This window comes from Sturnira hondurensis, unplaced genomic scaffold, assembly GCF_014824575.4.
Source record: "Sturnira hondurensis isolate 20B ecotype Veracruz unplaced genomic scaffold, ASM1482457v3 Scaffold0002497, whole genome shotgun sequence".
NCBI lineage: Eukaryota > Metazoa > Chordata > Mammalia > Chiroptera > Phyllostomidae > Sturnira > Sturnira hondurensis.
This window is the reverse complement of record NW_028075128.1, coordinates 81,887-153,975: the sequence shown is the minus strand read 5'-3', so window position 1 is coordinate 153,975 and position 72,089 is coordinate 81,887.

The window sequence follows — 72,089 nt, the reverse complement described above, 5'->3', positions numbered from 1 at the left end:
ATTTAGATGCTCACAGCCTGTGGATAGACTTAAAACCACTGAATAAATTAATAACAGACTAAGGCTGACTCCTAGGGTACTACAACTCTGAAAGTCTTAGGAACAGGAATATCAGAAGAAGACTTGCAAAGAAGTCACTAGTGGGTTAAGAGAGAAACCGAGGGAATAACAGGTTTAGGGTTTCCAATGATGAGACATATGTTTCAAACTGGAAGTTTGATCAACTCTCCCAAATAGCACTGAGAGGAAGGGTAACATGAATACAATATGGCAAGGGGAAGCTCTTTGGTGACCTTAAAAAAGTGTTTATTTATTCAAGGAACAAAAGTAGAAACAAAAGTTTCATGGAAGCAGGTTGATGAGAGAATAACATAGAATAATTGAAGAGGATGCGAGGATACTTCCATGATAATTGCCATAGATTAACCTGAAGAACAGGGAAGGATTTGGAGTCTACTGTTAAAGATACAATTTTTTTTTCATGACAGATGGAAGATACCTTTGGTTTGGATATCTTTGGTTTGCACTTGATCCTGATGTGAGGAAAATATTGAGGGTGCAGGAAAGATGGGATGATTGCTAGAGATGAATCATTATGCAAACTCAGGTGGATCAACTTCAGTGCATCAGAGCTTCCTGTTAGCCTTTGGTCTGGGGGCATTCCTGGCTGAAGGCAAGGATACCAGCTCATTCTGACTGTGGTACTGTCTCTTGCTGCTCTGATAGAATTTGTCAGTAATATGGAGCAACAGAATACTTACCATCCTCTGTGCAGTTCATGAATCACATTAAAACTTCAATAAATCCCTGTGCGTTGGCTGTCATATAGATGTGCACATTGAAGGTCCAAAAATCAAGTAACTTTTAAAGCACATCTTAGCTGTTATGATACAGAACTATGAATCAGATTTCACAATTGAAACATTTTTTTGCAGGGTGACCATAAAAATTGACATCTGATGCTGGGTACTTTTGAAGGTGTGATGGTTTAACTGGAACTGTGAGTCTAAACCAAGACTTTCTCAACAAATTTAAGAAAATTGAAATCATATCAAGCATCTTCTTAGCTCACAATGTTTTGAAATGAAGTCAACCTCAAGGAAAAAACTGAACACATTCAAATTTGTGGAGACTGAACACCATAATAATAAATAATAAATGGGTTAACAACAAGATCAAAGAAGAAATCAGAAGGTTTCTGGAAACAAATGGAAATGAACACACAACAGCCCAGAGCCTAAGGGACACACTGAATTTAGTTCAGAGAGGGAAGTTCATAGCAATACAGGACTTCCTAAAAACAATAAAAAAATCTGAAAAAACCTAACCCTACATCTATAAGAACTAGATGGACAACAGAAAACAAAGCCAGGAGTGAGTTGAAGGAAGAAAATATTTAAGATCAGAGCAGAATTAAATGACATAGAAACTGAAAGAACAATTAAAAGGATCAATAAATCCAGAAGCTAGTTGTTTGAAGATAAACAAAATCGACAAGGTTTTAACTGAACTTACAAAGAAAAAAGATAGAGGACCCAAACAAATAAAGTTATAAATGAAAGAGGAGAAATTATAACAGATACCACAGAGATACAAATGACTGTAAGAAATTACTACAAACAACTGTATGCCAAGAAATTTGACAACTGGGTGAAATGGAAAATTTCTAGAAACATAATCTGACTGAATCAAGAAGCAGAAAGCCTGAACAGACTGATAACAGCTAATGAACTGGAAGCAGTAGTTAAAAAAAACAACAAAACTCCTGGCACACAAAAGCACGTATTTGGACAGCTTCACAGGTGAATGTTACCAAACATTTAGGGAAATATCTAACCCTTATGCTTCTCAAACTATTCCAAAAAATTTAATAAGAGAAAAGACTCCTAAACACTTTTTATGAGGCCAGTTTTATCCTAATTTCAAAACTAGGTAAACACACAACAGAAAAACTATGGGTCAGTATTGCTGATGAATATAGATGCTAAAATTCTCAACAAGATATGGCAAACTGGATCCATCAATACATTAATAAAATCATACAGCGTGATCAAGTGGGATTCATCCTAGGTATACAAGGATGGTATAATATCCACAGATCAATAAACATAATAAATCATATAAACAAAAGGAAAGGCAAAAATCACATGGTTATACTAATAAATGCAGAAGAAAGTATTTGATAAAGTACAGTATCCAGTTATGATAAAAACACTCAGCAAAATAGGAATACAGAGAACATACCTCAACATAATAAATGCCACATACAAGAAACTTATAGGCAACATTACATTCAATGAGCAAAAAACAAAAGCTTTCCCCCAAAGATCAGGAACAACATAAGGATATCAACTTTCACCACTTTTATTCAACATAATATTGGAAGTTCTGTGCACAGTGACTAGACAAGGGGAAAAAAGCATCCAAATTGTATAGGAGGAAGTAAATCTGTCATTATTTGCAAATTACATGGTAGTATACATAGAAAATGCAATAAGCTCCACCAAAAACTACTTGACCCAATACATGAATTTGGCAAAATAGCAAATTACAAAGGCAATATTCAGAATTTGAAGGCATTTTTGTACAACAACAATGAAATATCAGAAACAGAAACTTGGAAAAAATTCCATTTACTATAACAACAAGAAAAGTAAAGTACCTAGGAATAAACTTATCCCAGGAGGTAAAAGACCTGTACTCAGAAACTACAGAACACTGAAGAAAGAAATTAAGGAAGATACAAATAAAAGGAAGCATTTACCATGTTCATAGATTGGAAGCGTTAATATCCTTAAAATGTCCGTACTACCCAAAGCAATCTACAGATTCAATGTAATCCCTGTTAAAATACCAATGACATCCTGGCTGGTGTAGCTCAGTGGATTGAGCGCAGGCCTGCAAACCGGAGGACTGCAGTTCAATTCCCAGTCAAGGCACATGCCTGGGCTGCAGGCCAGTTCCCAGCAGGGGATGCACAAGAGGCAACCATACAATGATATTTTTTTCCCTCTCTTCTTCCCTTCTACTCTAAAGATAAATGAATAAAATCTAAAAAAATTTTAATTAAAAAAATACCAATGACGTATTTCACAGATTTAGAACAAATATTCCAAAAATTTATAAGCAAAACCAACTCCGAATAGCCTCAGGAATGTTGAGAAAAAAGAACAGATGACAATACCTGCTATTTAACTATACTACAAGGCCACTGTAATCAAAATAGTCTGGTACTGGCACAAGAACAGATACATAGATCAATGGAATAGAACAGAGTGCCCAGAAATAAACTCATGTCTCTAAGGTCAATTAGTATTCCACAAAAGAATCAGGGGCATAAAATGAAGTAAAAATTGCCTCTTCAACAAATGGTGTTGGGGCATTTAGAATGGTACATGGAAAAAAAATTGAAACTAGATCACCAACTTATGCCATGCACAAAAATTAACTAAAATGGATAAAGGTTTAAACATAAGCTGTCACACCATAAATGTCCTGGAGGAAAAAATAAGCAGTAAAATTTCAAATATATCACATGTAGTGTATTTTCACTGATATATCCTCTACAGCAAAGGAAATAAAGGAAAGAATTAACAAATGGGACAACATTAAATTAAAAACTTCTGCAGAGCTAAATAAAACATCATCAAAAATGAAAAGGGATCCAATGGTTGGAAAACCTTTTTGCCAATGACACCTCAGACTCGGGTTTGACCTCCAAGATACATAAAGAACTCATTCAAATCAACACCAGGAAGACCAACAATCTAATTAAAAAATCGGCAAAGAACCTGAAGAGACACTTCTCCAAGGAGGACATACAAAGGGCCCACAGACATATGAAAAGATGCTCAACATCACTAGCCATCAGAGAGATGCAAATTAAAACCACAATGAGAAACCCACCTCACACAGGTCAGAATGACATCATTAACAAATCAACAAACAACAGTCAAGAATGTAGAGAAAAGGGAAACTTGTTGCACGATTGGTGGGGATGGAGACTGGTGCAGCCACTGTGGAAAACAATATAGAATTTCCTCAAAAAATTAGAAAGGGAACTGCCTTTTGATCCAGTGATTCCACTGCTCTAATTACACCCTAAAAATCAGGAAAACCAATTCAAAAGAACCTAGGCACCACAAGGTTCACAACAGTGTTATTTACAATAGCCAAGTGGTGGAAACAGCCTAAGTGCCCATCAGTAAACAAGTGGATCAAAAAACTGGTACATTTACAGAATGCAATACTGTGCAGAATGAAGAAAGAAGGAACTCCTGCTCCTTGAGGCAGCATGGATGAAACTGGAGAGCATTATGCTAAGTGAAATAAGCCAGACAGTGAAAGACAAATACCATATGATCTCACCTATAAGGGCAACCTAATGAACAAAACAAATGAATGAACAAAATAGAACCATGGAAGCAAGGAACAGGATGATAGCAACTGGAGGGAAAGGGGGAGGTGGATAAGGGGCAAAAGAATGGGAAGGGTCTAGTCAAGGAAAAAATATATGTATATACACATATATATGTATATATATATATACTTCCCATGGATAACAGGGTGGGAATCGACTGTGGGAGCTGGAGGTGTGTGGGGAAGGGAAGAGCAATGGAGGAAACCTGGGACAACTGTAATGGGACATTAATTAAAAAATAATTTCTAGTGCAATCAGTTAGACTAGTAGTTATTTGAGGGGAGATAGATCTTGAGAGTGTACATGAGGCCGCCTTCATGTACTAGTGATATTTCTTTCCATGACTCATTTTGATATGTGAGTTTCCTAAGTGCATGCTTGTGGCTTTAAAAATTTAAATGTATATTAAATTTAAAATCATGTGTTTTTTCTTAAATGTCTTGCTCACCTGCTTTTTCTTCCCTATGTGATGAGCCTCACCAGCGCAGAATAACCTCTTTGCTTTCGGATTTGAATGGCATTCCATAATAGGGGCATAGGACCTGGTTTCCTTAGTAGCTGTGGAGTAGCTGGATAATACTATCCTGAGCTGCCTGGATTTAGCCTCACTGAGGTGAAATTTGGAAAATAAGATGCAGGGTATGTGAGAAAACTTGCCTTTTAGTGGCTGTTTCCTTCTTTTCTCTGTGTATTATTAAGAGGTGCAGTTCTGTGCACCTTGTGTCAATTACACGACCACTGCCTTCAGTTTTTCATTGCTGAAAGGATTTGGAGGACTCAGTTTACGCTGACAGAACAGATTTATTACAGACATCAGGAGACGATGTGCAAGATTTAATTTTGAACTTCTATAATTATTTAGTATATCTTAGTACGTGGTTTAATGACTTGGATAAAGAATTGGGCGTTTGTTGCAGCCCAGGAATATCAGTTTCCACAATCTCTTATCCAAAGTGATCCAAGCACAGCCAATTAGCATTCTTCTGTTGACACACAAACACTCAAGGAAGCTGCCATGCAGTCACTTACTCTGGGACTAGGTCCCGAATGACCACAAGCTCTGATAATCTGGGCAAGCTTTTCTGTAAACTGCAAAGTAAGTTAGTCCAAAGAGGAGTGATGGTGAAGGTGAACCAAGGATTTATTAGCCACCTTTAAGTTCTTATATCCAACTGTGCTTTATTCACTCTTGAAATGCTTAATTACATGAACTATTACTTTCTTTTCTTATTTGCAAACCTTATATAAGGTGTACTTATGTCACCTGGCACCATGAGATTCCGTAGAATCAATTCTTTTATTTTTTATTTTTATTTAATTGTTGTTTAAGTACAGTTTTCTGTCTTTTACTCCGATCCCAGCCCACCCCCAAGAATCAATTCTTGTATGTCATTGTTCTATGCTAGTGGATCTTTTCACTGCTTATGATCATAGATCTTCACTTTCTAAATTAAGTTTATTGGGGTAACATTGGTTAATAAAATTATATACATTTAAGTGTATATTTTTATGATACTAACTTCGTTTTTTGGAAGAAAATGCAAGGTTGAGTTTTTTAATTACACAATTAATGTCTTAGTTGAGGCTTCCATAATAATCTCTATGGCTTTAAAAATATCTCTTTATAATAGTTCTGGTAGCTGGGAATCCAAGATCAAGGTGCAAGCAGCTTCCATGTCTGGTGCAGGCTCTCTTTCTGTCTTGCAGATAACAATATGGCAGTCCTCTTGCTATATCCTCACTTAGCAGAGAGACAGATAGAGTGGGGGAGGAGAAGTCATGTCTCTCATGTCTTTTCCTATAGGAAAGGACACAAGTCCCACTCATGAGAGCTCCATGTTTATAACCGAATTGTCTCCAAAGACCTCCTCTTCTGAATGCCATCAAGTACTTAACCTATGAATTTGGGGTAGCACAACATTTGATCTAAAGCAATTAAAATGACACAAATTCAGAAATTTGGTAGATCTCTTAAATTTTAGGAGAGTCCCAATTACTGGGAAAAATAAACATACAAGGGAAGATATGGAATATTTAGAGAATCCCCATATCAAATTCAAAAATGCTACTGACACTCCAGCTGACTCTCTTTTTTTTATGATGGAATGATGATTTCTTTGTTTTCTGTAGATAATGGTTGCCTTAATTTCCTACTGCTTATTTTTGCTTCACTATAACCAGGACTCTCTCTTTGATGGACCATCAGAGAGAGTGATGACCCATTCTACCCCAGTTTCTGAATAGAAGTCCATTTATAAATCCAGATGCTTTGTATGGAGAGAGAGTTAAAGTTCTATTGTAGGGATTCTACCATAACATCATATTACCAACCCTGGCCTGCCTTTTATTTACCTGGAGAAAAAATTTATCTGATCCTTACAGACTCTCTGATCCATTCCTTGAATCTACTACTATCTTACTTCTTGTTACTTGGAGTGGAGAGTGTCATGATGACCTGTTGTTCATATTGAGATATTTTTTAGTTAAGTAATAATTAGTGTTGCAATTAGAGTTTGTCTCTTTTTAAGCCTAATGGTAATCTAAACCATTCATGATAGGTTTTAGTTCAAGGTGTATATTTTAATGGATAATATAATGGATATATTAAATGGTACTTAGAAACTGGTCACATCTCCATAATCCCTCCTTGATATATGGAGTAAGGAGGTCAACTAAGTAAAAATCTATCTCCTATAATTTTGCAAAGCTGGGGAATTTTCAGTGACTGTTAAAGACCAAAAGATGCAAGATTAGTGAATTACATCATTATACTATTTCCCAATTTGTCTTTTGCAATAGCTTCTTGGAGAATAACAGTGGATTATAAAAATTCAATGAGGCAGTAATACCTATAACAGGAGGCATTTTAAATGAGGTATGTGTCAGAAAAACTTCTAATATTTTCTCTACAGCTAGCCACTTGATAAATGCATGTTTCTTTATTCTGGCTTTAAAAAGGTGGAAATAATACCAAAAATGGCTTGCTTTCATCTTGTAAATTAGAGAGTTGCACCTCATAATCTCATGGGACAATTTTAAGGAAAGGTCTACTCTAGTCTTACATGACAGTTTAGTTTACAGGAAACATGACTATCTTATCCTATGGTTCAGCATGAATTCATTTAATTGATGACTTTATTTATATAGGATTCATGGTGCTTGAAGTATTAAGTACCCCTGATGCCTTGGGAAATAACATGATGACCGAAGCTAAGAGATACATTTTATAAAGACACAGGACCCTGCATCATCATTAAATTGCTGCAGATCGAGTTGACATGAGTGTGTTGACAAACCTTTTATAGTTTGCAAAAACAAATTGTTTTGCCTCGTGTTTCTTAATACTGAGAGAAAGCAGATGACCTATTGTTAAATGAATTTCTTTTAGTTTAAAGGCAAAACTTCATCTTTGTGTGTCATGCATATATATGTATATTTGGTAGGCTATAGAACAACTGATGACCAATTAGATGGTTTAGACTATAGTACAGAAAGTCTTGCCAGTTGTTCATTATGGCCTGAAATATACCATAGTTTTTAAAGAATCATGCAAGTTTGGGTTGAAAAGTAACTCTCATTTAGGACCTTGAGAATATAAGAACAAGTAACTATTTGAAACATAGCTCTTAGTTGGGCTCTGGAGGACAATAAACAGCCCACCGCAGTTACTACATGACCATGTGTTCTGAGACGACCCTTTAAATGATAGTTATGTAATTTACCTAGCTGTCAACCCAGGTATAATCAAGTGGTTTGGCCCCAAACAGGACCTGATAACATAAGTAAATTGCATAATCAGGTTGTTCAAATTTTCATTGTATGCACAATGGCTGCACTTCTCCTTCTCGCTGGAAAATATTCTCTTTTCCTCATAGAAAATAGTCTATGAACAGCTGACTTCAAATGAAAGATCTTGGACAGAGTGTATAATTTTCCAGCATCAGGAAAAAATGACATTTTGACTTTTTGTCATTAACATGTGTTTGAAAGCGCCATAAATGATGTTATGAAAACAAAATGTTACATGCATAAAGATTCTTTAAAGGCTTATATAAACACTGCTAAATGGAATAATGACAGAAATTATGAATCATGCCTTAAAATGTAATTTATTAAAAGCAAAAGACCTCAGTCATTGCACACAGTTATTTGAAACGATGGCACTTACAGAAAAAGCAATTCAAAGACTCTTTAAACAAAGTTTCCACAGCAGAAACTTAGTGGGGACTTTAAATGCCTTCTGTTTCAGTGGCCTTCATGCTGGCATGATAGAACTGGAATTTAGACAATTAACTGTTAGGAAAATTTAGCTTATGGAAAATAATGACACATTATCTAATATACAATACAGAACTCAAGATGAAAAATTATCCTTCACTGGGGACTGTCCTGTTCTAAAATAACAGTCAAAGCCTGTGGGTAGGGAGGTCTTACAAAGCAGACAGGAGAAGTTTAGAGAAAGAAATTTCAGTCACATCTGTAAACAGAAAAAGAAAAATGTGCATATTTTGAGGGAAAAGACACTATTATATGATACATTTAATAGTTATTTTCTCTTTGTCTCAAGATGAAGTTCACAATGTTGCATCTCTGCTTTCTCTGTTAATTATCCACTGCCCCTGATTTTTCAGTTTTAAAGACTTTTTTTTTGCTAGATAAGTATTTTATTTTACAGTATGGTAATTGGAAGAAAAGGCTTCTATACATAATAGTTCCAAGTTTCTTCATTTTCTTTAGTTTGATCTGTCCAAAAGGCAGTCTTCACCACTGGACAGGAAAACACTAACCTAAACAAGTAGAAGACCCAGTGTAACAGACGAAGGCAATTAAAACAGATCTGTAGGCATTTTAGTCTATTTGCCTTGACAGGCCCTTGGTTTCACTTTGTGACTAGCTGAGGATTTCATTGCAGTGATATCACAAACAGAACCCACGGTTGGGTTCACCAAATCTCAAAGTCATGTCGTCATAGGAAATTAGTAACATCCACATTTCCGTACTTGTGTAGGGGTTTCCATATTTTAAATTATGTTAGTTAAAAGTAAGTAATTTTAAGTGGTTATTTAAATATAATAAGAATATGAAATAAGAATTTGCAAATGTGCAAGCCAATTTAATTATTTTCTAAGTGCTAATGTGTTCACAAGTAGCTAGACTTCAGGAAACAAAATAGAACAAAAATTTTACAGTCTATGATATTTGCACTTCTTTCTCATAAGGAAATAAGATCAATGGTTAGGTAGTTTCCAGAGTTATGGAAATCTTGAAAATTTACTTAATTTTTCTGAAGGGAAAAATTATCATCATTATTAAAATAATGTGATAAGAGTAGTCAACAATAAAATTTTACTAAATCAAGAAAAAATTACTACTACATATTGTTTCTATTTCCCCAACAATATACTTAACAAAGGCTATTATATTTACTAATCTTCAGAGTTATAAAAAGTAAACATCATTATATTATTACAAATTAAAAAAGGCCAGGATTTGAATTTGGGACTTCTACATGCTAAAGTATTTTGCTTTATTCGCCATATTCCATTTTTATGTATGTCACTGTTATAACCACAAAGAAGGCATTTAAAGATCAGTACAAGTGCAAGGACTAGAAAGTTGAATTATATGTTAGAACCTTTTATATTTTTAATTGAGAAGAAGTGTTTCCCTTTCTCCTTCAGAAAAATTTTACTTATAGAGTATATGGCACTTTTCCACATGTTCCTGCATAATGGATTAACATTAGCCATGGACGTCAGGAAGTATGACGAAATTCCATTTCCAAAATTCTAATATGAGACACTAAGCATTGATTTGTTATGTTTATTCTAAATCTGTTTTTGTGATATGCTCTGTAAGTGATTTTCTTTAATTTCTTCTAGTAAAACATTAATATGCAGTAATTTAGATAAACTTACCACTATTCTGGAATAATGTCAGCTTTTTCAATGTCCTCAGATACAATGGGTTGAGTGATTCCATAGAGTGGTGTGTAAGGACTATACTGCATGACTTGTGGGAGGTAATACCAAGCAGCATAGGGATAGGCATCAGGCTGTTGGAAAGGCTAGAGGAAAAGACAATTGAAAGTCAGCAGTGCATCAGCAATAGCTCCTTTGAATCTCTAAAAAGGAATCACTTAATTTATTTCTGACATATCTGTTTTCACATGACGTGATTACTCTGTGAGGAAATATGAGAATTCCAACTCTTCAGTAGGGGTGGATTATAATGAAGAAATGTTCAGAAAGGGCTTTTTAGGGACCTTGAAGAACAATTAGTAAAGCAGTTCTTTTAGGTCACTCTTTGGTATTGAACTCCAGGAATCTGCGTTACTAACGCATGTCTAATCACCAGAGCCCTGCCCCCCACCAGAAAAAAAAGCAGTAGTGTGAATTTAATTAAATTATTACATAATGTATAAACTCATGGGCATTTAGACTGGAAAGACTAATTTTTGTCATTTAGCTCTATAATTTAATTTTTCATGAAGATACTGTATTCAAAGAAAGGTCTCTCCCCAGGGTCAAAACAGCTGGCATTTGGAAATGCCAGAAACAGAGAGAGAATAAATTCTCTGATTCCTAGCCCAGTGCTTCTTCTAAACATTAGAGTTTGGGAGCCAAAATACTATTTTTCTTTTTGAATTTTGGAAAAGGTACCTCTGTTTACCTAACATTTCACTTGCTTCTATATATTAACATAATTCTCTATATTTTATGTGAAAGATATACATACTTTGCTGAAATTGGAAAAATAACAAAAGCATTTCAAAATTTGCTGTAGTGATCTGACCATATAAATGCAAAAGTAATATGATACCTGATGTTTTCTTTTTACTAAATCATTAGATAACAAAATAAGTTATCTAATAATATATTAGATAACTTAATAATTATCTAACTTATTAAATTAGATCATTATTATTTAATTAAGTCATCCAACTTATTAGATAACTTAGTAAATGAACTTACCTCAATGAAGATGTAGGCCTGTTCCTCAATAAAGAAGAAAAAATATTAGTTTTGTGACTTAAATCTACCTGAATAGCATGAAAGCATATATTATTACTACCAAACACTGTCACTAGGGAAAATATGTATGTAGTTATCATATCCTTGTTTAATAATTACATGAAAGTTTAGGCATGTACTGTTTGGAACTCAAATGAAATGAATAACTGCCTTCATTTTCCTCTTACCTGGCCAATGAGTAATTAGAAAATTTCAAAAGAAAACAAGAGTAAAATCTGCTGCACAGTGAAGAACCATTATCATAAAGTTAATTGATAACCTCAGTGTTTTAAATCTTAAGGAAAGATTTTTCTTTCTGATCATATTCATATTGAGAAAACTTCATGGCTTTATTTTATTTTATTTTATTTTATTTTATTTTAGTCTTGTTCAAGTACAGCTTTCTGTCTTATATTCCCAGCCCTGCCAGCCCCCCACCCCGTGCTCCCCACCTCCCTCCCATTTCTGCCCCCCACCTTAGTTATTGTCCATGTGTCCTTTATACTTGTTCATGTGAGTCCATCCCCTTTTCCCCTATGATTCTCTCCTCCCTCCCCCTGGACCCTGTCAATCTGTTCTGTATTTGAGTGTCATTGGTCATATTTTGCTTGCTTGTTTGTTTTGTTGTTTAGATTCCTGTTAACTTTAATGCTTTTTAAAAAGTAGTGCAGTGTATATAAACTGAACTATCATTAGACAAAAGACAGCAAATTGAATGCACAGTTACTGCCTTTAAAATAAATACACAAAAAAGTACTGCAAAAATCAGAATATGGGAGTTTGAGGAAAATAAATTGATAGGTACATATTAATTTTTCACAAATTAGAAAGCATAGCTCAAAAATAACACACAAATTGCTGAAGGTCATATGATTACAAGGTATCTGGCTTAAATTTAAAACTCAGATTATTTTTACTACACAGTACTACAGAATAATAAAAGCTAAGATTTTGACAACACAGTAGACAGTTTGGATGGTCCTAATTGAAAAGTTGACCTGAGACTATCTTTGCTCAGGGATAGGCATAGAATTCTTTCATTTTCTTTTGGCTTAGATTTGATCTTTCACAGTAGCATTTTAACAAGCACTGCAAATCCCAATACTTGGCAACAGCTAAGAAATGTCAGCACAGCACTAGTACATGATGCAACTAATACAACAGCTCCCTCTCAAAAATGACTCCTAATAGACAAAATTTGGGGGCAGTATTAAAGCACACACACACACATACATACATGCACACACTCACATGCAGGCACACACGTGCACACTGATATACCTGATTCTTTGTAGGCTCTCTCTGGAAAGAAAGGGAGAATCAGAATTACCTTTTAAAATTTCAAGGACAGAAGAGGCAACCTATTTAAAATACTTTTCCTTGGAGAAGTGTCTATTCAAGTCCTTTCCCCATTTTTAAATTGGGTTAGTTGTCTTCTTAGAGTGAAGTCGTGTGAGTTCTTTGTATATTTTGGAGATTAAACCTTTGAGGTATCATTGGCAAATATGTCTTCCCATACAGTTGGTTGTCTTTTTATTTTAATGCTGTTTTCTTTAGCTGTGCAGAAGCTTTTTATTTTGATGAGATCCCATTTGTTTGTTCTTTCCTTTATATTCCTTGCTCTAGGGGACATATCAGTAAAAATGTTGCTGCGTGAAATATCTGATATTTTCCTGCCAATGTTCTCCTCTAGGACTTTAATGGTGTCACAGCTTATATTTAAGTCTTTTATCCATCTTGAATTTATTTTGGTGTATGGTGTAAGTTGGTACTCATGCAACATCATGGATGGAACTGGAAAGCATTATGCTGAGTGAAATAAGCCAGGTGTTGAAGGACAGATACCATATGATCTCACCTTTAACAGGAAGCTAAACAACAAAACAAACAAGCAAGCAAAATATAACCAAAGACACTGAAATAGAGAACAGGCTGACAGTGACCAGGGGCGAGAGGGGAGGGAATTTCAGGGGAAATAGGGGAGGGATTTAGAGGAACCTATATAAAGGATACATGGACAACAACTGAGAAGGGTGGAAGTGGGAGGGTGGGAGGATGGAGGGTGGGAGGGGATGGGAGTAATAGACAGAAAACTGTACTTGAAAAATAATTAAATAAAAAAAATTGGGGGAAAAATAAAATAAAATACTTTTCATGTTAGAGATTTGGGAGCTGACACTAATTGAGTCCATTGTATTACCTAGAGACAATTTCTTCTAAGACAGTTAGAGCAATCTCAACTATCTTTACAAAATTCACTAAATGGCAAGTAGTGTTTGGAGGGCTCCATGACTGGTACAGAATTGGCCTTACTATACACAAGAATCGGAATTCGTTTGGCAGCATACATTTCATAGTAACTGGTGATTGCCTTAAAATAAAAGCAAAGCCTTAGAAATAATATGAAATCAACTGAATGTGGGGCGGTACCTTTTTTGTAAACTCACCTTACAGGTGAGAGGATTGCAAAAGATGAGAAGAGTGTTTTGACAAAGACATTTAGTAACTTTCCAAATGGTTTCTTCAGGATAAAACTATATCAAATCTCTAACATGCCTTGATTAAGGGAGTATACCTGTAGACATTTTGAGGTGCCTAAATATAAATAGAATCTGAGAATCAAATCTTGCATGTAAAGATGTAAAATTCAGAAAACGTTAAAAGAGAAATTAATGTAGCGAGAGAGACTAACACATCATTAGTGCTTATCACTACAAGTGTCATGCCCACATCAGTTGAAGCAGACAGAATAGAAAAGCATCAATTCCACAGAGTAGTGACAAGTAGTTCTCATCTTTCAGACTGATGGGTAGATAGAAATCATTTCAGAGAGTTGGGAGGAGAAATAACTCCTTGAGAGAAAGAAAGCTCTTCAAATGAGTGAAGCTATTTAAAAACAAATATATTTAAACTTCAAATATAGTATCATTGTGTAATTTATTAAGCAAAATATTACCAATTGGATGTGGTTGTTTTCATCAATACTGGGAAGCTGTTCCTGTACAAAAGGGAAAACATTCTTAATTAGTTATCTTCTGGTGTAACAAATTCATTTGAGAAGGTACAAAGAGTGTATCATCATCCATGAAGTTCAGAATAAACTGTATTCTATGCCAAATTATGGGAAAATAGCCAAAAACTTTTTTACATTCTAACTTTAGAAAAATATTCAACTAAAGGCTAAGCTTAGTATAATTTGAAAAAAAAAAGAATTCTAAGTCTCATGCTGTGGGGGAAAATAATAACTGCCAATTCTCTAGGACTATGTATTTTCTGTTCGTGGACATTAATTAATTATTTATTTAATTTTTATCTTGGGTAACTTTTAAATGAAATATTATCAAATATGGGTAGTACAACAATTTCTGTGTTGGAATATGTTTCTGTTTTAAAAAGAGAGAGGAGCACACATTATAAACACATAACATATAGAAAATAATAAAATGTTCTATATTATTTAATTTAATCTTACTTGACTCTGGACAGCTTCCTAAGGAAAATATTTTGTTTTAGTACATTGATTTTATTCACTTATTACTAAGTGCTTTAATCCATTCAAGTCTATGCTAAATCCTGGGAACAAAACTGTGAAATATGATGAACACTTTGAGCAAGACCAACATAGTTCTAACACTTACTAAGGTAATAAAATATATTATTCAGGTAACTTCCAGATCAGTAATGATGAATTTACTAATATATTTAAATTTATTTGGACTTTAACCACATGAAAGTTGGAAACAAAAACAAGGGTAACAATTGGGATCCAAATTATATTATTGACTCTCCTCTTCCCACATTGCTAACCAAAAAAAATGTGAAAATGTAATTTTGCTAAATTAGAATAGGCCTTTTCCTTAAAGTCCTAATTAAGTCAAGTTTATTTACTATCACTAAAAAAATGCTTAGTTTTATTCTCTGAAGTGAAACAGTTTATGATACTCAAAAGGATCAAAACTAAGGATAAGGTTGTGTTGATTGGTATGTTTTTGTTCTATTTATATCCTCAACGTCTTAAAAATTTAAATATTTTAGATGCACATATTGATTAAGGACCTTCAAAATGTTGTCAGAAGTCTCATGAACATAGTGAATTTTATAGAGACTGGTAAGTGGGGAAAGTAAAAGGAAGAAAGAACATCTTATTGGATTTGTAACTAGCCGAATTTAGGACTAGCTAAGTAGCATATTTCTTATTCAGTATTCAAAATAACATCAGAAAGTGAGTATTACTATATTTTTGTTTCACAGTATTAGTCTACCCATTACCCATTAGTCTACCTATTAGACACAGCTTTGACAGATGATTGGTAGGCAATCATATAAATAATTTTCAATTATTGTTAGTGGTCAAAGCATTTTTCTTGAGAAAAATGAAAACATATTTAGAAGTGAACCCAATTTAAAACAATGTATTTTAATTCTGCAGAATATGGTTTTGTATTATAATAAATAAAATATTACCAGCTGGAGTTGCTTGTGTCTCTTCAGCCGTTCCTATTAAAAAGGAAAAATATTCTCAATTGCTTGGAACCAGCCAGCCCAACCTCATCATGTTCAGGTGTTGCTGCTAGAATCCTACAGTATCATTTCTTGAGAGGAAAGAATGAGAAACTATCAATCTTACTTCAGTGTTATGTCCACTACAAATAATTTGGAATGATTCAATTATTTTTCTAAGTATTGGAAAAAATAACTTTCTTAACTTATTTTTAACTTGAAATGCAGATACAAATGAATCTCCAGGTAATTTTACTTATAGTGTGTCTTATGTCAAATTTAATAAGAAAGTGAAAAGTAGGTTTTACTTTTTAACTATGAAGATTGAACTTTGGTCAAATTAAGTCAGAATTTTAGATGAACTCAACAAAAAAATGGAGAAGTTCTGCTACTAGCCATATTTATTGAGATTATAATTTGTGCTATGAATTATATTAATTGTTTTTAAATCACTTAATATTGTCACTTTAGAATGTAGGTTATTGACATAGTAGATAAGGAAAAGGTCTACCATCAAATTCTGGTAAAAAGTAGGGCTTAGAGTCAAACTCAAATCTGACAAAATCTGTAGACTGACATTTAAATACAATGCTATTCAGATCAAAAAGCAGACTATAAAATATTTAACTGAAAGCATAAATTGAATGCTTGTAATAAGAAATATTACTTTTATTTTCAGAGGGGAATCACTAAACAGCTAGAATCTGACTGCTTACTACGGATTAAAGTTTAGCAGATATTGAAAGAAAAATAATTTATTAATACAACATTTTTATTTATTTCTTGGTACATTTGCCTTTGATTAAGTCTTAATGAAATTTTACCAGAGAGCGTTGGTTGAGCACATCTTCCCTTGCAATATGTTTCTGCTAAAAAGAAAATATATACATATATATTTACATATATATGTTTAAGTAAATTGTAACAACAATTCTCAGATATCATTAATATATTTTAAATTTAGCAAATATATCTTACCTCAGTGCTGCTATGAACAATTTCCTTAAAAATTTAAAAATGCACAATTTTAATTTTATGATGTTTAAATGCACATTTAAGGTAAGAATATTAATTAAGCAAACTCTATTGCTAAATAACTGTGGGAAACTGATTTTACCAACAAATTCTTATTGTGGTTTTAATTTGCATCGTTCTGATAGCTAGCGATATTGAACATCTTTTCATGTGTCTCTGGATCCTCTGTATGTCCTCCTTGGAGAAGTGTCTGTTCAAATCCTTTGCCCATTTTTTAATTGGGTTGCTTGTCTTCTTAGAGTGATGTGAGTTCTTTGTGTATTTTGACCTTTGTCTGAGGTATCATTGGCAAATATGTTTTCCCATACAGTTGGTTGTCTTTTTATTTTAATGCTGTTTTCTTTAGCTGTGCAGAAGCTTTTTATTTTGATGAGATCCCATTTGTTTATTCTTTCCTTTATAGTCCTTGCTCTAGGGGACATATCAGTAAAAATGTTGCTGCCTGAAATATGAGATTTTCCTACCTATGTTCTCCTCTAGGATTTTAATGGTGTCACGGACCTAGGTGCCCATCAGTAAATGAATGGATCGAAAAACTATGGTACATTTACACAATGGAATTCTATGCAGCAGAAAGAAAGAAGGAGCTACTACCCTTTGAAACAACATGGATGGAAGTGGAAAGCATTATGCTGAGTGAAATAAGCCAGGCGGTGAAAGACAAATACCATATGATCTCACCTTTAACAGGAACCTAAACAACAAAACAAGCAAGCAAGCAAAATATAACCAAAGACACTGAAATACAGAACAGGCTGACAGGGACCAGAGGGGAGAAGGGAGAGAATTTCTAGGGAAGAGAGAAAGGCCTCACAGGAACTAGTATAAAGGACACATGGACAAAAACTAAGAGGGGTGGAAATGGAAGGGAGGTGGGGAGCACTGGGGGTGTGGGCTGGGATGAGAGTAAAATACAGAAAACTGTACTTGAACAATAATCAAATACCCCCCCCCCAAATTCTTAGATACCTGGGACAAGGTGAATAATTTGAGATACATGCTGTATTTAAGGTTGCCTTTTCTCTTCTCAATGCTTTCATCAGGGAAGTTATTTAGAATATTGAAGGCAGGTGTGAAATATTCACTTCTACTGAATTCAAATAAATTCTACACAATTGACAGGGGTTCCCAGAAATGATTCTGTAATTTTTGTCTCTGCTGATAGTTGCTTTTTTATATCTATTGAGTTAATATTTGTGTGTGTCAAAATTAAGCTAGAACTACACACATTGCATATTATATAATGGTAGAACAAGCCTCCATAAACATTTTCTAAGTAATTGGAACATTGAATTAACATAAAAATTATTTACCTCACTTGTTGAACTGATCCCAGGTATATTTTGCTAAAAGGAAAACAAAACAAACCAAAACCAAAACAAAACAAACAACATTGTCACTGACCCTGGGACTTTTAGAATTGAAATAAACTGGTTTCACACTTTTCATGCTGGTTTGCTGACTCTCGGATTCAATCAAAAGAAGTGTTATGAGAAGATTCAGAGCCAATATAATGTATTTTCTTGCAATGTCAATTTTATTTAAAATATATTAAAGGGAGAGTTATAATTTACCTGATAACTTACAAAAACATTTTTTATTAAAGAAACACAGATAGCCCTGTCTGGTGTGGCTCAGTGGATTGAGCGAGGGCCTGAGAACTAAGGGATCGCGGTTTGATTCCCCGTCAGGTCACATGCCTGGGTTGCAGGCCAGTTCCCAGCTAGGGATACACAGGAGGCTACCATACATTGATATTTCTCTCCCTCTCTCCTTCCCTTCCCCTCTAAAAATAAATGAATAAAATCTTTAAAAAAAGAAAAGAAACACAGATATATGATTGAGTGGAATACAAAGTGTCTATGGATTTTTTGTAACAAAAATGAAATCTTTAAGGAAGAGCCCTATTGAACTGAGCAGAAACCTGGGTTAAGTGTTTATTTTCATCTACCACTTGAGGTGAATAACCTGGACACATAAAATACAACTAATTTTAATATGAAACTAAAATGTTTAAAAACATTTATCCTTTGAAATATTTAGTTTTCCTTCCAAATCATGTATGATTATAATTACATATTAATAGAATTTTTGTTCCCAAGTATATATTTGAAAAGGTTAATTGTAATATTCAACAGAGTATTCATCTCTTGGGACAGTTGATTAAACAGAGAGTCTGGGTTAACAGATTTTTTTTCATGTTTTTAGATTAGATACTGCAGCCCATTGATCTTAGGTAATTGCTGGAATAGACTCTTTTCTAACTAGGGTCTATCCTGAACTTGGGAGAAAGTGACTTCATATCCTGGGATGGCAAAAGCTAGGTTTTGTTGGGGTTTTAAATACTCATGCACATTTTGCTTTTTACTCTTTATTTTAATAAGTAATGTTTTCATTAACTATCCTTTTTAAATACCTAATTCTCTCCTCTAATTTTTACCTTTCTGGCACAACATTCTTCATTTTTGTGTAAAATAAATGCTCAATTTGAGAAGGTAGCTTTCTTAAAATAAAGTGTGCAACTTACACCTTGTATAATACATAAATGTAGAGTTTATCAAAACAAAGTTATCTTACCTCAGAGTCATTCATGACATATTCCTTAGGGAGAGAAAAGATGACTGATTTTATTTTTCACAACAAATATCCAAATATAAAATAATAAATACCAAGGAAAATAGATGCCAAATATTGAGGTAAAGCGGTAAGAAAAACAAGAAGACTGACCCCTTGGGCCTGAGCTAGCTGAAGGGTTAACTTTCTTAATCTGCCCCACAGAGTTTAATAAAAGCTGTTTTTATTCCTATATGTTGTGTTAAGTCAGCATAAGTCATCTTGCATTTTTCTTTAACTAGCCTGACTTCTTTTTACCTTTAATCTGGCTTTTGAATATTAAACAGGATATTGGATTAAAAACCAATCCAGAGGTAAATAAAAATAAAAATATTCAAAGGATTGATTCAATGGTGTATAAATATTTAAGCGAAATGGATTTTTTCTATCTAGTATGTGGTGTTGAGTTTTTATGACTATAAAATTTAAGCTTAAAATATTAGTTTTGATTATTCAACTTATTCTGGACAACATATGCTATTTTATATATAAGACAATAATTTTTCCGTTTGGGGAGGCTATTTAAAGAAAATGTTTTTAGTTCTTTCTTTTTATTATACTGGATTTACTCATTTTAAAACAAATATTTTACTTCAGTTTATTAATTCTTAATATCCTGCTAAGAAAAGAATTATTCAGGAAATAAGGACAGTTAAGGTTATATAATTTTACCTCATAAACTTTCATTACCTGTGTAGTTTCTTAATACCAAAACTATTAAAAATTTAATAGACAAATCCAATCCAAAAAGTCATATTTACTAAAGTGAATAATCAGCTGTGACTATGTAAAACGTTATTGGAGCAGATATATTGCTTTATTTATGCTCTTAGTAAGTATTTTCAGCTTGGTGATAAGGGCAAATGACTAACCAGTGCGAAACTGCATGCATTTATGCAATGACTCATCCATCCATCCATCCTAATGTTTTGTCTCCTCAAAGTCCACATCAGTAAAATCTGTATTCTTTAGAGTTATCAACATAATTCATTAGACATTTTGAATATCTGACTAAAAAGTTCAAGGAAAGTATAAATGCCATGGGAAAATATTTTTTCTAAATTAAAGCACTTTTCCTACTGTAAAAATACATGTTTTTGCTATTTTAAGAAAAAAAAAGTTGGTACCTTAATTTCATCACTCTGTTTTTCTCTCAGAAGTTCTCTCTATTGAAACAAATAAAATGTAATTTGTAAAATATATCTCTAAATGGACAAACTTTTAAAAAAATTTAAATATTATCAGTGTTTCTTACCCTATTCAGTTCATTGATGTGTTCCTTAGAAACAGAATTGAAAGCAAAAACATCAGTGGAGAGGGGCACAAATAAGTGAAAATCTATGAGAAAATATACGTTACCTTGTGCTGCTATAAATTATTAAAAATAAATATGCTTTTCATGAGTCAACTAACATTTCTTCCTATATAATTTCTAACATTGTCTCTTTACTAAGCTTTCTTTGCCTAAGCTGTCAGTATATAAATGTGCACTTTAAAATATTTTACAGTTTTGTTTTACTGAATTTGCTATTACTATCTTTCAACTTGTTTTAGTTGAAACCACCTGTCTGGTTCAATAAATCTAGTGTTTATTTCCATAAAAAGGCAATAAAGAATTAGCGCAACACTTACTAGACAGAACAAAACGTGCTTCTTTCTATTAACTCTACAGTATATCTTGTGGATACTTTCTTACCTTCCTTAACTCCCTTGGTAGAGGCTACAAAAAAAGTTATATTAAAAATTATTCAGCTAAAATCATTCAGATAAAATTTTGTCGATCAAAATTTTTTAATGGTGGTCTTACAGTAAAATTTCTATTTGTGTTCTGTTTGACAATTAAGTCACAAGATTATAGAAAATACAATATATGCAGGGGATTATTTAAAGAAAGAAAACATTCCATTATGATTAGCATGGAACTAGTAAAGTTTTACATAGGTTATGCAAAGGAAAGCATAACTGTTTTGCAAAGAGACAAATGTGCAGGTACAAAATAAAATTTAAAGCAGGTCTTTAATATTTGCATATCTGATTTTAATATTCTTTATGGTTACTTGGTGACTGAAGAATAGATTTGATTAAGTGAAATAAAAAACATATTTGTAAGCTGAAATTTAATTAATTTTCCCAGACAAAAGTAGTATGTGGATTGCACTTACTAGAGCAAACTTGAAAAACTTTCATTCATTGAGGACTTCCCGTAGAAATTAAGTTGTAAGTTATAAACATGAAAAACACCCCCCCGAATTGAGTACATTTCCCACTTATATGCAAGTTCTATTTAATTAGGTAAACCAGCATATTTGTTAAGTAAAATAAAATACAATTAGTTTTAACTTTGTGATCTAAAGTCTCAAGAAGACAACCTATTTGGCTTCTTTCTAACCAGGCTTAGAGTTTTAGTATATGAAGACAAAAGAGGAATGAATAGAGATTTAATAAAAAGCAGATAATTGAAATAGTTATCCAAGTAAAGGTAAATAAAAATTGGAGTATAAAATACTTTCAGCATTCACAATAAGTGAAAAGAAAAGGTAATTTGGGTTGAGTGAGGGGCGGTAAGAAGGAACCTTACCTCAGTTCTGTCTGGCTCATTCTGCAAAGAATAATTTTTTTTTTAAAAAAGGTATTAGTTTAACTAGTGAACAGACTAGAGGATTAAGGGCTGTTGAAGAATGATGGGGTAAAGTTATCTAATTCAAGTTTAAGTGTGTAAAATTAGACCAAATTATAAATCAGGCATTCAAATCTAAGTAAAAGTGAGAAAGAAGCATGCATTAAAAATAAACTAGGCTATATTCTGTTTTATTAACTACTTCTCTTGAACAATATGGTTTTGATGAACTATGTTTATGGAAATGTATGTGCCCTCCTAGGAAGGTTTGTGAGAACAAATTAATGTCTGTCCATACTTCAACTGAAGAACTTATACCTCAATGAATGTGAAACTGGCTATTTTATAGAGAAGGTCTGAACAGGTGTAGCATCTGTGTTATTAATACATCATTAGTCAAGATCCACAGAGAGCCAGTTTATGGAACACAGAATAAAATACTCACTTGAATGAACTCTGGGTATCTTAGAGAAAATTTCTGTGAAAACAATGCAAAATTATTTAAAAAATAAAATATAGTAATAATACCATGATACATATATAATCTATAAATTTTAACATTAGTATTTAAGAAAAATATATGTATCTTAATAGCTATATTTGAGACGAAGTTTCTTTGGGAACAAAAACAAAAGAATGAGAAAGAGAGAGATATTTGTTGTATTCACAAATATCAAAGGAAAATAGATGAAATATGTCATTTTTTTAGAATATGGTTGAGAATTGAGAAAACTATGTAAAAAGAGTAAAAATTTTTTGTTACTTTAATTTAGTACAGAATGATAAAGAAATTATTCTGAACTATTAGTATTCTGAACTATTCATGTTACATGATGGTTCCAATGGCAATTTTAAACCATTATACATTTTTGGAGCCAATTATACTTTCCTTAAATGTTATACTTAACAGCCAATTATACTTAAAAGTCAATTAAATGTTACTTAGATTTTATTTTTATCATTGATTAAATTATACAAAAATTTATCTCAGTCTGAATTTTGACTTTAAAGACAAGACATAGGTTTGTAAAATGATGGCATTAAAGAAACTGATACTTTGTTTGGGATGGAGGTGCAGAATCTGTTTTCTGGGGAAACTTTATTTCATTTGTAAAAGGAAAAGATAAGAATGATTCCAATGACACATTTTTGAGGAACTTGAATCATTTTTTGTAACTTAAAGTAAGATTTCTTTCTATTGGTAGTTAAGGTGTAGCATAAAAACTGAGTTATATGAGATACTGTATCATCCAGAAAAGAATCTAGAATAGATTATCTGTGATTCTGTATTATCCAGAAGGGAATCTAGAATAGAATATAGAATATCAGAAATATAGAATATAGAATATAGAATTTCAGAAAACCTTGTTTCTGTACGAGGTGATTTCAATATCCAAATATCTCAGATCATTATTTTATCTGACTTTCTTTCTAGTCAGGTGACTACTGTTTATATATATTCTTCTCACATTCATTAACCACACACACAAGGGAACAGATTAATTTTTTGCTTCATATGATTGTCTCATTGCTTGTTTGTTTTGAGAGAAAGGTTATTTAATTTTCATTATCTAGTAGCATTCTATAGTGACCACAATGACTTGATCTCTGAATCAGCAGAATCGGCATTGTTTTCTCTACTTTGGGGAAAACATTGGTTAACAAAAGCTACCTCGAGTGACATGAATTTGACTTTGGTCAAATTTGACACTGGAACATGTGATTTAAAGTTGTATTTGGTAAGAAAATATCAGATATCTGTTCTATGTCTACAGACATGCTATTCCATAATGGACGCAGGGAAAAACTTAAATACAGTTTTATATGCTATTTGCCATATTGTATACTACCTTATTTCTCCTTTTCTTCTTATTTTAATTTTTATTACAAGATGCTTATATTTCAACTCAAATATTTAATAGGAGTTAAGGCTGTGGACTATGTATGTTAAAAATGTGATATTACCACACTTTTAATATCAAGACTTCAATATAATATTAGGGATCATACACTGCTTTAAGATTATTATTCTCAGTAGCTTGTGTTTGATGGGATATCAGGTCATTTTTAAAAAGAATCTAGAACCTTTTAAATGTTTACTGTACTCACAGGCCTGGCAAGAGCAACAGTGATGAGGCAGGTAAAGATGAGAAGCTTCATGGTTGTCAAGGCCTAGGTAAGAGGTCAAAATAAAAGAAGTTAGGTTTTATAATAAAATTTACTATAAAAAATCATTGATTTTCAAACAAAAAGCATTATTATGATAAAATAGCTTTATCTGAGATGCATTTTTATTAAACTATGATTTTCTATTTTGCTACTTAATGTAAATGCTTATCATTCTAGTTATCTTTCTTAATGTTTATAGTATTTAGAAATACCAGTTTCTTACCAATATTTTCAGTGCCTAACACACTAAAATAAGACAGTTGATCCTTGAAATAGTAATATGACTTAATATGGTTCTGTCAGTGAGATAGAGAAACATCAGTATTCAAATATAATTAAAAAACACATTTTCTCTTGGCTATTCATATTTTTTAAAGGAAGTAATAAAATAAAATCTACTGAGAACTGGCATTTATTTTTATTTGAAATTATCTTTTGCCTATAAATCTGTTTGAAAACATCCTGCTTTTTCAGAGTCTTCATGAAAGTGATGTTGGTATTTTATGTAGAAACTTTTAACCTCCATGAATTAATTTTTAAAATAATCTAGCTTAAATTTTTACTACATTTGATATATCTATGACACAGCTTTATGAAGATAATTAAACCAGAGAAAATAATAAAATTCAGATATCTTACCATGCTGGATTCCTAGAGTTGCATCAACTTGTAAGAACCTAGAAATACTGATATATATATATCAGTATTTCTAGGTTATAAACTGGTTCCAAGAACAATTAGAAAATAATCAGTTTATACATACAATTTGTTCATACAAAGTTTCAAATAATTTTTAAGCTATCAATAATCATAAAAATGTATCACTGTTTAAAAATAAATAGAAAAGTTACAAATGAATCTTAGTAAAGAGTAAAAAAATGATTAGATAATGTAAAATCATAGTAATTTTGCTTTATGTAAATACAGCACCTTGAACCCAAGACTGGGAAGAGGAAGCAGATGAAGATGACAACCCAAGTGATGGCAGACCTCTGCTCCACAGCTATTTAAACCTAGTGGTTAGTACAATGCTGATGTTGTGGTTTCAGTGCCATCAATAGGTTTATTTAAATTCTAAGAATTTTCCAGAAGAGGAAATTAGTTTTCTTTTCAATTACCTCCCAGGAATTTCTGAGGAGAATCTCAACAAAAGAGTGATTCATAGTAAAACAAATTATACAGGAAATGAAATGGCACAGTTTAAAATTTTAAATTTTCTAGATTTATGATTACTATGCGGACATCATTTTAGCTTAAATAGCAACTGAAAAAACTAACATATCAATAAAATTTCTTTCATATGTTCTGAAAAACTCAGTACCTATGAAAAAAATTTTGGTAAAAAATGAGGTCTTCAAAATGTTTCAATTTTTATTAACACATTAGATAGACCAAGAAAAGAATTCATTTTTTATTTCACTTCTTAACCTTAATATGTCTTCTACCATTTATTTTAATTATTTACTTTACATGACATTTCACATTGTATGTTCTCTTATTATTTTGTTTGAATAAAAGAAATATCTTGTGGTTTCTTATAACTTTTGGTGGTATTTTAACTAAACCATTTGCCTTGTTGTGGGTATACTAGTTGTAAAAGCATTCATTGATATGGCTATAGATTGTTTAATTAAAAATAATAATTATTCAAGATTACAATTTTAAAATGTGACAAAAATCAACTATACCTTTCTCTGATGTTCTACCCTTTAAAGTAAATAAAAGGAAAAATAAACATCCTTCTCTTTATTCCTAGTTCTACTCTGAGAATTAAATATCATTGTACATGTCATAGGAAACCTCATATATGCTGAAGAAATATCCACATATAAAGTTTAAAAATTTTGTGTTGATTGTGACTGCTTTTTTTATAAGAAAGAAATTCAAATGAATATATGCACCTCTATGTTTATTGCTGTATTATTTATGACAGCCAAGATTTAGAATCAGCCCAAGTGTCCATCAGTAAATTAGTAGAAAGAAAGCTGTGATATATTTACACAATGAAGTACTACCAGGCTGTAAATAAAAAAGGAAATCTTATGCTTTGTGACAGCATGTATGGACCCAGAAAACATTATGCTAGGTGAATAAGGCCAGTCAGAGAAGACGAGTACCATATGATTTCATTTATTTGTGGACTCTAATGAGCTAACAAGGATAATTCTCATAGAGAACAGGCTGACAGCTGTTAGGGTCAGGGGAGAGGTTGAGTGGGAGGTTGGAGTTGGGCAAAAAAAAAAACAAACCCAAAACAAACAAACAAAAAAAGCGAAAACAAATACACCTCATGGACAGGGAGAGCAATGTGGTATTGCCAGGGAGAGGCAGGTAGGGGAGGTGGAGGAGGACATAAGACGGATAAAATATGATGGACAGAGACCAGACTAGGGGTGGTCAATACACAGTACAGTGTATAGATTATGTGTTGTGGAATTGTGCACTTAAAACTTGCATAATTTTATTAACCTTTGTCACCCCAAATAAACTAAAAAAATGGGATCATATTATACATAAGAATTTCCATAATTATTGAAAAACTAACATTTGCTCTTTGTTTTTTTCTAATTTTATATAGGGTTAAGTTTTTAACTTTTCTTTTTTCTTTTTTTTATTGTTAAGACAATTACGATTGTCTCCATTCTGCTCCTCCCAGTCTTTTTTCTGACTCTACCCATTCTTCACCCGGGCCATCACCACACTGATGTCAGTGTCTATGCCTTATGGTTATACAAGCATGTATGTTCTTTGAATAATCTCTTCATCTCTTTCATCCAGGCTCCCTCTCTGCCTTCCTCTGACTGCTGTCAGTCTGTTCCATATGTCCATAGCTCTGTTTCTGTTTTGTTTGTCAGTTTATTTTGTTCCTTAGATTCCACATACAAGTTAAGATGATATGATTTTTGTCTTTTTCGAACTGGCTTATTTCATTAGCATAATAACCTCTAAGCTCTTCTATGCTGTCACAAAGATGAGATTTCATTTTATTTTTTAAAAGATTTTTATTTATTAATTTTTGGAGAGAGGGGAAAGGAAGCAGAGAGGGAGAGAAACATCAGTGTGTGGTTGTCTTTTTTGCACCCCTACTATGGACCAGGCCCACCATCCTGGTATGTGTCCTGATTGGGAATGGAACCAGTGACACTTTGGTTCACAGCCCTTGCTCAATCCACTGAGCTACACCAGGCAGGGTAAAATTTTCTTTTTAATGGTTGTGTAGTATTCCATTGTGTAAATGTACCTCAGCTTCTTTTTAAATCCACTCATCTACTGATGGGCACTTAGGCTGTTTCTGGATCTTGGATATTGTAAATAATGCTGTTATGAAATAGGGGAGCGTTCATTCTTTTGATGTTGTGTTTTGGGATTCTTTAGATATATTCCCAGCAGTGAAACTGCTGGTTAAATGGCAGTGCCATTTTAAATTTTTTGAGGAAACTTCATACTGTTTTTCACAGTGGCTATACCAGTCTGCATTCCCACCAACAGTACACGAGGGTTTCCTTTCCTCCATATACTTGCCAGCACTTGTTTGTTGATTTATTGGTGGTAGCCATTCTTAAAAGTCTGAAGTGATATCTCATTGTGGTTTTAATTGGCATCTCATTGATGATGAGTGACATTGAACATTTTTTCATATGTCAATTGGCCATATGTATGTCTCCTTTGGAGAAGTGTCCATTTGGGTTCTTTTCCTATTTTTAAATTGGATTGTTTATCTTCCTGGTTTTGAAGTTCATTGTGTATTTTAAAAAATAACTCCTTATCAATTGTATCATTGGTGAATATGTTCTCCCATACAGTGGGTTTGGGGTTTTTTTGAATTTTTATTTTGCTGTGCAGAAGCTTTTTATTTTGATGTAGTCTCATTTGTTTATTTTTTCCTTTATTTCCCTTGTCCTAGGAGACATATTGGCAACAAGATTGCTATGAGAGATGCCTGGGATTTTAGTACTTATGTTTTCTTCTAGGAGTTCTATGGTTTCAAATTTTATATTTAAGCACTTAATACATTTTGAGTTTTTCTTTTGTATGATGTAAGTTGATTGTCTAATTTCATTTTTTTGCATCTATTTGTTCAATTTTTTCAACATCATTTTCCGAGACTGTCTTTATTTCATTGCATGTTCTTGCCTCCTTTGCCAAATATTAATTGATCAGATATGTGTGAACTAATTTCTGGTCTCTCTTCTGTTTCATTAATCTACATGCCTTTACTTGTGCCAGCAACAGTCATCTTTGATTACAATGGCCTTGTAGTGTAGTCTGATACCAGGCATTGTAATTCCTCTTTGTTTTCTTTCTCAAGATTGCTGAGTCTATTTGGGGTCTTTTTGGTTTCATATAAATTTGTGGGGTGTTTGCTCTACATCTGTGAAATATGCCATTAAAGTTTTAATAGAAATTCCTTTAAATCTGTAGATTTCTTTGTGTAGTATGAACATTTTAATGATGTTAATTCTTCCAATTCATAAACACAGTATATGCTTCCACTTGTTTGTAACTTCAATGTTTCTTCAAGTGTCCTATAGTTTCTTCAATGCCCACAATTTGTTTCTTCAATGTCCTATAGTTTCCCAAGTACAGATCTTTTACATCCTTGGTTAAATATATTTTAAGGTACCTTATTTTTTGTTGTAATAGAAGACAATTAATTACTAACAATTCCATTAATTGTTAACTTCTTTGTCTGAGAGTCCACTTATTGGTGTAGAGAAATACCACCAATATCTGAGTATTAATATTGCATCCTACTTTTTGACCAAATTTATTTATTAGCTCTAGTAGCTTTTTTGATGAGGACTTTAGCATTTTCTATGTACAATATTATGTCATCTGTGAATAACAATTGTTTTACTATATTTCAGTTTGGATGCCTTTTATTTCTTCTCGTTGTCTATTTGCTGTGGATAAGACTTCAAGTATTATGTTGAATAAGAGTGGTAAGAGCAGACATCTCTATCTTGTTCTTGATTAATAAAATAAAACCACTTTTAGTTTTTGCCTAGTAAGTATGATGCTGGCTGTGGGGCTCATCATATATGGCATTTAGTACATTGAGGTATATTCCCTCTATTCCCACTCTTCTGAGAGTTTTTATCATAAATAGGTGCTGGATTTTATCAAGTGCTTTTTCTGCATTTATTGATATGATCATGTGATTTTTATCCTTAATTTTGTTTCTGGGTTGTCTCATGTTTATTGATTTGTGGGTATTGTGCCAAGTTGGCATCCATGGAATAAGTCCCACCTAATCACAGGTGTGATCTTTTTGATGTATTGCTGTATTCAGTTTGGTAATATTTTGTTAAGGATTTTAGCACTTACATTCATCAGGGATATTAGCCTATAATTTTCTTTCTTTATAGTGTCTTTATATGGTTTTGGAATTAGGATGATGCTGGCCTCATAAAATGAGCTTGGAAATTTTCCCTCCTTTTGAATTTTTTTGAAATAGCTTAAGAAGGATAAGTGTTAGTTTTTCAATATTTGATAAAATTCATTTGTGAAGCTATCTGGTCCAGGACTTTTATTTGTTTGTTTTTGATTATTGCTTCAATTTCACTAGCTGTAATCTATCTATTCAGATTCTCTGACACTTCCTGATTCAGTTTTGGAAGCTTGTATGTTTTTAGGAATTTATCGATTTCTTACAGATTGCCAATTTGTTGGCACACAGTATTTGTTCATAATATTTTCTAACAATCATTTCTATTTGTTTTGTGTCAGTTTTTACTTCTCTTTCATTTTTAATTTTATTCGAGTTCTCTCTCTGTCTCCTTCTCTCAATGAGTTTGGTTAAAGGTTTGTCAATCTCGTTTATCTTTCCAAAGAACCAGCTCCTGGTTTCACTGATCTTTTGTGTAGCCTTTTTAGACTCCATTTTGTTTATTTCTGTTCTGATCTTTATTTTTTCCTACCTCCTACCCACTTTGGGGCTTTGCTTTAACTTCTTCCAGTTTTTTTCAACTGAAAAGTTAGATTGTTTATTTGAGTTTTTTCGTGTTTCTTGAGGTAGGCCTGTGATGCTATGAATTTCTTTCTTAGTATTGCTTTTGCTGTGTCCCACAGATTTTGGGTTATACAAATTCTCATATTTGGGGCGGGGCAGGGCTGGGAATATAAGACAGAAAGCTGTACTTGAAAAAGAATTAAATAAAAATTAAAATTAAAAAAATAAAAAATATAAAAAATTCTCATATTCATTTGTTTTAAGGTAACATTTGATTTCTTTTTCCTTGATCTCATTGTAAGCCATTCATTGTTTAGTAACATGTTATTTAGCTTCCATGACTGTGTGTTTTTTAAGGTTTTTTTCCCCTGTGGTTGATTTCTAATTTCATACGATTTTAGTCAGAGAAGATGCTTGATATTATTTCAATCTTAAATTTATTAAGACTTGTCTCATGTTCTAACATAGCATCTGTTCTAGAAAATGTTCTATGTGTGCTTAAAAAGAATGCATATTCTGTTGCTTTGGGATAAATGCTCTGAGAACATTAATTAAATCCATCAGATCTAGTGTGTCATTTAAGGCCACTATTTCCTTGTGGATTTTCTGTCTTGAAGATCTATCCATTGATGTCAATGAGGTGTTAAAATCCCCTACTATGACTATTACTGTCAATCTCTCCCTTTATCTCTATCAAGATTTGCCTTGCATATTTAGGTGTTCCCATGCTGGGTGCATAAATGTTTACCAGAGTTATTTCCTCTTGTTGGCCTGATCCTTTTACTATTATGTAGTGTCCTTCTTAGTTTTTTATTATAGCCTTTCTTTTAAAGTCTATTTTGTTAGATATAAGTGTTGCACCCCGTTTTTCTTTTTCATTTCTATTTTCATTAAATATTTCCTTTACCCCTTTACTGTTAGTTTGTGTGTATCTTTCATTCTGAGGTGGGTCTCTTGTAGAACACACACACACACACACACACACACACACAGTGCCTTGCTTTCTTATCCATTTAGTTACCCTCTTTTTTCATTGGAGAATTCAAGACATTTCCAGTTTTAGTGATTTTTATAGGTATTTATTGCTGTTTTACTTTAAACTCTTTTTTGGTTTGTTTATTTTTCTTATTATTCTACTTATAACAGGTTATTTAACATTTCTTGTAACAGTTGTTTGGTAGTAACAAACTTCTTTAGCTTTTTCTAGCTTGAGAAGCTCTTGGTTTCTCCTTTATTTTAAGTGATAGTGCTGAGTGAAAGTTTTGGTTAGGTCCTTGTTTTTCATAATTTTGAATATTTCATGCAAATCCCTACTTGCCTGAAATGTTTCTGCTGAAAAATCAGTTTACAGTCTTACAGAAACTCCCCTGTAGGTAATTATCTGCTTTTCTCTTACTGCTTTTGTTTTGTTTTATTCTATTACAGTTGTCCCAATTTTTTCCCCTTTGTCCTCATCTGCCCAGCCCATCCCCACTCCCACAGTCCATCCCAACCCTGTTGTCCATGTTCATGGGTCATTCATAAGATTGTCTTCTTACCTCTAAGTTTTGCCATTTTAACTATGATGTCTTGATGTGGGTCTCTTTGGGCTTATCTTGTTTGGGTCTCTGTGTGCTTTCTGGACTTGTGTGTCTTTTTTTCTTCACCAAGGTGGGGAAGTTTTCAGCCATTATTTTTTCAAATTGGTTTTTGATCCCTTGCATTTTCTCTTCTCTTTTTGGTACCACTATGAAAAATACATTGATTCATGTGGTCCCAAAGTTTCTTTAAATTATTCTCAAAATTATTTTATTTTTTTCTTTATTCCTGTTTTGATTGGGTATTTTTAACTATCTTGTTTTCCAAAAGTTGACTTGATCCTCTGCTTCATCCAACCTACTTTTTTCCTTCCAGTGTATTCTCAACATCACATATGGTATTATTCAATTCTGATCAGTTATTTTTCATGGTTTTATGTCCTTTTTTCATGCTTCTGTAGTTCTCAATGAGTTCCTTGGGCATCCTTATAAGCATTGCTTTGAACTCTATATCTAAAAGATTGCTCACCTCCATTTTATTTAACTTGTCTTCTGGAAAAACTTTTGTTCTTTTATTTGGGGCCTGTTCCTTTGTCTCTCCATTTTGGCTGTTGCTTTGTATTTGTTTCTACGTATTAGATAATTCTGCTATGACTCAGTTTCAGTGGGGTGGCCTTATACAGTAGGTTTCTAGGGGTATCCAGTGGTACCCAGTGGTACCCAGTGGTACTGTCTCTTTGATCTCCTGAGCTGGGTATTCTAGGAATGTCCCTTGTGTGGTTTATATGGGCCCTCCTGTTTTAGTTGAGTCTTGATTGCTGTTGACTCATTTGTATGTGGGATCAACCCTCAGGCTGGCTGATGGTGAGGCTCACCTCTGACAATAGCATACACACTGCTATTTAGGCATTCTTGCAGTCTCCCACTAGATACCCTGTTTGTGAAGTTTGTTGCATCCTGCTCCAATGTTGGTTCTGGGCCTCTTGGGAGGATTTCAGAGCAGACTAATAATGTCAGACACTATCTGTGCCTGGCCTTCTGCAGCTTGCTTGAAGCTACAAGTGATCCACAGTTTGTGGCTGCCTCTGTTGGACATGGCTGTGCACAATGCCAAGCTGTGCTCCAAGGCCAGCATTTACCAGCACTGGGCCCCAGGGGTAGGGCAGCAAACATTCCAAGGCACCCCAGTATTCACCTGTACCTGCCTTCACCCACCAGCTGCCTGCTAAGCACAATCACTGAGAGAGCCTCTGGCAGAATGTGAAGGATGTAAAGAATCTCCTGTGAGGGGGGGCTGCTGTTCAGACTTCAGGGAAGGTGGTGGATGTGACTCCCTGCCCCAGAACCACATGACTGAGCCTGTCCTGGATTTTGCAGTGACCTCAGCATAGCAGAGCCCCTAGTAGTCAGGTGGGTGGGGCCTCCACAGCCCAGAGGTTGGTGTGCTGGGAGGTTGTTTCTGTCAGATCTTCTGTGAGGGGGAAGTGCCAGTCATGTTTGGGAAAGTGGGGACAACGGCCCTACCCCAGAGTCAGTCACTGGTACCCTCTGAGTCTGCCCAGACCTCTACGCACTGGTCTGTGCTGCTGACTCCTAGCCAGGCTTAGGATCTGCCAGATGAGGCAAGGGGTATTCCAGAGGGTAAGGCAATTGCTTTCCTCCAGGCTGATGTTCCTCAGAAGGGATTCCCCAGGAAAAATGGCCAGTGTGGTATCCAAGAATGTCTCAGTACTGAGATCCTGGTGCTGTCCTTCCAGTTATCTCCCCTGAGCAACAAACCCTAGACTCTCCTCAGGTGATTTCAATCCACACTGCCATCCCTCTGTTGGAGCCCAGGATAAGTGGCTATGAACAAAATTTTCCACGATGTCTCTTTAAGAGGCAGCCTGTGTCTCTAGTGGGCTCTACCTCTTCATGGTGGACAGAAAAACTGTGGCTTTTCAAAGCCAGATGCTCTGTAGGCACCTCATCCCATGTCTGCTGCTTTGGGCTGGTGAGCCCTGCCTAAGGGCTCCCATGCCTCGCAGGGAGAACTTCCCATACCTGAGATATCTCTCTGGAACCCCAGCCACTGTCCGTGGGGGTAAGGCTAGAGGCCCCTTTTGCATCTTTGCCTTTCCAACCAGTTTTGATGTGGCTTCTTCTGCAAATCCTCGGCTATAAAACGTCTTCAGCTAATCTTTAGTTGCTTATTCACAGTGATTGTTCTCCAATTTACCTGTGTTTCCAGTTTGTTCCCGGGAGGAGGAGAGTGCAAGTTGTGTTTTTTTTTTCATTCTTTTACTTACTTATTTTTTCACAGAAGTAAAGTAACTGGACTAGGTACTGATGATATTGAAGTGGAATAATAAGTAAATAAATAATCGTAGAGCAAGGCCAAATCCCTAGCCTAGTACTATGGTGGATAATTAACATACAAAAAGCAAATAATTTTAATATGTTTAATTTTGAAAAATTTTAAAAGATTTTATTTTTATTTTTAGAGAGGGGAAGGGAGGGAGGAAGAGAGGGAGAGGAACATCAGTGTGTGGTTACCTCTCAAACACCCACTTCTGGGGACCTTGCCTGCAATCTAAGCATATGCCCTGACTGGGAAGTGAACCTGTGACCTTTTACTTTGCAGGCCTGCGCTCAATCCACTGAGCCACACCAGCCAGTGTAATTCTGACATTTTCAATAGTCCAAATATTTCGGGCTCCAGAATACCTATGAACAGCTGAGACTGGGGAACATACTAGAAAAGGCTTCTTAGGTAGATATGATTTTTTTTAAAAGGAGAAATCAACATTTTAAAGTATCTACTTTGTATCATAAGACAAACCATATTTTAAAGAATTTGTATCTACTGTGGTAATTCTCATTAGCTCAAAATCTAAATTTTTCTGTCCATAATCCCCTCTAGATAAAGATCTATCTTCACTTTGTGTGAATTAGTTATTGAAGATAGTCAATTAGGTATGTATTTTAATACATAATTTTATCATTGTAAAATATAACTGTCCACCATAATTTGAAAAAACATGATTCTATGTGTTCCTTGTAGATTTGCACAATGCCAAGTTCTGAAAAATTATATTCTGTTTATTTGCTTTAGGTTGGTATTTTTTCATTAGCTTTTATCAGTTAAAGCTGGTCAGTTCTAACCATTAAAACCAAAATCAAATTAGAAACACATATTTAGAACATTTATAGTCAGATGTGTCTTCACCCAATGAGTATTGAAAAAATAAGATTATTACCTGATATCAATTTTCTGAGGTAAAAGAGTCATATATGGAATGAACATATAATTGATACAACAATAAACATTTATTGATAATCAAATGTTTATTGATATAATAATAAACATTTATTATAATCAAAGGGTCTGCTACTCATAATTATAAAATAATAATGGAAATAAATCAGGATTATTTTTTAGGTACACCAAAGTATGGCCTCTCTAGTGATATCACAGTTTTGAAATCCAACAGAGTTCCTAAACAAATAAAGGTGAACATAGGTGAGATAAAAGACAACTAAGTAGAAAAGTTCCTTGTTTTTCAGCACTTCTATATTTATAAAAAATTGGATTTTTACTTGTTAGGTAATTAATTAGCACAAAAATGAAAGTAAATCATTGAAAAATGAAAGTAATCTATTAACAATAGATTTTGAAAAATTACTGAGTTAAGAGATAAACGTTACTGTTCAAGGTTATATTCATTGTTGCTGTGTATTTTGGCCTGGACTCATACTTTTTTTGGAGGACTTATTTTTATGAGACAGTCAAAAATTCTAAATATGAAGATTCAGGGCTAGCTTGTCATAATTCTCCCAGGAACTTTGGGGTTTATGGCTTTTGCGTCTTCCAGGAAAGTGTCCTTTAATTGTGTTACAAACAGCTAACCTTCCAGAAGGAAACACTGATAAATGTAAATGATTGCTTTATTTTCCTTTAGAAACCCACACATCATTTGAAAGCCACGGAAGATTTACAATAGTTGCATAATAACTGCTTTGAAATATCAAATATGTACCTTGGCATCCAGAACTAAAAGAGAATTATTTTTCAGAAAGTTGTGCCTAGAGTGAATATAGGACAGCCCTGGAACCTAAGTTTAGTTTTGTGTTTGTATTTTTTAAAATGTCCTTTTTAATTCTTTGGTTTGTCCTTAGGTCACTGGACAGATCTATAGATCATTAAATCATTTTAGATCATTAAATCTAAAATAAAATATATTATGAGTAAGGTGATATAATGTAATGAGTTCAAATCAAGGCTTTGTTGTCAAACTGTAAGTTTAAATCCTGACTCATTTTGGCCAACTTTGTTATTTGAGTCAGTCACTATGCCTCTATGTTTCCATTAGTTCAAGAACATCTGCTTCCCTGTGATTGGAAGCAAAAATAAAATTACATACTTGGAGTGCCTGAAACAAAGTAAATGCTCATTTCAGGTTATCCCTTATAAGAACATGCTTTAAAACAAACAAACAAACAAACAAGCAAGCAAACAAAAGACTTCATGCCCTGGCTGGTGTGGCTCAGTTGATTGGAGTGTCATCCTTTAAGCCAAAATGTTGTGGGTTTGATTCCTGATCAGGACACACACACAGTAGAAGGACTTAAAGAACATGCATCTATCAGGGCTGGTGAAAACAACATGTGCTTCTCAGGCGACTGAGGAAACCAGTATGTGGCTACAGAGACTGAGAAAATATGTTTACAAGAGACTGTGCAAAAACAACGTGACTTTACAACAAAGATGAGCATGAAAGAAGGGGTGTTGGGACATACTTCCGAGCCAGCTGAGAGGGAGAGAGCAAGAGCAGGCTGCTCTGTTCAACTCTGCTTTAGCTGAGTCCGAAGTGCTACATACTCTGCCTTGCACGATGCTGACTGGCTGCCTCTTGGACCTGGACTATTCTTGGGATTCGGGTTTGTTATTCCCCAATTCATTTGTGTGATGTTAATGCTAATTGTTTCTGAGTGATTATTATGTCATTGGGTTATTACAGATTTGGGTTGAATCTGCATTAATAAAAACTGAGTGAATAGCATAATCACCTGTGTTGACTCACTGTTATTCCTTAATGTTGGTGTTACCTGTAGGGCCGGTGGCCGTACAGGTGATCTGGCATTTTCAGATGAACTGAGCCAGTTAGGGATGACCTAAAAAAGAAGCTATATCATGAAATATTCTCTCTGGACAAGAGATATCAGTGCAACAATGAAAAGGGCCAGATTCTAGAATAACAGAATCTTCAAGGTAAGAAGGCATTTGGGTTAAAGTCGAAGTGGAACTAGACGTTGAATGACATTTTCTTCCTTTAGGGTAGTTTTATCTGGGAAGGTTCAGTTTAAAATTCTGACTTCCTTGGAAGTAAAGGAGATGAAAGTGTTTCTTGTAATATCACTAAATCTTTATAGACATAGCAAAAGGGACTATGAGGAAGCTGTGTAGCCAGAGTGTTTCAGAAGACAGCACTGAACTAAATGTCAAAGAGGAGATAGTAGGCTGAGAGTCTTTTGAATGTGGCTTGTGATCAAAAGCAATGATGCATGTAGTACATTAGAAAAGTTTTCGTAGAGTCATATGAAAAGTCACATAAAAATTAACTAGTAAAAGTTATTTCAGAATTTCCAAATGATTAATATAATAACTAAAGAACAAAAGATGTCCAGAAGACAGCATAGGATGAGAGGAGGTGGCTAGGAATTTGAAATGACTATTAATATTCGGGTAGGTTTTAAAAACTTGAGAAGAGACCTTGCATTTGCGTTCTGATTCAATACTTTTTTTTTTACTGGCTATGATTTTATTGTTGGAATTTGTCTGAGACTTTTTTAAAATTTAATTGAAGGTGGTATCCAAAATAGCGATTGAGAGCTTCTGTTCTGTTGCCACTTCCACAGCTCTCTCAAACTCCACTAGTTTGACAGGGTGATGAGCTAAAACAAACATCCACGTGGCAATAGTCAAGTCTTCCATGTGAGATGTAAAATGACAAAAGGTCTTCCACTTGTTCAAACTAATGTTATTTACTGATGACAACTTCTCTCTCACACATTTTCTAAAAATTGTTTTTATTTTCAGTGTTAGTTTTTTAGAAAGCCACTCTGCAAAGTACTCTTTTCTCACTAAACTTAAATGTTTAGAGAATTGAAACAACTTCCATTCATAGGTTTTCCATAAACCTAAAAGAATTTCTGTAATGAAGTTTTCTTTTCTCTGTTTTTCCAAAGAAATTATTCTGAAGAATTGTGTTAATTTCAGTTTCTTTCACTGTTGGTTCCTGGAATTGTTTTTCTTTTTAAATCCACCCAAGGACACTTTTTAAATTGCTTTTAGAGAAAGAGGAAGGGAGAGAGAGAAACATCTATGCAAGAGAGAAGCATCAGCTGGTTACCACCCGAACGACATACCCAGACTGGGAGTTGCATGCTCCCACTCCTGGACTGGGGATTGAATCCACAGCATATGTATATGTCCTGACCAGGAATCGAACCTGGAACCTTTTGGCTACCAGACAATGCTCCAATCAACTGGGTTGTATTCTGTTTTATTGGTTATCCTCTTCAAATTATCCTGTTTACTTATGATCATCTGCAGTTTAAAAAATTTATTTTTCTCCACCATCTGATCACCGTCTGCATCCAGCATTTTAAAAGCAATTACCTAGTATGGGGTGTAGTGAGAATTGTAAGCAAGAAGAGATACTCAGTATATCCTAAGAACCCTGAAACACCAATCCAAAAGAACCTATGCACCCCGATGTTCATTGCAGCACAATTTACTATAGCCAAGAGTTGGAAGCAACCTAAATGCCCATCGGTCCATGACTGGATCAAAAAACTATGGTACATTTACACGATGGAATTCTATGCTGCAGAAAGGAAGAAGGAGCTCCTACCCTTTGCAACATCATGGATGGAGCTGGAAAGCATTATGCTGAACAAAATAACCCAGGCGGTGAAAGACAAGTACCATATGATATCACCGTTAACAGGAATCTGAACAACAAAACAAACAAGCAAGCAAAATGTAACCAAAGACACTGAAATACAGAACGTGCTGACAGGGTCCAGAGGGGAGAGGGGAGAGAATCACAGGGGAAAAGGGGAAGGACTCAGATGAACAAGTATAAAGGACACATGGACAATAACTAAGGTGGGGGACAGAGATGGGAGGGAGGTGGGGAGCACTGGGGAGGGCAGGGCTGGGAATACAAGAAAGAAAACTGTACTTGAATAAGAGTTAAATTAAAAAAAAGAAAAAAAAGAAAAAAAAAGAAGAGATACTCAGTATAGAAAATTAGCCCTTTATTGCCAAGGTTTCTACAAAAAGTTGATCAACAACAAACTGTTTGGATTACTGCCAGTACATCCTTGATATCCTTCTTTGTCTGCCTCATGGCTGAAGTTTTACAGTGCATGTATTCAATATTACTGAAAAGAGAAAGACTCACAGTGTTATGTGATATTCTTCTTTGTGTTCCAGTGAAGAAAACTGCATGAAGCATTATTTAGGAAGGGACAACTTCTCCATCATGTCTCTACAATCACCATTTTTCTGTGCTGGGACCATGAAGTTGCCTTTGGGTGGTGCAGCATTCCCAGAGCTGTGGTACTATACAACTCCTGCCCCTGCCAGCCGCACACTGGCCACTGCTGCAGTGCCACAGTGCCTATGGTGCCAAGGTGGATGCTGCATAGACCACTAGCAGGCAGCTACCTGTGCTGCAGCCTGCTGCCCCAGCCACCAGCTGAGAAACGAGTACTTATTACTTATATATATATATATATATATATATATATATATATATATTATTGATTATGCTAAAAAAAACTTGAGAAGAGAAAGAAAGGAGAAGTTTACAGATGAAAGAAGTGCTAATGACAAGTAAGTGCAGGAATAAAATTAAAACTCCAAAGTAATTGTGTTTGGGAAATGAATCAATAAGTTAGTAAATTTTGTATTTTGAAATGTGCTATAGTTGTTGAGGAGTATAAGAATTTTGATGGCACAAAATAGGATATGCTATTCTAAACATGAAAAGATTAGAAAAAAAGTTTTGCAAGATGAGTAGAAGAGTGCGAGCTGAACAAGTGTGTAAAGAGAGCAGTAGGCGTTCACATCGAGGTGTGACGGTGCCTGAATGTCAATGGTTTGACGTGACTATACCATGCATAGTGCTTGCTGATAAGGGAATGGGAAGTGATGCAATTGAAAAGGAAAGTAGAAAGCAGAACACAGAAGACCAACTACAAACAGGAACTGGGAGTTGAACTTCAGAGTTGGAAATTCTTCTGAGGAAGACAGAATCCTGAAGGGCTGACACTTTCACCTTCGGCCTTGAAGTAAGTCTCTGCAGTGCTCTTCACCTCTGCCCCAGCTTTCCCCGACCCAGCTCTTTCTGGATGTTATGACTCTCTCTTGCTTCAAATCAAGATGGCCATAGACTATTCCAGGTACCTCCAGGACCTTTCTCCTGTGCCCAGAAGCTCTCCAAGGAGGATGCAGGAATTAGATCCTTCCCTGATTCAACAGTTCTCTTTCTATGTTTCTGGTCTCCAGGTTCCCTTGTTTCTATGTACTCATCAGAGGAGGTGGGGAAGGTCATTCACTACAATGCACTGTTTATTGTGTCAATCCCCTAAGGCCATCAGATTTTTCCGGGAGTACTAAGAGACAACATTTGTTGAGGACTTTTTATAAGCTGGGTACTCAAACACTATGTTAGCACTTTTTAAGGATTTTCTTATTAAAAGGATTCTTCTCATGACTACCCAAGTAAATACTATTTTTATTTCAATGTTGAGGATGAAGAAACTAAGACTTAAAATAATTGAGCTATTTTCTCAGGTTAGTACATAAGTCAGCTAAGCTGCAATTTGACCAGATTGTTTTACCCAAGAGACCCAACACTTAAGCACTGTACTTTATTCTTTGTAATATATGCAAAAAAGACTTTCTGTGTCCTATATAAAATATAAAACATAGCTTTATTACATTTCTGTTCTTTATATTTTCATAATCAAGTATATTAGTAAAGGATTGAAGTCAGTTTTATTAGGTTCTGCTATTTAACTTATAAAGTGAGTTATAGGGTTTTAGTCACAAGCTTTCTTATTGCAGAACAGTTGTAGATTAAGTTTAGATTAAGTGATCATTTAAATTTGTACAAAGCTTTTAAAAATAAGTAAGAAAAAAACATTTTTATTTACCTACTACACAAAGGTAACAAACAATTGGTAAAAATGTGTTTCTAGTTCTGTAAGTGGTTGTATAAGAGTGTTTGCTTTTACTACACTACATCGATTTTGCAAGCTGCTTTTTTCTTTACTTTTCATCTCATAATTTCTCACACTCTCATTTTTTAAAGTTAGTAATATATAATAAATTTTAAGCAATTGATTCTGTTTTCATTGCTCAAAGTAAAAAATTGATAAGTGTGTTCTTTTTTGGTTGGAATAGTCCCTTTCTGATGGAATATCGCTCTTTTTATTCTTTGGGTCTCTTTGAGGCTCTATGAGCTATGAATTAAAAAGCCACGTTTGTATAATTTTATATATTGGCTCCACAATATTTCAACTTATTGATATATTATGACTTATTTAGCTATCCTTAAAGAGGCATTTATAATATTTTCTGCTTGGTATGTATGGCTGTAACATGTACATGTGCACGTGAACTTTACTGAGTACTCTCTAGCAATGTCTTTTGCATACACTCCTAGAAAAGGACATGTAAATCTCTGAGAAAAAGAATGTAAACATTTCTGATCTTTGGTTCATAATTCCTGATATTATTCAGAAACATTTTTTGATTCATAGAAGCCAAATTAAGGTTTGAAATTTTCTATTTGGCCAGCAGTTATATGTCAAATAATTTTTCACCTAACTTTGGGTTTGTATCTCATTGAGTTGCATTTCACTAATCACAACCAAGGTTGGCAATTTTCCAAAAAAAAAGGTGTTTTGGAAAAAAAAGTTTCTATATGCATATAAAATTTTTATATGCATATAAATTATATATACTTTTTTGAATTATTTGGTATTTTTTTGTTGGAAAATGATTTGATATTTTTGTAGCTTTCATTTGATTGAAAATATATTAATCTTTTGTGTTTTTTTAAAATTTATTTATCTTTAGAGGGGAAGGGAAGGAGAGAAGAAGAGAAATATCAGTGTATGGTTGCCTCTCGTGAGTCCCCTGCCAGGAATTGGCCTTCAACCCAGGCATGTGCTCTGACTGGGAATTGAACTGCAGTCATTTGCTTCGCAGGCCCAAGCACAATCCACTGAGCTACACCAGCCAGGTGTTGTTTATTAATTTTGTGGACATGTTTTCACAAATGCCATTTGCCTTCTGATATCGAGAAACTTTCAATGTGTAGATACTCAAACATCACAAATTTTCTTTGTATGGTGTTTCTTGTTTTCAGTATTTATTGTCCCGGAAATTTAAAAAATTCTTTATTGTAATTTTGTTTTTATTCACTGAGTTCACATAATAAACTAATATAGTAGACTATTATAATGAGTTTTAAAAACGTGTATTTCAACAGTAAATTTATTTTTTCACAAAATCCAAAGGAAAAAATCATATGCACCCAAACTTAGAAGAAAGTATCTTTTGGCTTCATACCCAATTTTCACACCTAGCTTTTCTGATTTTAAAATTTCAGCTTGTAATATCTATATATTTTCCCTTGTTTTATTCTTTATGCTTAACTCTGAGTTACTAATTCTTAAGACATGATAGGAAGTCAAAATAGCATTAGCTCTGTTTAAGTCAATGTTGAAGACAGGGATCAAGGGCATTTAATTTGTTCTAAAGCTGTTGTATCATCTTGAATAGTCTTAAGCTATGTCACTCAAGACAGGAGAAGGAACTATCATCTGAAAACAATGGCCTTTTTGTGCTGTATTCACTATGGGTCTGAAAAATGCCCTTGTCTCAATCTGAAACATTGCTTATATAGTTTGCCAAAGTTCTTTGAAATAATGAATACTTAAAGACTGAACAGTTTCTACTTCATAGTATAAGTTAGAATTGTTGTCTTCATTAACTCAGAAAATCAAAAGAATTTTATATTTCAGTATTTAATTTGATAAAAAACAAGTAATTTTAGGTAATCTTTATTTAAATTATCAATCACATACAACTTATGATACATATGAAAGTTTGTATTGAAATGATGGCTGTACATATTATTTAAACTTACTAAACAGTACTTTCTTTTAAATACAATAGTTGCTTACAAAAGCTTGTTTTAATGTTATGTTCACAGTTTAGGGAGAAGGTATGTAAAATATAATCTTTATCTATAATACAAATACAAGAACAATAATTTTTCCATGTTTCCACTTCTCTTCTCTTAAAAAATAAGAATAAAACAAAAAGTGTCACTTTCCTTTATATTGCCTTTTTTAAAAATCCTTATAGAAGCATTGAGAACTGGTGCTATATGTCTAACAAACAACTATCTCTAAATATCTTTATCAACCACTATTAAAATCCAGATTTCATTTTGACAGAGGAATATAAAGTTAAAAATTAGAACTAATTAAAATTGAGGAATAATGAGAAATGTTTGGTATAGAAATGTTTTCAGAAGAACTTGAATACCCACTCTGGGTCTTAACCAGATGTTGAGAGACAGTCACCCCATGGGTCTCTTTCTTTTCTGGAAATCTTGCAAGTAGAGGAACTGGTTGCCGTGGTTCTGAACTACCTTTTCAAAGATTTTTTTTTATAGTGAATGTTCTGGGAAGATAGGGGTAGTCTCCTTTCTGAATAAAGGCAAACATGTTTACCATACACTTGTAATAAAGATTTTGGCTCTCTCCAGGGTAAAGATTAAGTAAGCTTACTGATCATTATAAAAATATTGAATTCCCTATCTTTGGAGCTCCTCCATTGTAAAGCTACCTCCTGCAAGTGCAGATGTCCCCTGGCCCTGTTTACATAGCCCTGTAAAGATTGGGATTGGGCAACCAATGCAAATACCAATACTTTGCTATGACTGATGCAGGAAATAAAAGTCCTTTGTCTTGTGATCAGGAGTATCTTGTCTTCTCTCTTATCCCTGAAGCTATGGGAGGCTATCTCATTATCTTACAAGTAGGATAAAATCACAGACTCTTTACAGTTTCTGAAAGTAAGGTTCTGAAACACTTTAGAGTGCTTCTGAGAATCTTTTTAGGTGAACTAAGACTGTAGATCTTGTTTAGGGCTCTTGATTTTGGGAAACAAGGATATGAGGAAGGAGATGAATACCAGGGAAACCATCAGTAACGGTGATAAGCTTTTCTCTGATGAATGACTCTGGAAAAAAGTTAAAATAAACATAAGTAAAGTTGTAAGAGAAATAGTAAAACAACTAAAGACACCATCTGAATAGAATGCCAAAGCTCTTTTTCATTGACTAAAGTAAATTTCTCTTAGAGAGTAGGAAGTATCACAGAAATAAATCCCTTAAGTGTTTCTGAAAGTTATCAGCATTTCAACATGAAATCATAAATTTGCATAAAGTCATTTTCAAAATAAATATGACAAGAAATTGCCAATCTCTTGGCACCTAAAAACTAATATGGTGAATGTGACAATTTAAAGAGATTTTAAAATATGAAAGCAGTTTATACTACTCAAAAAAAGTAATCAATACTTTCAAAAAGTAGTGATTTCAGGCTTCCAGTTTTATTCATAATTATACCATATTTTAATCAGAAGTTAAGTTTTTAGGGACCATATGCCTTTTGGGTTTGATCACTTTGTATACCAATGTTAACAGATATTAGAAAGAATAAATCCTAAAATGAAGGCCAGGAAAAACAATGGGTGAAAAAAGGGAAAGAAATATACAGAGGAGAATAAAAGAATGAATTAAATGGGCTATGAACTTACATTTGTGAAAAACTTTTCCTTTGTGTTTTTATCTTCCTTAATTGTGCATTTCTCTCTCATTTCACCATCATATTTAGTTAATTTATAGTCCTTGTTTTTTTCATCACTTTCAATTACTTTGCTTAATTTTGTGAGTTTACTCTCTTTTGTCCACAATTCTGAATCCAAGGGCCTATAAATATATAAATATTTGAACTACTAATAAAAATATATAAAACACCCAAATTTATTATACAAGAAAAAGAGATATATAAGTAACCAAACCTTAGGTAGCTATCCTCATGTGGTATGATAATGGGCTTCACCAAAAATTGCAATTTACCTGTTTCACATCCTGAATTTTGCTAGATAATTTTAATCCCTTATTTAAATGTAAATTGATGTTACATACTCAACAAACTTTGTTTTGTTCTTGTTTTTCAGATTAGGTTACCTAGAAGAGATTTGAATGTTTCTGGAGAGAGTTTGGTGAACAGGAGAAGATTTTGAAAGGTCAGTAGCAGAGGAAAATGGCTGGATTATGTAGATCTGTAAATTGTGTGGATTTATGGGGGATCCTGGGTAACATAAGATTATTTAGTACTTGGTGATACTGGTGAGTTAATACCACCAGTGCTATCAGAGAAAGACTAGATAAATACCTAACTTGAAAATTCATTATTTCATTACAGATCCAAGGTCATCATTTCTCTTTTTGCATATAAATTTCCCTATATGTGTTATAGAATTTGGAAGTCAGGGATTTTTCAAATTCCAGAGTACTTTGGTTCTTTGTTCCATACCCCTGAAATCAGCTCTGGCTACCCTGAGCAAAAGTTTAGTAGAGATGACAATTCAGAATTAAAGGAATATTTAATATTATGTAATCAAGGTAGCTTTGAAGGGTCAGAAATAGAACAGTAAGGGCATGTAGCTGAAATACCCTGAACCCCCTGCTATAGCTAGGCTAAAATATCTAAATTTGTCTTCACTTTAGTGTTAGTCAAGATTTACAACTCCATGAGTGATCATCTATTTGTCAGACTCGGGTCATGTGGACCACAACAAAGCTCGGGGAATTCAAGTCTGGTTCTTTGAGCTGCCAAAATGGAAAATCAGGTATGTGCATGGGCCATCACACTAAGATCACACACAATGCAGGAAAGGAATATTTTCAACAGGAATTCAGAGAGCTTTTTAAAAAGTGGACGTTTGAGGATTCATACAGTGCAAACCCTACTCAAGCACAGATGCAAACTGTCTCAATGAACTGTGCTGCTAAATCAATCAGTAGCTGGATAATCTGGAAGTTCATTGATATGTGATGCACTGTATCAAACAAGTTTGCATACGTTAGGACTAGAATTGCATTTATTGGTAATGGGGGTAATTAGCCCCGAGATAATTTTAACACAGATAACACATATTACACGCTATTTATAATCTGGTAGTTGCAGTGTATATTAATTCACTTGCTCATTTTCTGATTTCTTCATTAGACTGAGCTGGAATAATTTTTGTCTTAATCTTAATGCCCAGCGCCATGCTTGGATGTGTGTGTGCCAGATACAGAGGTCTGTGTGTCTCCTTACACATGTAGGAATTGAATAATAAGTGCTCTGAATTTCACTTTTTGAGTTCTCATGTCATACAATAATAATATTGCTACATTAGCTCATTTAACATGACAGTTGAAGTGCGCAGGTGTCACACTGGTTTTTCTGATTAGCTTTTCGTCTCATAAGAAACAGTGGTCAGGGCATGCTTTGACTTGAAAAATGGGGCTTTATAAATACATAAAAAGAAATCACTAAAACAATATTTATATACCACAATAAGAATAGCATAAAAGCTATTCTTATTCTTATAACTGTGAGAATAATTAATTTAAGATGGGGTTTTCTCCAAATTCCAAGAAGGTTGAATGAAATCCTTACAAGGCTTCACACAAGAAGGGCCGTCTTTCTCGGCAGTCTGTGTTGTTCCATTTTAAGAATCCTGCATAAAACAGATTAAAAATATGCGATAATCAGTGATTTTCCATCCATTTTGAGGAAGTTATTTATATACTCATTTGGTAAAACTGAATCTGCATTTTGCAAACCAAATATCTCTTTGCAAAATGTTACTCGATGGGGGGAAAATATCTATGATTAAATATATTTGGTGTTGTTCAAAGCTTTTTTTATTTTAATGCAGGAGTTTTCAGAGCCTAGCCCTGGCTGTTGTGGCTTAGTTGGTTAGGCATCCTGCAAACCGAAGGGTCACAAGTTTGATTTCCAGCCTAGGTTGCACGTTCCGTCCCTGGTTGGGGATGTGTACAAAAGGCAGCCAGTTGACTTTTTACTCTCACATTGATGTTTCTCTCCCCCTCTTTCTCCCTACCTTCCCTTTCTCCAAACTCTCTCTCCCTACTAAAAAAAAAGTTTTCAGACCCTTTAATCCACTAATCTCTTTTAGAAATTTCCAAGACGAAGCTCACAGAGTATAGTATTTCCAAAACATATTTGATAAAGGAACCCTTTTTTTTTTTACCTACTCATTGTATCTTCTTGGAAAGTTTGAGAAAAAACAGTGAAAATAATTAGGAAGAGATTTTACTGGTGCATCTCAGAATTTTTAAAAATATATTTACATTGATTATCACATATACTCACCTTCTGTTGCTATAAGTTCCACACATTCTTTTTGTTTTATAGTGACTTCCTGGCCATCTTGTCCTTTTTGCAGTTGATCAATAATTTTCCATTGACTATTCTGAAATAAGATGATGAATCCCCAGTAGAAAAATAGTTTTAGTTAACAAGTTGAGAGTTAGGAAAACATAGAATATTCCTTGGCTATGTTATAATACAAATGTGGTATGGACCACAGAGCAAAAGCTTCTAGAATGTGTAAGTCATGATGTGGAACTTTACCTTTCCAGGGTGCAGTGTGGTCCATAGATTATGTTAGCTCACAGCTTAGAGCAAATTTAATTCTGATAATGAAAAAGTTAGTAACTGGCCCTACCTGGTGTAACTCAGTGGATTGAGTGTGGGTTGGGAACCAAAGGGTTGCCAGTTCAATTCCTAGTTGGTGCACATGCCTGGGCTGAGGGCCAGGTCCCCAGTATGGGGCACATGAGAGGAAACCAAGAGATATTTCTCTCCCTCTTTTTCTCCTTCTCTTCCCCTCTCTCTAAAAGCAAATAAATAAAATTTTTTGAAAAAGTCTGTTTAAAAAAATTAGTAACTGGCCAATAGATGTGTGTTACTACTGTATGGATAGATTCAACTAACATGTTATTTTTAAATGAACATGTGACTAGAAGACCAGGTGAAATACTGAAATTGTACTCTCTGAGAAGAGAAAGTCAAAATATGTGTTTATGGTAACATTGGCTTCTTATAGAGATTTAATGTTCCAATACTTATATTGGATCCCTTAAATTCAATATTCAGAAGAATATTCTGCCCATAATATTATAACAATAATTTATATGATATAATAGCAATAAAATTGTTCTATATATTTATATAATATACCAATAAAATTATGTTTCAGAGGCAAAAGGAGTAGATTAGGGGTTATTAATGCACTTCACAGAATATTCCTTTTATTGTTCAATTACAGTTGAACTTTTAACTATATTTTTAACTTTTCAAAAGAAGTTTTCTGGCAAATACTGGAGAAAAAGTTACTGATTCTCCTTACAGAGGTAGTATTCATAAACTCACACAATACAAAGCATTGTACATTGATCATACCTTTCTTAGAAAAAACTCTGTGACCTACCAGGTGCACCTGAGATGGCAAGTTTCACACCATTAGGCAACTCAGACTCCACAGGTTGTAAGTTTATTTATTTTTTAATTTAACTTTTATTGTACTTTTTTCCATTACCATTTAGTTCCCTTATACCCCCTACCTTCAGCAATTACCACACTGTTGCCCCTGTCCATGAGTCTTTTTTCCATTTTGTTCCACTCCCTACCCTCCTCACACCAGTTGTCAGCCTTCTCTCCATCTGTAAGCTTGTCCCCATTCTCCTTGTTAGTTCAGTTTTTTCATTACATTCCATGTATGAGGGAAATTGTATGGTAACTGTCTGTCCTTCACTGAGGGGCTTATTTCACTTAGCATAGTGTTCTCCAGATCCATCCATATCATCACAAAGGGTAGACTTTTTTACTGCAATAATATTTCTTAAGCTCTCCTCATTTTTTAAATTCTGTTTTTCTTTTTGCTGCTCTGCCTGGGTGTTTTTTCTATGTTGTCTTCCCAATCACTGATTTGAACGTGTGCTTCATGTAAGCTGCTGTTCATCCCTTCCAGAGTCCAACCAGACCTCTTACACCCCCTCCACACCCTCTACCAGTCTCACTGTGGCAAAGTGATTTCTTCTGTCAGTCTGTGGTTATAAGGCTTCTCTCTAGTTACTCAGGATATCTTCTTTACAATTTAGTTGTAATTCCAGATTGGTCCTGGGAGGAAGTAAGTGTAGCTTCCACTTATTCTGTCATCTTGGATCTCCTCTCATTGATTTTTTAAATGTGAAATTTAGTTAATAATTTTTCAATCTCTTGAAATTGAGAAATCTTGTGAAAACCAAGAGACCAAGAGGATATGTATCTACATTGACTGGCAGGTCCCTAATAGCAGCCTACTGATATATATCCTCTACTTTAGAAAAATAATTTTAGCTATACCTGACCAGGATTTCCTAATTTAATCCAGATGTTTTCACTTTGTTGGTAGTTTTTTACCAAAGTGGCAATGGCAGAGGCCTTGTTCAACTTTTGGATGGTGATAAGATGGAGTCCATGTTGTTGGCATGTATCCTGGGAAAGGAAATGAAAGAAAAGTAATCCTGACTTTTTGTATTATTGTGCACATTATGCAGAATTTTAAAAAATCTGTTTCCAAACTTTAGTGTTGTAAGTTAAGTGGTTTGAAAGAACCAGAGCAATGAGAGGGGAGACTTAAAATTCTAAGTGAAAACATGGGTATATACCTGTGCCTGAGACCAGTTCATTCTGTGGTTAAAGTAAGTTAAACAACTGGATACATTATATAATGAGTCAGTAGGGCACACGGAACCCTTCCGAGGGAAACTAGAAGCCATGCTGAGAAGCAATAACAGGAAAACCAAAAGCACTCTCATCTTCGATGCCTTCCTGAAAATCTGTGAGGGGGTGAAAAAGAGCATGTGGTGAGAGATAACAAATTAAGTATACATGTAAGCACATTAATTTTAAATAATTTTTCTGAAGTTAAAGCATACTGTCTCATTCATTATTTCACTTTCTTTTTTTATTTAATTCTTGTTCAAGTACAGTTTTCTGTCTTATATTCCCAGCCCTGCCCCCACAGTGCTCCCCACTTCCCTCCCATTTCTGCCCCCCACCTTAGTTATTGTCCATGTGTCCTTTATACTTGTCCATGTGAGTCCTTCCCCTTTTCCCCTGGGATTCTCTGCCCTCTCCCCTCTGGTCCCTGTCAGCCTGTTCCGTATTTGAGTGTCTTTGGTCATATTTTGCTTGCTTGTTTGTTTTGTTGTTCAGATTCCTGTTAAAGGTGATATCATATGGTATTTGTCTTTCACCGCCTGGGTTATTTTGCTCAGCATAATGCTTTCCAGCTCCATCCATGATGTTGCAAAGGGTAGGAGCTCCTTCTTCCTTTCTGCAGCATAGAATTCCATTGTGTAAATGTACCATAATTTTTTGATCCAGTCATTTACCAATGGGCATGTAGGTTGCTTCCAACTCTTGGCTATTGTAAATTGTGCTGCTATGAACATCGGGGTGCATAGGTTCTTTTGGATTGGTGTTTCAGGGTTCTTAGGATATACTCCTAAGAGTGGAATTGCTGTGTCAAAAGGCATATTCATTTTTAGTTTTCTTAGAAAATTCCATACTGTTTTCCATAGTGGTTGTACCAGTCTGCAACCCTACCAACAGTGAACTAGGGTCCCTTTTTCTCCACAACCTCTCCAGCACTTGTTGTTTGTTTCTTTGTTTATGATAGCCATTCTGACTGGTGTAAAGTGGTATCTTATTGTGGTTTTAATTTGCATCTCTCTGATAGCTGGCAATATCAAGCATCTTTTCATGTGTCCCTGGATCCTCTGCATGTCCTCCTAGATGAAATGGACTTATATAGAGCCCTCCATCCCAAAGAAGCTAAATACACATTCTTTTCAAATGTACATGGAACATTATTCCACTTTCTATCCAAGGTAGTTAGGGTAGCTGGCAATCTTGGAAAGCAAGTGACTGTCTGAATCCTCCAAACTACTAGGACTAAGATAAAAAGATACTAAATACAAAGAGAGAATATTGTACTAGTGTTTTGACAATATACAGACCATTTAAAAGTTGGAACTGATGAAATAGAATGAGTGCACTTTTATATGGAATGTTGTCGATGAACAGATAATTATTCTATATTCATGGTTTGGACATGGTTGCTACAACTTCAACTGTTCTACTAGGCACTGGAACTTTTACATTTTGCTTCTTTTCTCTTCCTAAATTTCTACTTTGTTGGCTATATGGCACCTGCTTAATTGGGTCAAAACATCTTAGTATTAATTAGTCATATATGAAGTAAAACTAAAATTATCTTTCCAACTAATTTTCACAGTATCGCCCTTAACAAAAACATTTAATTCATTCAATGTGCCTATTGCTATTTCTCAAACTTACCTTTGTTTTCTCTCCTTTCTGCCTTTGAGATTCTCCTTCCTAAACTATTGAATATACTTACTTTTATGTGAGAGAAATAACATAGTAAAAAAAGAATAAGATCTGGGATGAAATAGACCTTAGTTTACATCATGTTCAATATTTAGGCAAGACAGGAAAGTTGTCCTTCATATGAAGTAAAATGGGAACATTTCTTTGTTTTATCACTGCTAAAAATGTGTTTAGTTTTATAAAATCTTGACAGCTTAGGTTAAAGAGGTGTTGAACTGTCTTGCAAAATGGTGTAAAAGATTATCTGATAAGAATGAAGAAAATACTAACACACTGGTTGATTTTGGGCTTCCATTAGGAACACTGAGATGAGGATACCAGAGTCTTGCATGTAGCTAGATAGGACTGGACACCAGTATTCTGATTTTAAAAGAGGAAAACTGTAGCACATGACAGAAAGTTGTGTCTCTTGAAAGATTCTTTGTTGGATTTTAGCTAATAAACATTAGAGACTCATAATAATATGGATTCAGTGTTTTTTACTTTTATTCTTTTGTCCCCTTCTGACATTATTCAGGACAAGGAAAGATGAAACATTGAACAGGCTGGTGTAAATAACATTGCAGAGAGCAGAGAAAGCATCTTGGAAGGAAATAGTACAGTAAAAAAGAATTTAACATGAAGTTTTGATGCCGTCCCAAGCTTTAAGCTAGGAGCAACCATTCGGAGATAGGATTAACAATCTTTAGAAAAACCATGAGCAATATTTTGGAGGGGTCTCAATTTTCTGTGGTCACACAGGCTGTAATTTTGTGGTTTCTCATTAAGATAGTTTCAGAAAATCATAGCTTCTCTAGAAAAAAACTCACTGTATGACTTAGGGGAGTTAGATTTTATGAATTTTATTTTACCTGAAATACAGAAATAAGAATAATGATGATGCCTATAGCTATCATAACTATAAAAGAAAAAACTCTGAGAAAGACTTAGAAATATATCTGGAATGTAAAGGTGTATAATAATTTCAAATTTATTATTCCTCGCTCTTCCTCTCCCATTGGAGAAGGCTGTGTCCTCTTCCATAAAACCCTCCATGCCTGCTTCAGTTGGACTTCTATGAGGGTGTTTAAGGTAATATTTGTTGGATTGTAATGTCTAAATGATGAATTTTGAGTAGGCTAGCTCTCTTTATTCTTTCTTCCTTCCACCCTCCCTCTTTCCCTTCATTCCTACCTTTCTTTTCCCCCTATTTTTCTCTTGATAGGCTAAAAATTATTATTTATTATTATAATCTTCAAGTCATGTTGCATCTAGTAAGGATACAATATTTTTAAATAGATATAGAAAATATATTTAAAACATGGAAGTATTATATTTCTTACGTTCAGATGTACCATGATTTTCTGCGTCAGAGATGCAATCTCCTACACTTAAAAATGGAACTTATAAATTGGAAGCAAATGTGATAGTTCTGTGCAAATAGTAGCTATTCACATATTTTTATTCTTCCAGTGCATGTCATTTCTACAACCAGAACCATTCAATGATTCAATCATTCAAAGATGAACAAACTGAAACTTGGTGTATGTGTTGGCCAATGAAGAAAGAGCAGAAAAAGAAGGTGAGAAGAGCTACAAGAAATACCAGAAAGAGAAGAGAAATACTATACAGTAAACTTTTAAAGTTCCAGACAGCTATATATGATAACCATTTGACTCCTTTGTTGTAAAAATTTGAACTATAGATGGACCCAGCTGATGCTGTAATAATGACATTTGGAACTGAGCTCTTCACCAAAAAATTGACCACTCAAGATTAAATTTTAAACTCTTTTAGTGTGGCATTGTTTTAAGCAAAAATAGGCCTTTCCCATTTATCCAAAACCAAACAAGTAGTAGTGCATGTACTTTATTCCAGAATCTGGAAATAAATAAATATGATAATCCTTATAGTGACCAAATATTTTCTCTTAGAGAACACAGTTTACATTAGGGTAAATAGACTTAATTTTATAGAACTAATTTGTTAACTAAAACCATAAATAAATTGGTGAAAAATAGAACTAATTATATGTGCCATTTAATTAATGGCTACTATGTGGCATGCACTTGACCTTCACAGTGAGGCTTTTCATAACTATCTTCTTCCCTGGCCATCTTAGCCCGTTGTGGAATGCAAGGACCACAGCACAGGTGTCTTTGCCAGTGTTGTTCAGCGATGTAACCTGAATACTTTTAAAAAGTGCCTGACTGATGGTATTTAACCAACAAATAGATTTTGAATACTCAGATAAAACAGTTACCAAATAGTAATTTGGAAATTCTTAAATAATATAAAAGTTTTGCATTGCACTGACATGCTGTATTTTATGGAGCTATCTTATTTTAATAAGTCTTCCTGACTTTTGTTACCTCCATTAATTTAAAGTTAGCTTTTGGATGTGCACAATTCAGGAGTATATTAATTACTTAAAGATTTCTAAACTTGTTAAGTTTATGAATCTTTCTTTATAAAATTATGTAGGTTTTAAAATATTAAAACATAAATAATGTTTCAATGGTTTGTGTTCTTGGCATGGCCATTCATAAATATGAAATAATAAGTTTCAAATGAAATTTCAAATAAAACAGTTAAAATGATGCATTGGGAAACAAAGATGCACAGATAAAGTGCTCAGAAAATAAATACAACACACTTCCTAGAAATGTTCTGAACTCACTGGCAATTATTTAAAGGTAGACTTGGAACCAGGAAATTCTTTGGTAGGCATTTTTCAGTGACACAGGTTTCCAGTGCCAGTATTTTTCCTTAGCCAAAATGAACTGTTTATGTGAAAAAGAACAAAGTACTCTTTCAACCTATATTTTATATTTGAACCCTATTTTAATCTAAAGGCAAATTGTAATTATTAGTTCACATGCGCTTTTTAAATCTGGAATCTCAAAATATTGGATAAAAAAGAACTAGAAAATTATCTAATCCAATTGTATGTCTTAAAAGAATTCAATTCTACTACTAATCTAATATTGTTAAACCAACTCTCACAGTTAAGAATATAATTGGCAAATGTTATCAATGCTTATTTTTTCAGGACTTGAGACCAAACTAAGATAATAAAGAAAGTATATTTAATTCCTTAATATATGGCAAAGATACAGAGGCACAGAAAGATAATTATTATAAAGAAAAATAATAATATGTCCCATTATATGGGCATGAATTAATTGCTTAAGAAGAGAAAAACAGACACTTCCATTTTAAAAATGTAATTCTAGTAATATAGAATTACATTAAACATTCTAGTGATATAGAATTACATTAAACATTAATTACATTTTACATTAAAAGTGTAAAAGTGATATATAAATGTGATATTGATAAAACAAATATAGTTGATAAATATGGTGGAAATGTTAAATTGGCAATCATAGATCATATGTAACCAATAACCACTAAATGGCTGGCACAGACACTCAGCAGCTATTAAGGATTCTGGCAATCTCAATCAGAAGTTAGCTTCACTGCTCTGGCTGGTGTGGCTCACTGGACTGAATGCTGGCCTCTGAACCAAAAGGTCAGTGGTTCAATTCCCAGTCAGAACATTAGTCTGGTCTGTGAACCACGACAACAGTTGGGTCATGTGAGAGGACATTTCAACATTTCCCTCCAATATTGATGTTTTTTCCCCTCTCTTTCTCCTTCCCTTCTCCTCTATCTAAAAATAAACAAATGAGATTTTTTAATTATAAAAAAGAAATTAGTTTCACCAACTTTTTTATTTTAAACTTATCATCTTAAAATGTTTTTTTGTCCTAATCTCATCATGTGCTCCATGGACTTGAAACCTACACTATTCCTTTACTAACCAGATGAAATTTGTACTATACTTTGTCTCCCACTTCAACCAATGATCCTCAATCTTCCTTGATCCCTTGATCCTTCATCCTCAAGTTCCCCTCTGTGACCACCAGTTAGCAGACCAGGTATTAGGAATAGCAATGACATTCCTAAATAGGTTTCCTATGCTTTGGGCTCAAACCCCAAAATATGCTAGATGGGAGTAGGAGGGAATTAAATAAGTGAGAGACTGTAGGAACTTTGAAAAAAATCATCAGGAGTAGGAGTCTTACCGAAGAAGAGAAGGAGGGGAGATAAGGATGATAAACTTCAGAGTATCTGTCTTACTTGGCACCCTTTAGAGTATCTGAGATGGCCAAATGGTGTCCCAAAAGCTGAATATTTTATTTGGTTTGAAATATTTCAATGTTTGCCACATTAACATTTCTTAACCTATGTCAGGTGTTCTCGCTTCTCTTGATAAATCAGATAACTTAACAAAACTGGGCCTGTACTCCGATAGGGCTATATTGGCAGGATTGAGATGCATGTGCTTTAGAGAAGGTTTGTACCTTCATTTACCACTGAACCACCAGATTCTTTTAGTGTATACCTAGTCTACTTCATTCATTTTTTTTTTTTGCTGTTAAATGCCTAGCTGCAGAGGAATTTGAGGCTGCACTAAACCCAGTGCATTTACTCATCTATTTGAGAATATTTGTTAATAATCTAGAGTGTGTAAAATATTGTACTGGACAATACAGATTATAAAAAAGACACTTTAAAAATATAGGCATTGATTTGAGGGAGAACATAGCATAGAAAGGGAGATGAAGGAGCACAACATCAGCTGTAATAACAGTAGAAAAAGATTAGCATTCCAAGAGATGTTATCACTGCATAGAAAATAGGGAACATATCTCCAGTTAGAATATTAAGAAAGCTTGAAAGGTAGAGTATAATTAAGAACAGAAACTTGGTAGACAGTTACCTGGGTAGGTAGAGAAATATTTATGGAGTTATGTTGAGGAGGTAAATCTTATCTCACTATAAGACTGTCAGTATTAGGCATTGGATTAATGTAATTCAGGGCTATTTGTACCTAAATGTATATAATATCTGTGTATATGCAGATGTATATATTGTACATGTATGTATTATATTTAGATGCCATCTTTATGGTTTATATAAACATAGAAATTATATTGATATTCATCACTGTCCTTGTGCATATATATAAATTCCATCAGAAATTTTATTTAGGACTTCCAGCCAAGATGGAAGCATAGGTGGAAATACTGTGCCTCCTCGCACAATCAAGTTTAAAGACAACAAAGTTTTAGTAACAAAAACACAGCCAAAACACAGAAAATTGAACTGTACAGAAGTCTGACAACAATGAACCATTCAACCAGACCAGTAAGAAGGGTAGAGTCAGAGGCTGGCAGAGAGGGGTCGCTCAGGAAAAAGTGGCCAGACCAACACAGGTACCCAGGCGGTCGTTGGGAGATCCCAGGTATGGGGTGGCAATAGGCAGACCCAGTGGGGGCACAATGCAGCTGCCAGGGTGTCTGACCACGGTCACACATTCACACTCAGATAAACCAGGTGAAGGAGCAAGCAGTGAGACAGACTGTGCAAACCAGGGCCCCAGCACTGGGAATTAAAGCCTAAAAGCACCAATTGGAAAAACTTTGGGGGTTGGAGGTGCCGGGAGAAGCTCCCAGGCTCACAGGGAGTTTGTTGGAGAGACCCACAGGGTCCTGGAGGGTGCACAGGCCCACACACCTGGGAGCCTGCATCAGGAAGGCCCAGTTTACTTGCAGGAAGCAGCAGAAGGGACCAAAATCTGAGGGAGAGAGAGAAGAAAAAACACCATTGTCCTTGTCTGCCCCTGCCCCCACATACAGCATCACAACCCAGTGACTGAGTTGCCCCGCCCTGGTGAACACCTAAGGCTCCGCCCCTCATATGTAATAGGGGTGAACAGACCAAAACATTATGGCTCAAGAAGAACAGCTCAAAGCCCCAGAGCCAATACTTCTGAGCAACCAAGAGACAGCCAACCTATCAGATGCACAGTTCAAAACACTGGTGATCAGGATGCTCACAGAACTGGTTGATTTTAGTCACAAATTAGAGGAATAAATGAAGGCTAAACTAATTGAAATGAAGGGAAATGCACAGGAAACAAATAGTGATGGAAAGGAAACTGGGACCCAAACAATAAAGTGGACCACAAGGAAGAAAAAAATGACCAAACAGAAAAGAATGAAGAAACAAAAATTCTAAAATATGAGGAGAGGCTGAGGAACCTCCAAGACATCTTTATATGTTCCAACATCCGGATTATAGGGATACCAGAAGGGGGAGGGGAAGAGCAACAAGTGGAAAACTTATTTGAACAAATAATAAAGGAGAACTTCCCCAATCTGGCAAAGGAAATAGACTTCCAGGAAGTCCAGGAAGCTCAGAGAGTCCCAAAGAAGTTGGACCCAAGAAGGAACACACCAAGGCACATCATAATTACATTAGCCAAGGTTAAAATGAAGGAGAGAATCCTAGAAGCAGCAAGAGATAAGGGGACAGTCACCTACAAAGGAGTGCCCATCAGACTGTCAGCAGATTTCTCAAAAGAGACTTTACAGGCAAGAAGGGGCTGGAAAGAAGTATTCCAAGTCATGAAATCCAAAGACCTACATCCAACATTGCTCTATCCAGCAAAGCTCTCATTTAGAATGGAAGGGCAGATAAAGTGCTTCTCAGATAAGGTCACATTCAAGGAGTTCATCATCACCAAGCCCTTATTCTATGAAATGTTAAAGGGACTTATCTAAGAAAAAGAAGATTAAAAATATGAACAGGGAAAGGACAGCAAACTCACAGTTATTAACAGCCACACCTAAAACAAAAGCAATCTAAGAGGACAGCTAGATCAGGAACGGAACCATAGAAATGGAGATCATATGGAGGGTTAGCAACAGGGGAGTGGGAGGAGGAGAAGGAGGGAGAAGGTACAGAGACTAAGTAGCATAGACAGTAGGTAGAAAATAGACAGGGGGAGGGCAAGAATAGTATGGGAAATGTAGAATCTAAAGAACTTGTGACACATGGACATAAACTAAAGGGGGGAGAATGGTGAGGGAGGGGTGTGCAGGGTAGCGGGGAATGAAGGGGAGAAATGGGACAACTGTAATGGCATAATCAATAAAATACATTAAAATTTTGTATTTTAAAAATCTCCAAGATTTTATATTATTTTGTACCCTCTTCCATGCACTCCCACAAACAGCATTAATTTTTATTACAATAATAATGATTTTTTGAATAATTATAAAGTTCTAAATACTTTATATAAATTATGCCTTTTAATCTTTACAAACACCCTGTAAAATCATTTCTAGTTTACAAATTTGGAGTTTGAGCCTAAAACAGGTTAAGCAATTCGTTCATGGTAAGACAGAAACTTGTAGAACCAGGATTTGAACCCAGATATACAGTTCAGAGTTAGCATTACTATGATAAACAATGACTGCATTTGCTATAGCAACTTTTTGTTCTTTCAAATCAGAGTCACCATAACTACACCAGGCAAAGACATACTTTAGTCATTTGGTTTGTCTCTTTCTCTAGAGCCTTCTTTCGAGCAATGAATAGCAGCTTTTCCCTCTGAATTCTCAGTAACTGTGCAGAAAAACATACAACAAAGATTGAGGTGTTCTGGAAACTATTCTATCAAATATTAAACTACTTTTTTTAAGATTTTATTTATTTATTTTTAGAGAGAGGGAAAGGGAAGGAGAAAGGGAGGGAGAGAAACATCAATGTGTGGTTCTCTCTCATGCACCCCGTACTGGGGACCTGGCTCACAACCCAAGCATGTGCCCTGGCTCGGAATCGAATTGACAACACTTTGGTTCACATGCCCCTGCTAAATCCACTGAGCTACACCAACTGGGGCTAAACTACTTACTTATTTTAAATGAGAGGAATTGTGTCTTAATACAATACAATATGGCTTGTTAAATAAATGGAAATTTAAGGAAGAAAATAAGTTTTTTTTAAATCAATTGGGTTAACAAAACTGTATCCTTTATAACTATTCTTAAGAATAAATGTCACCAGGCCCTGGCTGGTGTAGCTCTGTGGATTGAGCGCGGGCCTGCAAACCAGACGATTGTGGTTCGATTCCCAGTCAGGGCACATGCCTGGGTTGCAGGCCAGTTTCCAGCAGGGGCCAGTTCCCTGCAGGGGATGCACGAGAAGCAACCATACATTGATGTTTCCTTCCTCTCTCCTTCCTTTCCCCTCTAAAGATAAATAAATAAAATATTTAAAAAAAGAATAAATGTCACCAGCAGCCAGGGGTCTAAGCCAATGTATCATCTTTGATTTGCCACTTTTTAGTAATCACCACCTACCTTCAATTAAATATAAGTTCTATCAAATCTATCCTTTTAGTCATTTGGAAATCAACAACCCTCCATTCCCTTCTCCGTCTCTCCCCATTTGCTGGAGTAACCTCCTCATTGGATTTTACTTTTACATACTGCAGTTTCAGTAATATTTCTAAAGCTTAAATATGAAAATGTCACCTCCCTCCTAAACAGATAAACCTTACATCATCCCTAGGGCTTGTTAGGTGCCTTACCTCTACATTCTCAACCCATCATGCCTAATCTCATCTCAACACTTACCTTACTGTGTTGGTCATTTATTTTTCCTTGGACCTAAAGTTCCTGATAGGGAGAAACTGTACCTAACATAACTAGCAGTAAATATTGTTGAATAAATACATAAATATAAGATAAAAGTTAAAAACTGACATTTAAAACATGACATTAAATATTTTTAAAGAGATGAGAAAATACATATATTCTCTCACTCAAACAGTTTTTAAAATTCCACTTATCACATACTCTAAATATTACTCCAAGGAATGAAATTTGTTTCCTTTGTAATATATTATAATTCTCATTGTATTGCGGTTGGAAAAAAGTAAACAAGTTCCGAAGAAAAGTATGAAGTAATACATAATAAAAGAGCATCTTCAATATAATTAGAATCTAGTTCTAACTTGAGATTCATTTTTTTGTTTGATTTCAAAATCCTCAAATTGTTTTTTATCCTTTGATTTCATTACCCACAGTAGNATAAATATAAGATAAAAGTTAAAAACTGACATTTAAAACATTACATTAAATATTTTTAAAGAGATGAGAAAATACATATATTCTCTCACTCAAACAGTTTTTAAAATTCCACTTATCACATACTCTAAATATTACTCCAAGGAATGAAATTTGTTTCCTTTGTAATATATTATAATTCTCATTGTATTGCGGTTGGAAAAAAGTAAACAAGTTCCAAAGAAAAGTATGAAGTAATACATAATAAAAGAGCATCTTCAATATAATTAGAATCTAGTTCTAACTTGAGATTCATTTTTTTTGTTTGATTTCAAAATCCTCAAATATTTTTTTTATCCTTTGATTTCATTACCCACAGTAGGTGCTCAATTAAAAAAAATAGAACATATATGTCAATACCCTATAATTATGCAATGTAATTCAAGAATATAAAAGTATACATATTATTTTATTTAATTTCAATTCAATTAAATAAATTTTTAATGTTTATAAATTATTTTTGACACTGGTGTTTTGAAATACTTTATGTTTAGGTAAGATCCCTTCCAATGATGTGTTAAAACCTAGATTAGTCATCTCTCAGAGTAGATGTTGAAGAAGCATCCTAGGCATACAAAAGATTGGTCTAGGAGTCCTCTACATATCCTCTGAAGCGTGACACTTTGTGATTCATCTTGTGTATTTTCATCTTCAATAAAACTATATGACAATTTCTTTCCAAATCATCTGTATTGCAGGAAATTCCTACATATTTTACAGGAAGTCAGAATGATTTTCTTTCAAATAAACATTCTTATGTAGATGCATAAAATTACCACATTACAAAATTACTTCCTTCCTGGTATCTATTTAATTATATACCTATAAAAAGAAAAATTTAAGGACTTTGGAGTTATGACCCAACAATATCATTACTTTCATACTTCTTCCTATTTTGCCATTAACCTTACAGTTAAGGTTACTTACCTCAGTGTGGGATGTAATTTTATGACTCCTGGTCTCAATTTGCCTTATATCAGGCTATTGTATTATGAAATGGAAGAAAAAATATAGGTGTAAATGGTATGTAAAGTGTTGTAATCAAATTATTCACTATTTTGTATATTTCTCCTGTAAAGGAAGATTCACTTATTCAAAACCTGTACTGTTTAAAATGTGATATGTCCTGTAAAATAAGAAAGAACAAATAATTGCTCTAAGAAAATTACCTGTTGACAAGAATGTCTATAGACAAAAGGAAAATAAACCTTGGGAAACCACGGATCTGATGGAGGAGGAATCCTGCGTTTCTGAGCAGGACACATTCTGTTGAAATCTCAGAGGATTCAAATTCTGAGACAGACAGAATAATTTATTGCCCTAAATATGTATTTAGGAAAGATTGATTCCAGAAGGCCGAATTAGTCATAAAGAAAAGTGACAAAGGCAGAAAAACATATACATTTAATTAATTAGGATTGAATTATCTATAAGGAAGAATTTCCAAAGAAGAATATTGAAATTCTAAATATTAAAATTATAAAATTACATTTTAATGAGTCCATGGAATCTTATTTTGGGAGAGTTTCTAAATTATTTGATTCATCTCTAAGGGCTTAATATCCAAAATTTATAAGGAACTTATAAAACTCAACACAGAAAGAATAAACAATCCAATTCAGAAATGGGCAAAGGGCTTGGATAGACACTTTTCCAAAGAGGACATACAGATGGCCAATAGACACTTGAAAAAATGTTCATGTCACTAATCATCAGAGAAATGCAAAATAAAACCACAATGAGATATCACCTCACACTTATAAAAATGGCTAGTATCAATAAACCAACAAACAAGTGCTGGCAAGGACATGGAGAAAAAGAACACTTTTGCAATGTTGGTAGAAATGCAGATTGGTACAGCCACAGTGGAAAGCAATATGGAGTTTCCTTAAAAAAATAAAAAATGGAACTGCCTTGTGCCTCAACAACTCCATTTCTGGGAATATGTCCAAAGAAACCTGAAACACTAATTTGAAAGAATGCGTTCATACCTCTTTTTACTGCAGCATTACTTACAAGAGCCAAAATTTGCAAACAATCCAAGGGCCCATTAGTAGATGAATGGATAAAAATGTCATGGTACATTAACACAATGCAGTACTACTCTGCTGTTAAAAAGAAGAAAACTTACTTTTTGGGCAAGTATGCATGGACCTCGAGAATATTATGCTAAGTGAAGAAAGCCAGTCAGAAAAAGACAAGTACTATATGATTTCAATTACATGTGGAATGTAATGAACAAAATAAGCTAATAAACCAAGTGGAGACAGACTAATGGATACAGAAAACAAACTATACTTATCAGAGAGGAGAGGGTTGGGGCCAGGTGAGAAGTATGATGGGATTAAACAAACAAACAAACAAACAAAAACAACAACAAAGACCGTAAACACAGACAACAGTATGGTGATTGCCAGAGTGAAGAGGGTGGGGAGGGTAGGAAAAAGTAAAGGGGGGGAAATGGTGATGGAAAGAGTATTAGCTTGGGTTGGTAAACACAAGACATAACATACAGTTGATGTATTGTAGTACTGTATGCCTGAAACCTATATAATTTTATAAACCAATATCACCCCAAAAGCCAATAAAAGTAAAATAAATAAATAATGCATTATTTAATTAATTTCATTGTATAAATATGAGAATTTACCTAAAGAAAGGGTATTATCTTTCACTACTTTTAAGTTTCCTTTTCTCTGTCTAGTGCCTATGGAATTCTCTGAGGAAAGGTTAATCAATTCACAAAAATCCTCTTCTGTTTTGGGCTGGATTTTTAAGTCTATCTTTATCTTGATGACATACATTTATCTGTGTAAGAGGACAACTGTTTGTTCCATACTTTTTCTAGAGTACAACAGGAGCATATTTATATATTGAAATTTAGTGTTTTTAAAGAATTTTCTGTGACCATAACTGCTTTTCAAAGCATTAAAATATAATTATCATTGGAGTTATCTTTATGTAATTGATAAAATAATTATAAGGATGGTAAGTTTTATGGTGCCTTGGTTAAAGAAGGTTTTGCTAACACGAATAGCTTGAGTTAATCCTTTGTTTGACACTCCAAAGTGTTAGGGCTTTTTTCCATTTTAGGGAACTATATGCTGGTTAGAGATGGATTGAGTGGAGTATGCTTTTATTTTCTTTAAGTGACGAGATGGTTAATGTGGAAGAGTTGATGAGAAAGGAACCCACCTAAGTGAGTATAGCTAATTTTTTCATATGTAGTCCAGAAATGCATTTCCCTCATATTCTAATTTTTTACAAGCTTTGAATTCTCCATTCAGTGTAAAATGTCTGACCCTCTGAAACATACCCCATTTGAAATGGCAAAGTCTACCCCTTACTTTCGTCATCACTAAACTTCTAGTATCTTGAACTTGGTTACTGAGGACTATTACCTCTTCCTCAGAATCTTCCTCTTGCCTCCAAGTTCTATTGTCATAGAGTTCATTCAGCTCATACATGATTTATTCAAAATCCTAGGCATTGCTTCTCTATAGGGCTTTATTGTCATTTTGGAAGACATATTATTTTTTGCTTGTATTGTTCAATGTATTCAGGATATTAGAAATGCTCGAGTTACCCTTAAATGACACTAACAACCTCTCCTCAGCCTTGCAAATAACCAAAACCAATTCTACAGATTTCTACAGGTTTCTGCACACTCCCCATTGAGGAGCGTTAGGAGATTTACCTAATCTAGTCCAGAACCACTACTTCAATCATTTCCACCTCTACTTTCCTTCTGCAATTAATGCAAACCTCAACTTCGACTCAGTAAAAGTTAATTAATTACTTATAATTTCTCCACTTCTGAAGGCTAGATTTGATTGTCTTAACTTCCTAAGCTTCTAGTTCTCTTATTTGGTTATTTCTACAACTGTAGTGTACCTTAAGGGACATTTGTTTTTGCAACACCAATATTTCTCCTTCTCTCCATTAATTACTTTCCAAGTCACTTAGAATCCATGGTGCATCCAGCCATTCTATTGCCAACATTCTTTTTTTTTAATTTTTATTTCTTTTTTAAAAGATTTTATTTATTTATGTATCTTTAGAGGGGAAGGAGAGAGGGAGAGAAACATCAATGTATGGTTGCCTTTTGTGCATCCCCTGCTGAAAGTTGGCCTGCAGTGAACCGGCCTGCAACCCAGGCATGTGCCCTGACTGGGCATTGAACCACGATCCACTGGTTCGCAGGCCTGTGCTCAATCCACTGAGCTACACCAGCCAGGGCCTATTGCCAACATTCTAAACGTGCTAGCTCCAGTGTCCCTTCAAACTGAATTGCAAAATCCAATTTCCAGTCTGCACCATGTATGAAGTAGCTCCTAGCCACATGTGGTTAGTTAGCTAAAATTATATTTTAAGTAATTAAAATGAATCAACAGGGAAAACTTGGTTCCTCTGTTACACTAGCTACATTTCAAGTGATAAAGGTCATGTGTAACTGTTGGCTGCTGAACTGAATGGCACAGAATAGACAATTTTCATCATTGCTAAATATGTTATTAGACATCCCTTGCCTGAGTTATCTATTCCAACACTGTGCTAATGAACCCTACAGAAGAAAACCACAAAATCATGCACATTGATGCCATGGTATTTATCTGTGCTCCAAATGAAACTGGAAAAGTTGGTGTTCATGCTGCCTGTCACCACCATATCCAATAAGCAGAGATAGGGGTTGAATATGTGCGCTTAATTCAGATGACCTGTAATCTGAGAAGACAATGGGTTATGTACCCTAAAAGACTGTTTTACATTTCCTTTCAAGCCAGCCTTTTTATAAGGAGAGCTGAAGTGTAGGCAGGGATTTGAAATTCAAAAAAGAGGTTAATCAGATAAAAGCTGCACATTGTGTTGCTATGAATAGCTAAGTGCTGGAAGCAACCTAAATGCCCATCAGTAAATGAATGGATAAAAAAAACTGTGGTGCATTTATACGATGGAATTTATGCAGCAGAAAGAAAAAAGCTCTTATCTTTTGCAGCAACATGGATGGAACTGGAAAGCACTATGCTGAGTGAAATAAGCCAGGCGGTGATAGACAAATGCTATATGATCTCACCTTTAACAGGAACCTAATCGACAAAATGAACAAGCAAGCAAAATATAACCAAAGACACTGAAATTGAGAACAGGCTGTAAAAGACACATGGACAATAACAAGGGGAGTGGGAGGAAACAGGGGAGGGAGGTGGGGAGTGTTGGGGTGGAGGAGAGGGGTGGTGGGAAAAGGCAGAAAACTACTTGAACAACAGTAAAAATGTTTTTTAAAGATGCTGCACAGCCTGCCATTTTCCCTAGCATCCTTTTATCCACTGACCGGTGGCTCTTTACCTCTGTCCTGTGTCCTGTATATTGGTCAGTGAGATGTCTCTCCCTGGAACAAATGGCTCACATACCCTCAATTGCTTGCCTTTCTCCTGGGCACAAAGGTGGAATTGCTTGTGGTTCGTTGCAATCAGGGTGGATCATATCCTCAGTTTCTGAAACATTAGCTTTCTACATTTATTAACTACTAAGCTATTAGCTATTATTTAAAATGAAAACATTCTGCCATGGCCGATGTAGCTCAGTGGATGCGGGCCTGCAAACCACAGGGTTGCTGGTTCCATTCTGAGTCAGGGTACATGACTGGGTTGTGGGTCAGGTCCCCAGTGGGGGGGTACATGGGAGGCAATCACACATTGATGTTTCTCTCCCTCTCTTTTTCTCTCCCTTACCCTCTCTCTAAAAGTAAAGAAATAAAATCTTTTAAAAATAAAAATAATAAAACTATAACTTTCCTATTCTTGAATTCCCTCATCACAAACTTATCTGGACTGTGAATGTTTCTCACAGAAATGAATATATTTCCTATTTTCTACTCTGCTATTTCAAATGCACTCTACTCAACATAAACCTAAACTGCTCTCATTGTTCCTGCCAAAAAACCTGCTGAGGAGAGCAAGACTAATAAAATGGTATTCCTCCAGTCAAGATAGCACAAGTATACAAAACAAAATGGAGTCACTCGTGTCAACCAAGGTTGTTGTCAGTCAGCCATGACACTTTGATTCAAGAGGAAAACTACCTAAATCAGAGCAGGCACATCTGGCGAGGAGACATACCAAAGATATCTGCACATGTGATCAGAACAACTGTGTCTGCAGAGTGGGACCATCCACAGATAGGCTCCTGGGGAGATTCCACACTTGCCGTCAGGGATATCAAGCAGACCAGATATGTACCACCCATAGGCTCCCCAGAAAATTTCACACTTGGCATCAAAGGCGCCAAGATATTTATAGAAAAGACCTAGAAGTGTTGCATACACCAGTTTCAAGGTATAACTGAGGCAGGCTCCAGACCACTGCTGAGACAGCCGAGCTCCACACACCAGAGTGCTGCGCCACGCCACACTGATCTCCCTTGGCATCAGCCACCAGAGGCTCTGCCCTGCTGGGCTGAGGACTTTGTCTGCCCCGCTGCCCACCTGGCTCTGGAGATCCTTCCTAGCATGGCTCTGACAAGTCCCTTGCCCACAGTGCTATCTCCCAGACCTGCAGACTGGGACTCTGGGACTCGGTTTGTTATTGCCCATTGATTGTCCTGTGTGTGTATGTGTTATAATTCCCTTAGATTGTTAGAGTGTGAGTAAAATATTAATGTATGTTGACATTCTATGTTGAATGAACCTACATTCAGTGAAAGCTGAGTGAACAGCATAGTTACTGTGTGTGACTCTTGTCTATCCCTTGGTGCGGGGGCTGCTCGGCAGGCAGCTAGCTGAGCAGTTGCCCGGCTGACTTACAGGAAAGGTTATATCGCTCACATACACTTGTGACACTTGTAAATTCATTCCTCTACAATTTCCATTGCTCTGTTTCTCCTTTTTCAGTAGTACAAATGTCCCTCTTCCTATATGTACATAAGCAGGACAAAGTTTAATTTAAAATTAGGCATACTCTGAGATGAAGAGGATACCAACAATAACTAAAAATAAAATAGAACAGTTATGACAACATGCTATAATAAAAGTTAAGTGAGGGTGCCCTCTCTCTTTCTCTCTCTCCCACTCTTTTCTCAAAACATATTATTGTACTATACTCCCTTTTTCATTTAATGGAAGCACTTTATGGCTTCTTTTTTGGCACATCTGAAATACCAGCATCACCACTCTCGCACTTGGGTGCCATCAAGTAAAATTAAAGTTACTTGGACACAAGCACTGCAACGATGAACACTGTATTATATTAGCACTGTATTTTAATTGCCTATGTACCTTTATGTCATCCCTCTCTCAATTGTGAATTCTTTGAGGACAAGAAAGACATCACTCTACCATCAACTACTTACAGTACTTGAAATAAACTTGGCCATAAATTGATAGTTTTTATCACATTTTCTATTCCTCCTTAACCCCATAGGCTTGTCACAGAACAAATAAGGACATGAGGTAGACAACAAATTTAGTTGTGCATTTTCATGTCTTGCACCTAAAGGTATTGATGAATTTAATGTCCAAGACCTGACAAATGAGTGATAGAATGGTCTATACAAATGAAATTGGTAATGCTTGTTTTTTAGCAAAGATAAAATAATTCATATCATAAATCTATACATTTAATTGTAGAACTTATAACAAGTATTTTTTAAAGATTTTAAATAATTGACAGGTCATCTTTCAGAAAAAAATGTAAAACTCTGTTAAGTGTTATTTTGATACACATACATAGTATCCACCTGCCTAATTAAACAAAGATGTTTTATTGCAGAACTTATTTAGTTTTCTCTACTTTTACATTTTTTTAATCTGAGCATATTATATTGCTCTTTGATGCCACCTAATGACCAACAGTGATACTTGATTTCTGGAAAAAAGGAGCAAAATGAAAACAGATCCACTGTTCCTTTTCAAATCAGGGTAATTCTCCCTGGGTTGTGATGGTGCATATACGTGTGAGAGAGACAGAGGAGCGGGGGGAGAAGTCGCACTTTGTACTTTCTCTTAGTCCATTTGTTTAATATTTCATAGCCTCCACAGCTCTTTCCTGGACAGAAAATTCAAACATTTTTATTTGAACTGGTCAGAAAACACCTAACCTAGAAAGTAAAACTTTTAACTTCTTCAAGACTTTGAGTATGTCTCCCAAGGGTGTTTTAGAGTCAAAATCCATCTTAAACTTTGGGTTTCTGCCTAGCTTTCCTTGTTTCTTCTCTGTTGCTTTTTAAAAAATTCCTTAGGTTTTACCTCCTCCTACTGGAGTAAAAAAGAACATCGCTTTTAACACCAATCCAGGCAGTGAAAGACAAATACCATATGATCTCACCTTTAACAGGAACCTACACAACAAAACAAACAAGCAAGCAAAATATAACCAAAGACACTGAAATAGAGAACAGGCTGACAGGGACCAGAGGGGTGAGATGAGGAATTTCAAGGGAAAAAGGGAAGGATTTACAAGAACTAGTATAAAGGACACATGGACAAAAACTAAGGGGGGTGGAAATGGGAGGAAGGTGGCAGCACTGGGGGGGGGGGGAGATGGGCTGGGATGGGAGTAAACGACAGAAAACTGTACTTGAACAACAATTAAATTTTTAAAAAAAGATAGTAGAGTTTCCATATATCCCACACTCAATTTTCTCTAGTATTAACATCTTACATTAGCTCCATGCATTTGTCACAGTGAATGAATGAGTATTGATTATATTACTAACTAAAGTCCATACTTGATTAATGTAAACATAAGAAATGTTCAAACCTATAGAGAATTGTTATGAGTTTATTTGAGGCAAAGTTATGACAATTTCCAGGAAGCAAAATTTTAATGAGTTGAAGAAACACTTTGGAGAATGGTAGTTTTATACCTTATTTTATACATTACAATCAAAAGAGGGGTGTAAGTGGGTTTTATGAAATCTGTTGGTGGTAGATTGGGGAGTGGGAGAAAAGAAAGGAGGGGGAGCCTCTGGGATTGAATAAAAAGTAAAATGATAGACATGGACTTTGTTTGCATGGTGAGTATGGGATAGTTAACCATTGCCAAATAACATGTTAACAATACCAGTGAGGGTATTTGTGGTTCCTTCTGGGGTGTGGTGGTTGTTCTCAGAGGGGTCTGGAAAAAGGGAAGTTACCTTGAGTTTGCAAAGGAATGCTATTGTAGGTACAAAAAGACAATATACAGGCCCAGTTAAGATAAGATTGACTTCCAGGGAAGATTCTAGCCAAAGACATGACTGCTCACCATGAAATGCTTTCAGTTAAAAAGCTTTAATTTCAGACCATCCTATGTAGGCCTCCCCTGAGCTTGTTTGGTTTAGGATGCAGCCCCTTTTTGTCTGCATTGGATTTGTTGAATTTTATTTCATGTCCTCTTTCTGTTCCAGAATTCTGTCTAGGCTACTCATTTTGTCCTTGTGGTGTCCTAGGCTACTCTTAGTGGGGACAGTGTGTGTTTGTCTAGTTCTTTTCGTGATCTTGATTATTTTGAGCAGTAATTCTTAAGTATCCTGTGGAAAGTCTCTCAGCTGGGATTTGTCTGATATTCTCATCATTAGACTGAAATCGTGGTTTTGGGGAGAAAGAGCACAGATGTAAAGTGCCACTTCATTTCAGCATAGTAGGTGTATATGCTGTCAACATGATTTATCATTGTTGATGTTAACCTTAATCTTGACCACTGGCTGAAGTAATGCTTTTCAGTTTTTTCTGTTCCACTGGTCTCCTTACCCAGCCTTTTCTACCGTACTCTTTGGAAGTGAAGGGAACCAAAATTCTGTCACCCCAAAGCTGCTTTTTGGGATTGATTTTAAATTGTTTATTAAGAAACAACCATTCATAAAGATATTTTGACCTTCCCCCCCTTTCTTGCCCAAGAGATCCAGACAGAGAAAATTTCTTCAGGAATGGGAGTTTATGGTGTCCTCAGGCTAATTTGAATTAAGTATGATAAACAAAAAGGCACTGGGTCAGAAGGACTCCAAGCCTCTTAGCCAGATAGACCCTGGGTCTCAATGTTTCTGAGTTGCCTAGCAAGCATTTGTCTGTTCCCTTCATCCTCAACTACCTTTAAATTGTGCACCCTCACTTCTGAAACCTAATTCCCTATTTCCACCCATTTGGGATGAGAAAAACAGTCTTCTTAACTTTTTGGTTCTTCTAGATGGCTGAATAACTCAAACAATAAACAGCAGATTGACAGGAGAAAATCAAAGACTTAATAGATATGCACAGGGAATTCACATAAGTAAAAAAAATTCAAAGACAGTGAGACAACATTGGTCATATAAGACAATTTGGGCAAAGGAGGTAAAAGGGGCAGATGGTATCAGATTTTAGAAGTAAAAATGAGTGACTTACAAGTATTTGAAAAAGAGAGGAATATACACGGCAGGAAAACTTTTCTAGGCAACTGGGAAACTCACTATTGGAGCGAGCAAGTGAGATTGGGGAGCTAGATTATTCTAGCTCAGCAGACTTGGAGTCTTCCTAGTGGTGGAATATAAAATTCTTAAGGTGACTAAATTATAACTCTTGCCCTAAAGCAGGATTTTCTATACCAGTATTTTTTAAGAAAAAAGGGAAGTACAAAACTATTACTGAGTTTGTTGGGCTTTAATTCATTTTAGTTGGAAATTATTTGCATGCCAGGGTGACATATTTTAAGGACACTTGTTCCTGAAAACTATAGCCTCTTTCTCCTTTGTCCAAAATGTTTTATATACCCAATGTTGCCTCATGGCCTTTGGAAATTTTATGCCTCTGTGAATTCCCCATGTGCATGTGTTAAAACTTACATTTTCTGCCCCGGCTGATGTGGCTCAGTGGATTGAGTGCTGGCTGTGCTGGCCTGCGAACCAAAGGGTTGTTGATTCCACTCCCGGTCAGGGCACACGCCTGGGTTGAGGGCCAGGTGCCCAGTAGGGGGTGAGTGAGAGGCAACATGATATTGGTGTTTCTCTCCCTTTCTTTCTCCTTCCCTTTCCCTCTGTCTAAAAAATTAAATCTTTTTTTAAAAACCTTAGATTTTTCCTTTTAATTTGTCTGTTAATTTATTAGCTCAGCCAGAAAAAAACTTAGAAAGTAGAAGGAAAATACTAATAGTTTTTTTAGCTCCCATGAAAGTATTGCCAGTGGAAGTGGACTCTTTCACGAAATTGAAAGTAAAGCACCCCAGGGACCTGTGTGGGAGGTGTGGTCTTGTGGTAAGATTTGTTCAGGTGGAAGGTGGCCCCTGTGTCCCATCTGTCTGTCCTGCTGTGCAGGGAGTTCAATCATGTTGTCAGCAAGGCAAAAACCAAAGCCAGTGTCCAGAGTTTCTGTGCCGTGTTAAAGCTCAGTCCTTGTCAGCAGTGTCAGTCCCCATTCCCATAGCTTAGCTTGTGTTCCAGGGTGTACCATTACATCCAAGTTCCCAAATGGGGGCTGTGCTTGGAGTCTGCTAGGGCCACATGGTTATGGACAATGAACACACAGGTGCATGGGGTAAGCATGAGTTCCAGGCAGGTGGCAGGGGGCCTTTGTTCCCCTGGGATTACATCATCTGTTTTGGGAAAGATTGGGAGCTTTTTCAAAGTAACCATTCAACTTCCCAAGCTTTCCCAGTCTTGCACTGGGTCTATCTCCCTAAGAATTATATTATTTCCCCGAGCTAGACCGATAGTCTCTATGG